This window comes from Clarias gariepinus, chromosome 1 (assembly GCF_024256425.1).
Source record: "Clarias gariepinus isolate MV-2021 ecotype Netherlands chromosome 1, CGAR_prim_01v2, whole genome shotgun sequence".
In the NCBI taxonomy this organism is placed as follows: Eukaryota; Metazoa; Chordata; class Actinopteri; order Siluriformes; family Clariidae; genus Clarias; species Clarias gariepinus.
Window position 1 is genome coordinate 50,266,681 of NC_071100.1, and position 65,128 is coordinate 50,331,808.

Genomic DNA, 65,128 nt, shown 5'->3' on the forward strand with positions numbered 1-65,128 from the left:
GCCGCACACTGGTGGTCCCCGGACGGCCTCAGACTCGCCTACGCCACCATCGACGACACTCAGGTGCCCAAGATGGAGCTGCCCATGTTCACGGGGGGCCTGTACCCCGGCGCCCAGGAGTACCGCTACCCCAAAGTGAGCTCTGTAGCCTACACACACACACACACACACACACACACGAGCAGGAGAAGAGTCTTTTAGGGAGACACAAGGGACTGATCACACTGCAGCCGAGTGTTTTAGAGTGAGACAGCGACGCTCAGAGACACGAGACTCACCGCTCATTTACATAATCAGATCTTTTAATCTGACTCTCCTTCCTCTGTGTGTGTGTGTGTGTGTGTGTGTGAGGAGTTACAGACATGTCCATCCTAAAAATGGAAGCAGAAAGAGAATTGGAGAGATGGAGCTTTAGTGGAGCTGGTGTTCTTAATAAGGAGACATTTCCTTTTAACTGCTGACCTTTTTAAACAAAACCTCCTGCATGGCTTTAAATACCACAAACTTCTTTTAACGACTGCAGCTTCAGAGTTTAGCGTAACGTCAAGCTCGTACCGTGTGTAAGTGCTGACAGGCTGAGAGCAGAATGAGAGAGGAAGGTCAGAGTTAAGCTATAGTGTGATTTAGTTTCTCCTGTGAGACGACCACCATTAGACACGTTTAAGAACAGCCTGACGTGGCGTGAAAGAAACGTACAGAAAAAAAAAAAACAGTTAATAATGTACGGAGACTTTAAAGGGATGAGGAAGGGGAAAAGCGGGAAATAAAACCTGCAGGTCGTTCTTTATTCATTAGACAAAATAAACAATCCTCACATTAACCACAATCTCATTTATAACTCATACAGAAGGGGGTTTAGACTGACGCTGACACACACACACACACACACAGCGGTACATCTACATACGGACGTTCGTCTCACGTGTTTTCACTCTAACAACTTAAACTTTAGCAAGAAATTCCCTCGACATACGCAGCATTTTCCGCCTACGAGCGACCCGACCGACCCAGGCTGGGTCACGTGTCCATCCATTTAAAACTTGTTTGCGTCAGTGGAAAGCCAAGAGAAGCCAGTTTACATTGGGGTTTTCTAGGTTTTGTGGGGTTTTGTGGGTTTTTTCTATTTTGTGTAAGATTTAGTGAAGTCACAGCCGCGGGTTCAAGAATGTTAGCAAGGACGATAGCAAGAAGAAAAGGGAGACGCTTTGAGTTTGGGTTTTGAAGCAGCCGGTGCCGAGAGGAATCATAAATTAGAGATGTAATGTCTATTTCTTTCATATTTTACTTCATTTACATGTATTTTAAAATTGTTTCGACTGTTTTTATATGCAAAGATATGATTATAGTGTTGGAAATTGGTAATATTTTTGGGCGGCTGGAAGGGATTATCTGCATTTACATGAATTGAAAATGTGTTTCACTATATATCGTATACAGTATATGTATATTTATAAAAAAAATGTAATTTCTATTTACAGAAAGTTGCAAAAATGTTCGTGTGTAATGTCAATTTTAGATCTTAGAAGAAAAAAAAGATTTGCACTCGATGCATCTTTAGCTTTAAGTCCGTCTCTTTAAGAGACTCCAACCAATCATCGGCTAGACTGACTGGACAATCATCGGCTAGACTGACTAGACCATTATCGGCTAGACTGACTAGACAATCATCGGCTAGACTGACTAGACAATCATCGGCTAGACTGACTGGACATTCATCGCCTAGACTGACTAGACAATCATCGGCTAGACTGACTAGACAATCATCGGCTAGACTGACTAGACCATTATCGGCTAGACTGACTAGACAATCATCGGCTAGACTGACTAGACAATCATCGGCTAGACTGACTGGACATTCATCGCCTAGACTGACTAGACAATCATCGGCTAGACTGACTAGACAATCATCGGCTAGACTGACTGGACATTCATCGCCTAGACTGACTAGACAATCATCGGCTAGACTGACTAGACAATCATCGGCTAGACTGACTGGACAATCATCGGCTAGACTGACTGGACAATCATCGGCTAGACTGACTGGACAATCATCGGCTAGACTGACTAGACAATCATCGACTAGACTGACTAGACAATCATCGACTAGGCTGACTAGACAATCATCGACTAGACTGACTATACAATCATCGACTAGGCTGACTAGACAATCATCGACTAGGCTGACTAGACAATCATCGACTAGGCTGACTAGACAATCATCGACTAGACTGACTAGACAATCATCGACTAAGAGACTCCAACCAATCATCGACTAGACTGTGATAGCCAGTCACATCGCAGAAAGTGGGATTCACTATCCCTACACAAGTTTTTACAAGGAAAGCAATTTAAAGTACAAAGCTAACGTATCTCCTTGTCCATGTGACCTGATGAGGCTTCTGGGTAAAGACGCTACGGCGGTGCGTGGCGTGACGTTGTCTCTTGTCGGTCCTGAAGGTGTGCTGTGTTTGTCCGTATGCAGGCCGGAGAGGAGAACCCGGAGGTGTCGGTGTCGGTGGTGAGTCTGAACGGGCCACTCCACACCGTGCGCATGAAGAAGCCCGAGGACCCCCGGATCGGGTCAGTCGCTTAGCGTCCGCTGTGACACCGTGGTGTGGGGGCGGGAGGGGCGTGGCTGAGATGTGGGGCGAGCTGGTGACGGAGGCGTGTTTCTCTTACAGGAAGGAGTATTACATCACCATGGTGAAGTGGGCCACCAGCACCAAACTCGCCATCAACTGGCTGAACCGCGCGCAGAACAACTCCATCCTCACCCTGTGTGAAGCCACCACCGGCATCTGCACCAAGGTCTCACCCCTCAACCCTGACCCCTCACCCCTCACCTCTCTCCCTCACCTGTGTGTGTGTGTGTGTGTGTGTGTGTGTTTGTTGGCATTTAGAGAAGTGTGTAAGCGGTTTCTGTGTGCTGGTTGTTTCAGAAACATGAGGACGAGAGTGAGAGCTGGCTGCACAGGCAGGTGAGTCACTGCACCTTCACCACACACACACACACACACACACACACACAATAAAAACAGAAAAGCAGGAGAGACGGATGGAAATAAAGATGGAAGGGAAAGAGGACGAGAGAAAGAAAATTGGATAAATGAAGGAAATAAAGGGAGAAAAAAGAAAGAATGTAAGGAGATGTGTGGTGATGGAGCCGCGGTCTGTCGTTCCTCCGTTCTTTACTCAATTATTTTAACAACAGACGGGAAAAAGAGAGATTTAGGAAAGAGAAGGTTATAAAGGAGGATGTGAGGAAAAGAAAAGATGAAGAACATCGTGTTTAGTGTTACTGTGTCAGATGGTGTGTGTGTGTGTGTTACCTTGTTGGAGTGTATTGTGTGTGTGTGTGCATTACTCTGTCTGAGTGTGTGTGTGTGTGTGTGTGTGTGTTTTCTGTTATTTCACACAGAACGAAGCTCCGCTGTTCTCCAGAGACGGACTCAGGTTCTTCTTCACCCGCGCAGTGCCACAGGGGGGGAGGGGCAAGTTCTACCACATCTCCATGTCCACCTCACAGGTAACACACACACACATTATATATATATACACACACTCATATAAACACACGTACACATACGCACATATATACACACAAACACAGACATATATACACACACGTACAATTCAATTCCATTAAATCAAATCAAATTTGTATAGTGTTTTAACAATTGGCATTGTCCCAAATCACCTTTACACAATCAGAAGAATTATTTAAGTTTGTATGGAATGTGAATGTGTATGAATCAAGATGGTCAGTTTGTCCCTGGTGAACAAGCCGAGGGCGACAGTGGCAAGGGAAAACTCCCTGAGATGGTAATAGGAAGAAACCTTGAGAGGAACCAGACTCAACAGGGAACCCATCCTCATCTGGGTGATAACAGATATAAGGGATTGATCTGCACCCATACTGTGTGTTTGGAGGCTGGTAGTTCAGCTATAATAGCTGATGTTAATTGATGTTAATATGGAGTCCAGGTAGTTATTGAAAACCCAGGTAGACTTGTATGAAGTTCCAGTCCTGAACTATTAACCAGTCAAGTCCTCAGAGAAACAGTTGCCAACACCAGTCGAGGCCAGAACCGTCTTCTAGGTAGAGAGAATCATCCCCAGACACCAGACGCATCCCAGAGAGACACACGGGGCATCCATGTGATGAGATCTCCAACCAGAAGCGGGGCACCAGGATGGGTCAGACAGGTCCGGAGGGCAGAGGGAGTCTGGATCACTGGCAGCTCAGGAACGACATGTGTAGCTCGACAGAGAGAGAGAAAGAGTGAAAGGGGGAGACAGGAGGAGAGAGGAAAAAGGAAGAGGGGGGGAAAGAGAAGAAGAGGAGAGATGGCAGTTAGGTATGGTCACAGTCACACAATGTATAATGTGAATGTATATTAACTGTAGAGTGCAAGCAGAGACTCCGGCAGGACTAACTATGACATCATAACTAAAAGGGAGGAGCCAGAAGGAAACACAAACATGAGGGCTTCCTGACATGTAAAGCAAACAATCACCTCATCGTCAGCAAACCTGAGTGATCAATGAGAGTGAGGAAGACAGCATCCAAACATACCAGTTCACCATAATACTCTACGTCCACGAGTCCCCCAGATCTGCTCCTTTACCTAAGGCTAATCTATTTATAAAAATGCTTGGCTAAATAAATAGGTTTTTAGCCTGGACTTAAACACTGAGACTGTGTCTGAGTCCCGAACACTATTTGGAAGACTATTCCATAACTTTGGGAGCTCCGCCCCCATCTGTAGTTTTCATAATACGCGGTACTGACAAGCAGCCTGCATCCTTTGATCGAAGTAGGCGTGGCGGATCGTAAGACACTAGCAGTTCACTCAGATACTGCAGCGCGAGACCATTTAATGCTTTATACGTCAAAAGTAGTATTTTAAAATCAATGCGAAATTTCACAGGGAGCCAATGGAGTGAAGATAAGATAGGGGTGATGTGCTCATATCTTCTGGTTCTAGTGAGGACTCTCGCTGCTGCATTCTGGACTAGCTGAAGCTTGTTTATATGCCTAGTTGAACAACCAGACAGTAAGGCATTACAATAGTCCAACCTAGAGGTGATAAAAGCATGAACTAGTTTTTCTGCATCGTTTAGCAAAAATTTCTTTTCTTCGCAATATTTCTGAGGTGAAAGAATGCTATCCTGGTAATATTATCTACATGAGCTTCAAATGAAAGGCTGGAATCTATAATCACACCGAGGTCTTTTACTGTTGCATTTGATGGAACAGAAAGGCCAACTAAAGGTACGGTGTGATCTAAAATCTTACTTCTAGCTGTCCTATGACTAGAACGTCTGTCTTATCCAGATTAGGAAGTTAATTAGCATCCAATTTCTTATGTCCTGCACACATTGCTCAACTTTAGTAAGCTGTTTTTTCTCATCAGGTTTTGCTGAGACATATAACTGTGTATCATCAGCATAACAATGAAAACTAATACCATGCTTACGGATTATGTTGCCCAGAGGAAGCATGTAAAGGGAAAAAAGCAGTGGACCTAAAACTGAACCCTGCGGAACGCCAAACTCCACTAGAAAACATGCAGAATAATCACCATTTAAGTCTACATACTGATAACGATGGGTCAGATAGGATTTGAGCCAGGAGAGGGCTGTACCCTTAATTCCCACTACATTTTCTAATCTGTGAAGAAGAATACTATGATCAACGGTGTCAAAAGCTGCACTGAGGTCAAGTAATACAAGCATAGTTACACAACCCTGATCAGAGGATAATAGAATGTCATTTACTACTTTAACGAGTGCTGTCTCTGTACTGTGATGAGGCCTTAATCCTGACTGATACAGTTCATTTATGCCATTTCTATGTATATATGAGCATAGCTGCTCCGCTACTATCTTTTCCAGAATCTTAGAGATAAAGGGGAGGTTTGATATTGGTCTGTAATTGGACAGCTGACAGGGGTCGAGGTCAGGTTTCTTTATAATTGGTTTAATAACTGCTAATTTAAAAGATTTTGGAACATATCCAATGCTGAGTGAAGAATTAATTATTCTCAACAGGGGTTCTGTTATTGCTGGTACTATCTGTTTAAGAAAATGTGTCGGTACAGTATCTAATATACAGGTTGATGAATTTGAAGAAGAGATGAGTGAAATTAGTTCATTCTCTTCAAGGGGAGTAAAGTATTCTAGGTTCTGGTCTGACATGGCTAGATTAACATCTGCATCAATTACATTGTTCGGTTTCAAAACCTCAATTTTATGCCTAATATTTACAATTTTATTATTAAAAAAGTTCATGAAGTCCTCACTATTGCATGATGTTGTTGTGGAGATTTCTGCAGTGGTCTTATTTCTGGTTAATTTGGCTACAGCATTAAATAAGAATCTTGGATTATTTTTGTTATTTTCTATAAGAGAGGAGAGATATGTTGATCTAGCTACACTAAGAGCTTTTCTATAGTTCAGGATGCTCTCCTTCCATGCTATTTGAAATACTAACAATTTAGTTTGACGCCATTTACGTTCTAATTTCTTTTAAGCTCTAAAAACTTTTAACTGGAGCTACATTATCTAAGGTATAGAGAAATGTCGACTCCAAATATTCAGTCGCCTGATCGAGTTCTGTGGGGTCAGACGGTGATCTAATCGAAGTTGGGAACTCTGGGAGATTACTGATAAAACTCTGTTTGGTAGTTGATGTGAATGTACGTTTCATACGGTAGCGCGGCGCTGTGCGTACATTATTACTGTGACACACTTGAATTGAGACAAGATAGTGATCTGAGATAACTTCAGATAGTGGAATTGTGAATAAATTTCTTATACTTAATCCGAATAATATTATTAAATCTAAAGTGTGACCTGCTTTATGAGTGGGTCCTACTACACACTGATTTACTCCTACCGAGTCCAGTATAGACATAAATGCAGTTCTTAGAGGGTCTTCTGGGTTTTCAAAATGAATATTAAAATCTCCAGCAATTAACACTTTGTCTACAGAAACGACTAGGTTTGAGAAGAAATCTGCAAATTCACTAAGAAATTCCGAGTACGGCCCTGGAGGTCTGTAAATGACAATTAGCGGGATCGACTGAGCTGACTTAATATAGTTAAATACACTTATGTTACTATAAAGAATTTCAAATGAATTAAATTTGTGTCCGTGTTTTTGTACGATAGTCAAATTATCATTGTGAATAACTGCGACGCCTCCTCCTCTACCAGTTAACCGAGGCTGGTGTATGTAGCTGTATCCAGTACACATAAACACATACACATACATATACACACACACATATATATATATACAATCACATGCGCACACACACATATACACACACACATATATACACACACACTCATACACACACACACACACACACACACATATGTACATACAGTACATGCTCTTCAGCTTTCAGTTAATCTTACTGAATGTGTGTGTGTGTGTGTGTGTGTGTGTGTGTGTTTCAGCTCAACAGTAGCTCAGACACACTGCAGTCGCTGACGTCAGGTGATTGGGACGTGACAGAGATTTTAGCGTACGATGAGGACACACAGCTGGTGTAAGCAGCCACTAACACACACACACACACACACACATCATTAGCTTGTAGCGTGTGTATTCTGGTTAGCTAGCTGCTAGCTGGATGAGACAGTGTGTGTGTGTGTGTGTGAGGTAGTCTAATCTAACCCAGTCTGACGGTGCGCTGGTGTGATCCGCAGGTACTTCCTGAGCACAGAGGACAACCCGAAGCGACGCCACCTGTACAGGTACGCTCCTCTGGTCCGACTGTCACACCAGCCACGCTCTGGCACAAAAATATTGTGAAATGAAAATGAAAACATGTCCAAAGATGAAAGCAGAACCGCTCTGATAATTAGATAAACACTGTACCTAGCTGTGATGTTTACAGTTTTTAAATAATTCCATCTTAACCTTATTTTAAATATCACGGCGTGTTGTGTTTCAGCGCGTACACCACAGGCTCATTTAACCGCCGCTGTCTGTCCTGCGAGTTCAGCTGCGGCTTCGTCAGCGGCTCCTTCAGCCCCGACGCCAACTACTTCCTCCTCAACTGTAAAGGTCAGAGACGTTCCCATGTTCCCCCCCCAGCACCAGAGCCGGAGATGGGCCGCTCTTCACACGGCGTCCTGGGCTCGAGAGATCACACGGTTATGCCGTGAATCAGTCGTGTCACGTGCTGAATCGGCAGACTGACGTGTTCACTGATCGGTCACAAGTCGCTTAATTACTCACCGAGTCGTTCATACGATTTGTTTTCGTGATGTTTTTACGGAATCATTTACAGTATTTGGTGAATCATTTAAAAATGGCACGCTGAATAGTTTAGTGAATCATTTATACGATATCCAAAGCGAATTATTTAGTGAGTTATTTTAAAGCTGAACACAATTTCTTTAGCGTTTGTCTTCTTTACGGCGCTCTGATGGCGTTAAGGAAAAGCTGCCTCTCATTGTTGGTTTGATTGAATGTAGACCGACGTGGGGCCTCCTCGATGCTCAGAGTTACGTTAATCATCAATTCCTCCATGTTGTGGTTTTGGTCAGCGCGGTACGGCCCCGGTTGCCATGGTCACTGATCTGCTTAGCCGGATCCGCTGCCCCGAGTTCAGCTTATTAACTCCATAATGTGGCACTTAGAGCGAAACCCGGAGACGATCCGGAGCCCTCTGAGACAAAACACAGGGCTGTAATTAATCGACAGTGTGAGACCGTAAAACTGAAAGCGCACACACACACACACACACACGCACAATCAGCTCTCTCGGGCTCACAGGGTGACGCTGGTGGGTTTTCAAGTTCTGTTCTGATTTATTTCCAATTCAGAAGTGAAGTGAGTTGTTTGATGATTCATTCGCAAATTGTACAGTTTCACAGCGGATCGTTTGGAAGCGGCAGAATGAATTGTTTAAAAAATTGCCCTTCAGTCATGCAGTGCGTGGTGTCTGAATGGATCGTAGTGTGAGTCTCGAGCTCAGTCATTTATAAGTCAAATCTTTTATGAAGGGATGCGTCATGGTTTCCGAGTTGCACCCTGAATCATTACTGAATCGTTTTGTAAGATGCTGAATCGTTCTCACTGATTATGACTGATTAAACGCCAACACAGCCGGTGTGTCGACACGAGTCTCTTTCTCCCTCCTCTCCAGGTCCCTCGGTTCCCTACACGGCCGTCTACAGCACCCGAGACGGACTCTACGAGAGTGAGTGTCCTTTCTTTAATCCTGTTTAAAACCAGCAAAACCTTTTTAAAAATAATAACGTTTTTTTCTTATTCTCTCTTTGTCACCTGAACTTAAACATCACGTGATTGCCGCAGTACGGTCGCCATGGAAACAAAGTCACTGCGCTTCTATCCCGGGGGGGTTTGGGGGGAGGGAGGGGGTGATAAGGGCATATCTGATCTGATTCACACAATCAGAGCCGAGCGACTCTGAAACCAGTCACCAACAGAGCACCACCTGGGAACGTCCTGAGAGATTCATTTAAATGATGAACCTAAGAAATACAAAGATTAGAGTTTTTGTATATTAAACAACACCACACACACAAGGCTTTTTAGGAAACGGGTGGGTCTCTGTTTTTATTTACACCAGTCATCATGTAACAGGGAAAAACTAACATTTAAACTGTAAATTTCTTCTTCCTGAAAGTTTCAGTAAACTTAAAGCTACAGCTTATAGAGTGACACTGGAGACTCCTTCCATACACGCTAAACGAGTTACAGAAAACTTCACCTGTCGGAAGTCAACATCAGCCGCGTACGGTCCTGTGGGTGAGCCGTTACTGTGGAGGGAAAGAAAAAACTGGAAAGAGAAGAAATAAAGAAAGATGCAAGAAAAAGAAATGACCAGAAAAGGAAGCAAGTAAGAGATTAAGAAGTAAAGTTAGAAAAAGAAAAAAAAAAGTATGAGAGAGAGAAAGACGAAGAAAGCATGTAAGAAACGAAAGGAGCAAGAACAAGAAGAATATGCAAGAAAAAGAAGAAAGCAAGTAAGAAGGGAAAAAGAACAATGATTTAAACAAGCATGCAAAAAAGAAAGAAGTAACTAAGTAAGAAAAGGGAGGAAAAGTCAAAAGAAAAGTAAAGGGAGGAAGAAGAATGAAAGTATGTGTGGGAAAAGAGACAGCAAAGCAAGCCTGCGAGAAAAACAAAAAAGGACAATAAAGGAAGCAAATAACTGGAAGAATAAAAATGTAAGAAGCGAGCAAGAAAAAAAGCAAGAAGGGTAAGAGAAAAAAAAAAAAAGCAGGCATGAGGGACAAGAAAAAGAAAGTATCATGTGTACCTGAAGGTCAGAAGGAAAAGAGAATTGAATAAAGCAAGAAAGAAAAATCACAAGTCAAAGGTGCAAGAAAGAATCGACTTCTCTGCAAATGCCACTGTGAAGCTGCTGTTGCTATGGAAACCGTAATGTATTGGAATTAGTGCATTCATATAAAGCTGGGCTACAGGCAGTGCTGCTGTTCAAGAGAATTAATCAACACCATGTGACCAATCAGAGCGCAGAGATACAGAGTGAGTGAAGGTCAACACAGAGAAATGGCTAAAGTTCCTCTCAGGTTCCTCTGAGGTTCCGTGTGAAATAAGTTAAGAATGGAACTGATGGAGTGATGATGTTATAGTTCCAGGAGTCTCGACAAGCTGGTTATGTCCAGTCTAATGTCTGAAGTCTGATCTAAAGCGCGATCTGTTTCAGAGCTGCTGGACGTGGAGATGAACGAGGTGCTGAACTCCACCATCAGCAACATGCAGATGCCCCGAGTGGAGTATCAGGAGATCATCATCGATGACTACAGTATGCTCCTCACCATCAGTCTTAATATACACACCGTGTGTGTGTGTGTGTGTGTGTATGAGAGAGAGTGAGATGAGCCATGATAACAGTATGATTTTCTTCACAGCTCTGACCATCCAGATCCTGAAACCTGCAGCGTTCACAGACACGGCACATTACCCCTTACTGCTGCTGGTGTAAGACACACACACACACACACACACACACACACACAGTCATTTTGTCAACGGACATCATCTAAATGCTGCCGGCCAGACATCAACATCACATAAAGGTCTCCACAACATCAGAGACGTTAATGTTTAATGTTGGTGTCAATGGTTTTTTTTTCCGCACCTGATCAGAGAGCAGCGGCACAAAACATTAATCCTGACTCGCTGTGTTTTATTGTTTTGTCGGATTATGAACCAGCACTAAGGAAAAATAAAAAGCTTCTTTTTTTTTTACCTTTTATATTTGCTGTTTTATTTAAAAGGTGACACCTAAACAGAAGAGTGGGGTGGGGGGGAGAGTGGGGGGAGTAAGTGGAAGAGTGGTGGGGGGTTATGGCAAAGGTTTGGGGGGGTTAGGAAGGAAGTACGGGGGTAAGGGGAAGAGTGGGGAGGGGAAAGGGGAAGAGTGATGGAGGGGGTAAGGGGAAGAGTGACGGAGGGGGGAAGGGGAAGAGTGGCGGAGGGGGTGAGAGGAAGAGTGGCGGAGGGGGGAAGGGGAAGAGTGGGGGGGAAGAGTGGCGGAGGGGGTAAGGGGAAGAGTGGCGGAGGGGGTAAGGGGAAGAGTGGCGGAGGGGGTGAGAGGAAGAGTGGCGGAGGGGGTAAGAGGAAGAGTGGGGGGGTAAGTGGAAGAGTGGGGTTAAGGGGAAGAGTGGTGGGAAAGGGAAAGAGTGGGGGGGAAGAGTTGGGGGTAAGGGGAAGAGTGGGGAGGGTAAGGGGAAGAGTGGGGGGGTAAGGGGAAGAGTGGGGTTAAGGGGAAGAGTGGTGGGAAAGGGAAAGAGTGGGGGGGGAAGAGTTGGGGGTAAGGGGAAGAGTGGGGGGGGTAAGGGGAAGAGTGGGGGGGTAAGGGGAAGAGTGGGGTTAAGGGGAAGAGTGGTGGGAAAGGGAAAGAGTGGGGGGGAAGAGTTGGGGGGAAGAGTTGGGGGTAAGGGGAAGAGTGGGGGGGGTAAGGGGAAGAGTGGGGGGTAAGGGGAAGAGTGGCGGAGGGGGTAAGGGGAAGAGTGGCGGGTAAGGGAAGGAGTGGCAGAGGGGGTAAGGGGAAGATTGGCGGAGGGGGTAAGGGAAAGAGTGGCGGAGGGGGTAAGAGGAAGAGTAGGGTTAAGAGGAAGAGTGGTGGGGAAGGGAAAGAGTGGGGGGAAGAGTGGGGGGGTAAGGGGAAGAGTGGGGTTAAGGGGAAGAGTGGTGGGAAAGGGAACGAGTGGGGGGGAAGAGTTGGGGGTAAGGGGAAGAGTGGGGGGGTAAGGGGAAGAGTGGGGTTAAGGGGAAGAGTGGTGGGAAAGGGAAAGAGTGGGGGGGGAAGAGTTGGGGGTAAGGGGAAGAGTGGGGGGGTAAGGGGAAGAGTGGGGGGGTAAGGGGAAGAGTGGCGGGTAAGGGGAAGAGTGGCGGGTAAGGGAAGGAGTGGCAGAGGGGGTAAGGGGAAGAGTGGCGGAGGGGGTAAGAGGAAGAGTGGGGTTAAGAGGAAGAGTGGTGGGGAAGGGAAAGAGTAGGGGGAAGAGTGGGGGGGTAAGGGGAAGAGTGGGGTTAAGGGGAAGAGTGGTGGGAAAGGGAAAGAGTGGGGGGGAAGAGTTGGGGGTAAGGGGAAGAGTGGGGGGGTAAGGGGAAGAGTGGGGGGGTAAGGGGAAGAGTGGGGTTAAGGGGAAGAGTGGTGGGAAAGGGAAAGAGTGGGGGGGAAGAGTTGGGGGTAAGGGGAAGAGTGGGGGGGTAAGGGGAAGAGTGGGGGGGTAAGGGGAAGAGTGGGGGGGTAAGGGGAAGAGTGGTGGGAAAGGGAAGAGTGGGGGGGTAAGGGGAAGAGTGGCGGAGGGGGTAAGGGGAAGAGTGGCGGGTAAGGGAAGGAGTGGCAGAGGGGGTAAGGGGAAGAGTGGCGGAGGGGGTAAGAGGAAGAGTGGGGTTAAGAGGAAGAGTGGTGGGGAAGGGAAAGAGTAGGGGGAAGAGTGGGGGGGTAAGGGGAAGAGTGGGGTTAAGGGGAAGAGTGGTGGGAAAGGGAAAGAGTGGGGGGGAAGAGTTGGGGGTAAGGGGAAGAGTGGGGGGGTAAGGGGAAGAGTGGGGGGGTAAGGGGAAGAGTGGGGTTAAGGGGAAGAGTGGTGGGAAAGGGAAAGAGTGGGGGGGAAGAGTTGGGGGTAAGGGGAAGAGTGGGGGGGTAAGGGGAAGAGTGGGGGGGTAAGGGGAAGAGTGGTGGGAAAGGGAAAGAGTGGGGGGGGAAGAGTTGGGGGTAAGGGGAAGAGTGGGGGGGTAAGGGGAAGAGTGGCGGAGGGGGTAAGGGGAAGAGTGGCGGGTAAGGGAAGGAGTGGCAGAGGGGGTAAGGGGAAGAGTGGCGGAGGGGGTAAGAGGAAGAGTGGGGTTAAGAGGAAGAGTGGTGGGGAAGGGAAAGAGTAGGGGGAAGAGTGGGGGGGTAAGGGGAAGAGTGGGGGAGTAAGGGGAAGAGTGGGGGGGTAAGGGGAAGAGTGGGGGAGTAAGGGGAAGAGTGGGGGGGGGTAAGGGGAAGAGTGGGGGGAGTAAGGGGAAGAGTGGGGGGGGTAAGGGGAAGAGTGGGGGGGTAAGGGGAAGAGTGGGGGAGTAAGGGGAAGAGTGGGGGGGGTAAGGGGAAGAGTGGGGGGGTAAGGGAAGGAGTGGCGGAGGGGGTAAGGGGAAGGGTGGGGGGGGGGGCGAGGGAAAGAGTGGTGGGTCAGGGGGAAGAGTAGTGGGGGGGGGGGTATATGAGGCCAGCGGAGGTATGGTGTGAGGGGAAGCACTGGTGTGATCCTCTTTATCTCTTAATAGTTTGGGTTTGCGCTTCCACAAGCTGCGTAATCGAGCGGTGTGATGGTGATAATGAGGCTGGAGCTTCAGAAAGTGTCTGTGAAGCGTGAAGGATTTCCTCTGAACACTGCAGCAGCTCAACGTCCTGAACCCCACTGAGATGCTGCTGATCTGGAGCAGAGACACGAGACAGTGCCGCAGCGCTTCTGCTGCTCACACACTCGGGCTGTTTTTAGAGCAGGGCAGAACATCACAGGGAGGAAACACACACACATACACCACAGAAAGCAGGACATACAAAAAGTCCACCATCTTCTTCCTCAAAGTGTTAATCGTAATATTAGAACAGTGTGACGGTTTTATTTATTTATTCGTTAATTAGTTTACTTGTTTAACGTCTTCAGGTTTAATCAATTAAACTTATATTTTTATCTCAGTAGGACAGAGGGTTAGTAACAGGTGTGTGTGTGTGTGTGTGTGTGTGTGTGTGTGTGTGTGTGTGTGAGACAGTGACGGCACCCCCGGTGGTCAGATGGTGACGGAGCAGTTCCAGGTGGACTGGGCGACGGTGTTGGTGAGCTCCTACAGCACCATCGTGATGCGATTCGACGGGCGTGGCAGCGGCTTCCAGGGCACCAACCTGCTGCACCGGGTCAAGAGGAAGCTCGGAGAGTTCGAGGAGATCGACCAGCTGGAGGCGCTCAGGTACACACACACACATACGCTTATACACACACACACAGTTGTTTCAATTTGTGGTCTTGCATCTTAAATCATATCAATTGAACAGTATTAGCCCCGCCCCCTCAGTGACACTATTATGGGATGTCTGTGTGAGCGCTGCTCTTTATCTTCACAGCATCATAACTAAAGCGGCGTACATCGACAAGACCAGGATCGGTGTGTACGGACGGGTGAGTGCAGCTGACCTCACACACACACACACACACACACACACACACACACACACACACACACTATTTTCTCTCTCTCTCTCCTTAACCCTTAGGGGTCTGAGGCCTTTTTGAAGACCTGCAGTGATTCAGTGCTCTTCTTAAATCTGTGTCAATTTCAGATTGTTTCCAATAAAGTAACTAATACATTTTCCCATATTTATGTAAAGAACAAACTGGGCTTCATAACGTGGCTGATGTAAATATGTCAGATTCATGTGCAACTTTTAATGTTCTCCTCAGTTACTCCTCCTATAAAACACACACACACACACACACACACACACACACCACCTTATCAGCGAGCTGTTTCATACGTATGTTTCTCAGAAGCAGACGCAGACACACACGTCCTGCAGAGAGCGCGTTCCTCAAGAGCGCTTAAAGTGGTTTGTTTGAAAGCAGAGATAATTGGAGCCAATCTGCAGCTTGTTACCGGAGAACAGAAGAGAACAGAAGAGAAGAGAAGAGAAGGGAAGATCTGCTCGAGTGGAGAGGAAGCAGCATGGTGCTGTGCTGAAGATGAATTATTAAAACTCACTCGTAGATCTTAAACATCCACCGGAGACTAAACCAAACAGAGAGAGGGATTAAAAACCAGGTTTGATTAAAAGCATGCGTTAGCGCTCAGACGTCGGTGGTGTTAGCAGGGAACGTGAACGCCGATGCAGGTTTGGGTCGGGCAATTATATTTTTTATATGCAAGAAATATGATATAGTGTTAAAATTAGTAATATTGGTAATTTTTGGGTGGTTGGAACGGATTACCTGCATTAACATTATTTCCTATGAGACAATGTGTTTCACAATACAACATTTCACCTTAAGAACTCGTCTCCGGGTGGATTAAACTCGTATGCTAAAGTACGAGTGTATGCCAGCTTTAATTTACAGGAGAAACCTAAACTAAGAGCGCGATTAAACAAACAAGCAAACAAAAAGAATCGTTCGTTAATGATAATGTAATAATGAAGTGTGGACGTGTGGTGCAGCAGGACAGGGTTCGTTTTAGATTCGAGTGAATTATTCCCCTCAGTCCCTGGTCAGTGTGTGTGTGTGTGTGTGTGTGTATGTGTGTGTTACTGTAGGTTTCGTCCTGGATCTGATCGTCTTTCTGTTTGTCCCACTGCAGGTGTACGGTGGTTACCTGGCGACCCTCCTGCTGAGCTCCGAGGACTCGCTCTTTAAGCACAACTTTAAGTTTAAATGCGGCGCGGCCGTCTCGCCCATCACCGACTTCAGCCTGTACGGTAAATCACGTCCAGCACTCTGACCACCGCCGGCCTGGAGCTGAGTGTCGACCCACAGCAGCAGGGTTTTATTCCACTTATACCACGGCAGCAGAACTTTCATGTTCACTTCATTTCTTGTTGCTCAGCTCTGCTGTTCTCTAAAGGGGCGTGGCTCAGGAGGAGCTCATTTACACTATAGACACTGAAACGGTGTGTTAGGAGGAGGAGTGAAATAAAGGGAGTGTAAAGGGGAGGAGCTCTGAGGTTTGCTTTAAGTGTAAATAAAGAGAAAGTGTTGCGGCTCTAGCGTGAGAGGAATAAAACACTGTGCTGCTTTATGACAGGAACTAATCACACCATCACACACTCCACATCATCATCACACACTCCACACACACACACTCCACATCATCATCACACACTCCACATCATCATCACACACTCCACATCATCATCACACACTCCACATCATCATCACACACTCCACATCATCACACACTCCACACACACACACTCCACATCATCATCACACACTCCACATCATCATCACACACTCCACATCATCACACTCCACATCATCATCACACACTCCACACACACACACTCCACATCATCATCACACACTCCACATCATCATCACACACTCCACACACACACACACTCCACATCATCATCACACACTCCACATCATCATCACACACTCCACACACACACACTCCACATCATCATCACACACTCCACATCATCATCACACACTCCACATCATCACACACTCCACACACACACACTCCACATCATCATCACACACTCCACATCATCACACTCCACATCATCATCACACACTCCACACACACACACTCCACATCATCATCACACACTCCACATCATTATCACACACTTCACATCACCATCACACACTCCACATCATCACACACTTCACATCATCATCACACACTCCACATCATCATCACACACTCCACATCATCATCACACACTCCACATCATCACACACTTCACATCATCATCACACACTTCACATCACCATCACACACTCCACATCATCACACACTCCACATCATCATCACACACTCCACATCATCATCACACACTCCACATCATCATCACACACTCCACATCATCATCACACACTCCGCATCATCATCACACACTCCACACACACACACACACTTCACATCATCATCACACACTCCACATCATCATCACACACTCCACATCATCATCACACACTCCACATCATCACACACTTCACATCATCATCACACACTTCACATCACCATCACACACTCCACATCATCACACACTTCACATCATCATCACACACTCCACATCATCATCACACACTCCACATCATCATCACACACTCCACATCATCATCACACACTCCACATCATCATCACACACTCCGCATCATCATCACACACTTCACATCATCATCACACACTCCACATCATCATCACACACTTCACATCATCACACACTCCACATCATCATCACACACTCCACATCATCATCACACACTCCACATCATCATCACACACTCCACATCATCATCACACACTCCACATCATCATCACACACTCCACACACACACACACACTTCACATCATCATCACACACTCCACACACACACAATTCACATCATCATCACACACTCCACATCATCATCACACACTCCACATCATCACACACTCCACATCATCATCACACACTCCGCATCATCATCACACACTCCGCATCATCATCACACACTCCACATCATCACACACTCCACATCATCATCACACACTCCGCATCATCATCACACACTCCGCATCATCATCACACACTCCGCATCATCACACACTCCACACACACACACTCCACATCATCACACTCCACATCATCATCACACACTCCACATCATCACACACTCCACATCATCATCACACACTCCGCATCATCATCACACACTCCGCATCATCATCACACACTCCACATCATCATCACACACTCCACATCATCATCACACACTCCACATCATCATCACACACTCCACACACACACTCCACATCATCACACACTCCACATCATCATCACACACTCCACACACACACACACACACTCCACATCATCATCACATACCACATCATCACACACTCCACATCATCATCACACACTCCACACACACACACTTCACATCATCATCACACACTTCACATCATCATCACACACTCCACACACACACTCCACATCATCACACACTTCACATCATCATCACACACTCCACATCATCATCACACTCCACATCATCACACACTTCACATCATCATCACACACTCCACACACACACACCACATCATCACACACTCCACACACACACTTCACATCATCATCACACACTCCACACACACATCATCACACACTCCACATCATCACACACTCCGCATCATCACACTCCACATCATCATCACATACCACATCATCACACACTCCACATCATCATCACATACCACATCATCACACACTCCACATCATCACACACTTCACACACACATCATCATCACACACTCCACATCATCATCACACACTCCACACACACACCCACATCATCACACACTTCACATCATCATCACACACTCCACATCATCATCACACTCCACATCATCACACACTCCACATCATCATCACACACTCCACATCATCACACACTTCACATCATCATCACACACTCCACACACACACACCACATCATCACACACTCCACACACACACACACACTTCACATCATCATCACACACTCCACACACACATCATCACACACTCCACATCATCACACTGTTATTTCAGTAACGTGTCTAATCTCTGTGTTGTTCTCACAGCCTCTGCGTTCTCCGAGCGCTATTTGGGATCTCCTCGATCCAATCCCAGAGTGTATGAGGTAAATCACTTACTGTTACCTCTCTCGCTCTCTCTCTTTTTCACACACACACACACACACACACACACAAACACCTCTCTCTCTCTTCTTCATTCCATGACGGTGTGTTTTCTCTCTCCTTTCCCAGATGTCGAGTTTGGCTCATCGAGCAGGTCAGCTAGAGGACAAGAACTTTTTAATAATTCACCCCACAGCGGATGGTGAGTCTGACGTCTCGTCCTCTTCCTCATCTTCCTCTTCCTCCCCCCTTTATAATTAAAATGACTTAATGAGCGACACTCGTCTTCTTGTGTTCACAGAAAACGTCCACTTCCAGCACACCGCCAAATTCATCAACTATTTAATAAACAAAAAGGCTAATTACACGCTGCAGGTAAGATACAGAGTGTGTGTGTGTGTGTGTGTGGCAGAATAATATAATTAGCTGTTAAATTGGTACTGCATCAGAAATATTTTCACGCATGATGTTAGGAAAAATAGCGGTTAACTGAGCGTTTAACGAGCGGCAAAGCAAGCGAAGGCTTTTTACTCGATTCTCTGGTTTATGCAAATTAAAGTAGTGATGTTTTCAATTACCTTAGCAAAAAAATAATTCCTTAGACTGATTATACTGTGTGTGTATGTGCACACAGTTTGATGTTTTTTCGTATGCAGTAAGTTTTTTAAAAGAAAAAACGTCTCCAGATGTTAAGGAGAAAACTTAAAGCTATGAGAAAGCAGCGGAGATCGCGCGCACAGTTACGCTAGTCTGAGAACGAAGCCCGGACAAAACCTGTGAATGAAAAAGTTCAGAAGCTAGCATAATATACCCGCCAGGCCACGCCCACTGCTGACCTGTGTAACTAATCCCGCCCCCTCTGTCCTGTCCAGATCTACCCTGACGAGGGGCACTTTTTGCACTCGGAGGCATCTCGGCAACACCTGGACCAGTCGCTCGTCGGCTTCTTCGAGACGTGCTTCAGACCGCCGGAGGTCGTCCCTGAGGACGAGCTGGAGCAGGAGGACGAGGACGACAGCTAAAACCACGAGAACACAAACTGCTTCCCTGAAAATAAAAAACCTGCATCGTGTTATTCTTCATCCTCATCATCCTATCATCCTTGTCGTCGTCATCTCGATTGGGGGCGGAGCATCTGCATGGACCGGGCGCGGCTCGCCTTCGTAGCCCGGGTGTCTGACTGAGGGGCGAGTTTCTCCCTCACCTTCCTACCTGAAGACGCTGTACAGCGCCCTCGTGTGGACTGAGCCGGTAGTGATGCAGCGGAGGATCAATAGAGCACAACACATAAACCACGGCTTCCTGCGGGACATCCTTAGTTATGAAGCGCTCCGTACTCTCCAGATGTGTTAATTATTAGCTTGTTAAACGTTTAATCGCAGCACAAATCACTAAACTGTAGCAAACTTACAGAGTTTCTTATGTAACCAGTGTTCATCTTTTACCGCTAAAACATCGTCACGTTCCTGTCTTCACTTTGGCACTGAAGCGACGAGACATACGCGAACATGTCACAGACATCCGTCTCGCCTGAAATCTTCCGCTTCGAGAAAGAAAAAAAAAAGTTTATAAACACTCAGCAGGTTTAATTTTAACCTCAGCTGTTAGATTTCACGTCGCTACAACTTACTTAGTTTTAAGCTTTCTAAGGCGGAGCCTAAAAGAGCGGAGTCCTAAAGAACAGCACTAACGAAACACGAGATGGGACCTGCGGAAGAGCTAACACTGCTAACAAAAGCCGTAAGAGAGTTGCAGCAGCTTGATAAGTCTCGTAGCTTCAGTGCAAAAGTGCCGTGACGCGCCGCGGATCCCGGGACATACGCTAACGCCGAGGCGGTTATTTAAATCGTTTCTTGTTTTTTTTGTCGTCCCTCAGATCGTCCTGTTCCAGTCCAGTAATAATAAATGTCTCGGAGCAGCTTGCAGTCCAGGGTCAGGGCGCGACCTCGTGTTCTGTCACGTTAGCGATCGGCGAGTGAGTGAGAGAGAGCGAGGGATAAAAGCAGCGATGTGACTGTTTTAGTTACTGTGCCTTACTGGAGTAAACCTGTAACACACCCAACACCACGGACTCCAAACAAAAGCGTGCGTGTGTGTGTGTGTGTAAATCCAGGCTGACGCATACGACGACTAACTCAAAAGTCGCAGAACAAGTAGAGCGTCGGAGATGTTTCACATTTACTACAAAGAACGACACGTGACGAACGTCCAGCGCTAGAAAAGAGAACTGCTTGTCGCTCGCTAGCAGTTGTTGCGCGATCATATGGCCTAGCTCCACCGTTAGTAATAATTAACATTTCCCCTGTGGTTCTCACACACACACGCGGCTCTCCCGACGCTCAGCGAGTCTCCGAGAACTTTCCCCCCGCGTACAGAACGTCAGCTTCCTGTTTGTTTGTTTTTAATCCAGCATGCTAGCAAGTGTTTGTTTTTCTTTTCCTTTCCTTCTCCTCTGTATTGTCGTGGTGTGTGACCTCACACAGCCTGAACGTGTCTGTCGTGTTCCACGTCGATGTTCGCGTGCCGAGAGAAACGCCGGCGCTCCAGCTGTAAATTACACTCCAGCTGTTTTGTTTCCTGATGTGCAGAACTTGTACATAAAGCATTTTGAAAGCTTGTGTGTGTTTGTTTTGTGTGTGAGTGTGTGTGCGCGCGCACTTCACCAGAAAGCTTTTCACCATGACTTATTCAGTAGCTCGCTAACATGCTGAGCGGCGCAATAGGTTAAACATGACATTTAAAGCTTCATGTTGCACCAAAACAACTGACTTTACACTGTTTTATTAAGTGATTAAATAATTCATATCAATATCTCAAACTGGATCAGTAACTCAAATGTGGAAAAAAAAAAGACATCGGAGTTTAATAGGAACAGCGCTCTTGTGTCATCTAGTGGTGAAGTGTGAGAATGCAGTTTTAAAATGGTGTTGATTAAACTCTTGGCACTGTTTTTGACCTCACTGTTTTTTACACTTACACACACACACACACACACACACATGCATATCAGTCATTTTGAGAACTGGAACAAAAAAAGGTCCAGCACATAATACAGTGTTTTCCTCTGAAATTCATAAATAATTAATATTTGATTATGATTAATTTTATAAACTCCACTCAGTATCATAAGATCATAGATTATCTTAGTTAAAATTATATTATTTGATGAAGTGTCCTTTGTCATTTTCACCATTTTTAAATAAATTAATGAATTGCAAGCACATTAAATATGCATCTAGGAAATTACGCAAAAACAGACGTTTCAGAATTTATTCAGCAGAACGTGGAATTTTGTCAACACCATCAGGAAATTAATCTGACGGCTTTGACTTATTGTGTGACTGTTGACAAACCCATCCAATTTGGGGTTTATTTTAACACTTGAAATATATATATATATATATATATATTTTTTTTTTTTTTTTTTACAGCAAAACATTAGTTTTTGTTAATTTCTGGTTAAAAAAAATAATTTTTTGTTTTGATGTAAGCATGATTCACTGCTTTTAAAGGACACGCACACAACGAGCAGTTTGCGAACGCCAATTAACTTAATCTGCATGTCTATGTACTGTGGGAGGAAACCCACCAAGCACGGGGAGAGAACACACACCCCACAGGCACACAGACTACGAGGGGGGAAATTGACCCCAGACACCGGAGGTCCGAGGTGACAGTACTAACCACTACACCGCTGTGCCGCTTAAATCACAATTCAGTTTTTTTATATTAAAAATGGATTTGAAATGACTTCGATGCTAAAACTTTACATTAAAAATGTTTTGAACTTTAAACGCTGTGCGCATGTTTACCATAAAATTTTATAGTTTTGTTCCCTTTAAAAAACTTATCTTTAAAAAAACCTCTTCTAACTTATGAGGCTCCGCCTCTACTACTCTACTGTTTTTAGGTAAAAAGCAAGGATGGGTTTATCATAACTTTTAATTATTATTATCCCAATTAAATGCTATTGAAATGTGCTGCATGGCATTTGTCGCCCACAGGTGACTGTAGAGACTGTGTGTGTGTGTGTAAGAGAAAGAGACAGCAAAAGAGAAAGTACACACACACACTCCGGCTGAGACAGAAAGCACTTTTTTTTTTCCAGTGTTTTATTTGTCCACATCTGTAGCAAACAAGGCATGATAGAAAAACATCTCTCTCACATACACACACACACACATTCACTCTCTCTCACACACACACACACACTCTCTCCTCCCCCCTCCCCCCCTTGAGATGATGCACATGGTCTGGTCCTTTACACACAGCACAGAGCAGACGGGAGACGGACGCTGCAGTTACTCCACACAAACCTCCAACAGTGAAATGCAAAAAAATTAATTTTTTTTCTTTCTTGCATTTTCTTTTCTTATTTTTTATTTTTAAATAAAGTGTTAAGACCAAAGTGGAATGCAGGAAGAGAAACAAGGTGTGTATGTGTTCCGTGTCATATTGTTTCAGGAGAGCGTACGATCCTTACAGACGCCCGACAATTCCAGACTTTAAGAGACGCCGAGGCGCTGAGGTTTTGAGGTTCTAAGAGAACTAAAGCCTCGCTGCTGCGCGGAGGGAAACGATCTCCGAGTGATCGAGGAATGCGTCACATTTCCTCACGATGAGAAACAAACCGGAGTTTCAGTTTCAATAATATTGTTATAGAATAAACTTTAACACAAATGTGTTTTGGTAAACTTTTGTTAAAACGCCAGCTGTTTTTTTTTTTATGTCACTTACAGTTGATCACTTGTGGGCGTTACCTGTTTTTTTTTTTATCAGCTGATTTTAAGGTGCACACTCCTAAGATTAGGAAATTGTGCTAACTGTACTTGCTCCGTCCACCCACTAGGGGCACCAGCGTGCTCCGCTACGTCCTCTACACATTTAACAGCAGGTTGTAAATGTTTATACTGTTAAGTTGTTTTCCATTTTTATGTGAAACTGAATCTGAGATTGTGTAGCTTTGTGTGCAAACATACGTATTTGCACAGAATTGTGAAAAATCTAAATTAAAAAGTGGGTAAAATCGGGGCTCTGCGTCGGGTGCAGACGGAGAACAATCAGCTTTCACGCTGTGTGAGGCTGTAGTGGTGTACATCCAGCACATCGATCTGTTTCTCGACGCAGGGAAACGTTTCTGATTTAGTCTGAACCGTGCAGCGGAGACGGAGATTACGCTAAAAAACTAAAAGTAACAATATCGCTTTAAAAGGCAAAACAGCGCCCTCTGTTGGAGCTGAATGGAAATGAGTTACCAGCGCCACCAGGAAACAGAGGTGGGAATTAGCACCGGGAATTTATTGTCATTCCGAATTTATTTTCCTTTGATTTTTTTTTACCTTTTTCGATGATGGTCGCTTGACAGAGAAAATCAGAGGCGTCTTAATTACATACTTTAAAAAAAAGAAAGAAAAAAAAAAACACTACAGAAATTTCAAGTAAGTTAAAACAAAGGCTATGTACAAATAATAAAAAGAGGAACAGCACAAATTAGAGATTAGATACATTCTTCATTTTGGTTGAGACCTTCTTACACTTGCGAGAACAAGTCGTCTTGAAAAGCTTTGCAGAAATCACTTTCATCCCCCATCATTATTCTCACCACCCCATCCCCCTCCCTCCATCATCATCATCAGGACGTCCCCCCCCCCCTGCCCCCCTCTCTCCCAGCTTTACTCCAGTGGAATCATGAGATCGTCATCCCGTCCAGCGACACCAGGGCTTCGTCAGGTCTAACGGTGAGAGACACTCCTCTTCACCCGAGACCTCGAGTCGGATCAGAATTCATCGTATTTAGTTTTTTTTTTTTTTTTAGACGGAGACAGAAATATTTAAAAAGCCGCTACTGTGAGTCAGAGGGAGAAGAACAAACGGCATGTCACTCCTCCTCCTGACTGACAGGAAGCCGCGTCAGTACCGTCATTCTTCACTTTTCATCATGACGTATAAAAAAATAACTCGCTGTATGAAGTACCTTACACACACACACACACACACACAAGTCCATATGAGAATTCCATCCATCCATCCATCCATCCGTTCACAGGTATTGATAGAAGCGCGATCGCACCACCTGCACCCCGGACAGTTTGTGTGGATGAGCGTCGGAGGCCAGACTGAAACCCTTGAGCTGAGCCGCCGCCTCTCCGTTTAACACCCCCAGACTGGACCCTGAGGCCCGGGAGGAGAACAGGTCCGAATTCTCCAGGCTGACCTCCGGGTTGCTCGTGCGATGCCGCTCTCTGACAATCCAGTCCGTGATGGAGAAGTCCTGCGAGCTGCACTTGGGTTTCAGGCGGTCCATGGCGGAGAGCTCTGCCCCGGTGATGACCGAGAGTTCCGCGAAGTCTCTCTGGCCGCCCATGGTGTGCCGGCGCCGTATGTTGGTCTTACGCTTGCTGCGCGTCTCTGGGGACCTCGTGCGCTGTGACCCGACGCCGAACATGTCGTCTGCGGAGGCTCGGAGTCGACACTTGAGGCGATCGGTGATTTTGATCCGCCACATGGGTTCGTTCTCGCTGCCGCCGTTTTTCGCCTTGACTACGTCCAGCATTTTGGAGATCCTCGACTCCTTGTCACCGTCCGTCGACGACTCGCTGTCTGTTTTTTGCCGACTCCCTCTCTTTCGCGCTAGTGTGTCGCCGGCGACGATACGCTGCGAAACCAGGAGGCCGGGGGAGCTCGGGAAGGGTGTGACCCCGCCACCTTCTCGCACGGATAAAACGTCATCGGACGCGCCGTCGTCTCTGGCGAGTACAAACACGGACAAGTTGCTCTCGCTGTCCGAGTCGATGTTTCTGCCCTCGCTGATGAGCTCGCTCCGCTCGTCGTCGGCGTCGTGGGCCGGACTCAGCGCGGTGGACTCGATCCCCGTCAGGAAGGTCATGGAGGACGTGGTGGAGTAGTCCGACGTGATGGAGCACACCTCCGCTCCGACGTTCTCCATCCAGGGGGCCGGAATCCTGCCCTTCCTGACTCTGGGGCCGGACGCCTGCGAGCTCGTGCTGTTCAGCGTTCCCAGGTCCGAGACGCAGCCCTCGTCGTACGACATCGACGGCGGATCCGAGAACGAATTCTGCCGCTGCATTTCCCTCTCTCTCTGCGTGCGGTGTTTTTTCTGGGAATCGCCGGTCGACTCGTCAAACTGCGGCGGTTTCAGGGGCAGAATGTCGGATTTGAACTCGGTCCGGACGTCAACGCTCTTTTCAGATCTCTGATCCACGTCGTCGGACTTCTCCAGAAGCTCACGCACTCGCGCCTCGTTCTCGACCTCCTCGTTGCGCCTGTCGCTCGGCGCGATCACGTCCCGAAGCTCCGCCCTGGAGAAGCTGGCGTCCAGGTCTTCCTCCGAGCTGCTCATCTGAGGTTTGTCTTTGGGTTTTTTGCGCTTGCGACTGGCGAAGATGGACGAGCGCAGGAGCTCTCTGCTGTACTGGTCTTTACCCGAGCCCCAGGAGCCCTGCTGGGGGACCAAGCACATAGACGTCAGGATCAGAGTGAACAAACAAACAAGAAAAACAAGACACAAGGGAAGAGATCAAACCCAATCTGGTGGTTCACTCATCACTCACCTTTGATCTGGCAGAGTCACTGGTGGCTGAATCTGGGGAAGGAATGACAGGAGAGAAAAGAAATCAGAATCTGTGTGTGTTAGAGGGAAAGTGTGTGATGGGGCGATGTGAGAAGCTGCGACGTTTTTAAACACACGAGCGACACAGACTCATGAGATCAGAGTGATGGAGGCAGTGCGGTTAGAGCCAGAGAAAGAGAGAAAAAGAGAGAGAGAGAGGGATGAGCAAAAATGAGAAGAGAAGAGCGCTGCGTTGACACAGGAAGCAGCTCATGCACACACTCACACCACACACTCACACTTGCGCACACACGTCTGAAGCCAGTCTTCCCCAGCTGAGTGACATCACAACACAACACGGCAACGATACACACGGATAACAGACACAGCGTGTTTTTATTTCCGTTTCCCCTGACTAGGTTAGTGTTTCCCCTCTTCATGTTTATTCATGAATTAAAATATAAACATGTAAACAGATCTGTTATACAGGAACCGTGTGTGTGTGTGTCCGACTTTATGCCTGACGTTTTATTTATTTCAGTTTTATGTCCCTAACTCAGCTCTGTCTCCGCGCACGTCGTTACCCCATGTGGACTCAGATCAGCTTAAACACGTCCAGCGTCTAACGTTCGGTTCTCGAGCTTCACACAAGCGATGGGTAACAGAAGCTCATGGATTTAATCCACAAGCTCATGGATTTAATCCACATAAAAATACATAAAAATGTCATCGTCGCATCTCCGTCTTCCCTCCTAAACGCGCTCTATACCGCCGGCAGACTGAGCCAGGGGGCGTGGCCTAAAATGAGGTTCTTCAGAGGTTCGAACTCTAGCTTTTACGCAGAAATGTTAAAGTGTGCGTCTTATCCACACATCTGAAGTGAAAAAAAAAAGGCTGTCTTGTAAATCTCACTATTCTGTCCATCAAGAAAAGACGACGGGAATGTCGTCCAGTTACTCAAGTGCTAAGACTCAAGTAAGAGAAAGACAAGAGTAGGGACAGAGGAAGAAAGAAAGAAAAAACAAAATATAAGCCAAGAAAGAACACACAATGTAAGAACGGGTAAAAGAAAAAAGTTAAAATGTTAGTTATTAAAAGAAAGAGCATAAGGTAAAATAAAGGAGAACAAAAATCCAGAAAGAACAAAAAAGAGGGAAAAATAAGGAAAAAAGGGCAGAACTGGGAAAGCAAACAAATAAAAAAAGAGAGAAAAAAGTGAAAACTGAGTTATACCAGAAGGAAAAAAGTTAAAAAGCAAAAAGAGAGGAATAAACAAGCTCAGAAAGAAAGAAAGAAATAAGAGAAGAAAAAGAAAAGGAAGAGAAGAAACGAGAGAGTTTGTTTTTTTCAGGAGTGTGTGTGTGTGTGTGTGTGTGTGTGTGCGCGCTGTCCTGGCACTCCTGCACTAACAGCTGATGAAGCGGATTCAGGGATCTGCTGTGCGTGAATACCGCGTTGGCATCATGACACACACACACTGTGGAGGCGGTTGCCGTGGGAACGCGCTGGTTTATCAAGCAGTCGCTTGTTGTATGATTAGAAGTTATAAGTTGTGTCGTGTACGACGAGCGAAAGCTCTGTTAACATTAACGTCGTGTTCCACACTTCACATCGCTTCAGACGCGATTCAGCTGATCGCCAGCAGGGGGAAACGAAGACCACGTGTAAAAATTAACGCTCACACTTTTTTTTTTAAATAAACATTAAACATCACAATGATGATGAGTGTGTGGTGTAGCTGTGTGGGGTTTAGCCCCGCCCCCTCCACCTCCCTCCCTCCCCCCCACACAGGATGAACAGAGACGCCACAGGAGAAACGCGGAGAGACCGTACCATGCTAGAAATCCTTGCGGTCAGCTTCGGAGACAACGAGAGACAGCAGAGAGGCTTTTGAGACACATGACAGCAGCACTGCTCTGTATCCTCTCATCATCATCATCATCATCATCTTATAAGATATGAAACGTGCAAAGAAACACCACGATGACAAAAAAGATAGAAACCCAGACTTCTCTCACATTCACTCACTCACAAGGAGCAGGGTGTGGCTCGTTTCTTTCTCTCTATACACTTTCTCTCTCCCTCTCTTTCTTTTTTCTCCTTTCTTTCTCTCTTTCTTTCTCAGATTGGTTCTTTTTTTTCTTTCTTTCTTTCTTTCCAAACGAGAACGTTTACAAGAACCGTGGGTTTCTGCAGACTAGGCAGCTACACTGGGGACAACACTCCTCCTTCTTCCTACAGTCCCAGCTGTCCATCACAGACATTACAGAGTCCATCAGTGACATCACCGAGTGATAGACGCCGCCCACTTGGCCTGTGTCAAGATTGGGGAATGTGTGAGCAGGGCTGGACAAAAAGAGGGGTGGGGGGGAGGGGGACAGAAGGGGTGGAGGGGGAGGGGGGGTGTAGAGGTGGGGGTGGAAGGGAGAAAACACTGGAGACAAGACGGGTGAGCCATAACGTCACATGAATTTGCATTTCATTTTGATCTCTTTCTTACTTTTAGTTTTTCTTTCTTTTTTTTTTTTTTTTGGTGAAAGAAAATGCTGCCGGGTTAGTGCGAGAAAGAGGGAGAAACAGAACCGAACGACAAAGGAGGAGTGGAGTCGTAACGCAGGCTGAACAAAGAGGGAAATGATGCGTAAGGGGGGGATTATAATAATAATAAAATAAATAAAATAAATGCAAACATTTATTTTTATTATTTTTTATCAAAAAATAAAAAGCTTAAAAGAGGTTTAAATAAAATGGTGACGTTACAAAAAATGAATAAATAAATAAAAATATTAACAAAAGCTTAACATACTGCTACAGGAACTATTTTATCCAATTTTTTTCTTTTTAAAATACATTTTTAAAAATTCAGGGTAAAATTGTTAAAATAGTTCAGGTTTAAAGTTTCAGGTCTAAGCTTTGACTCAGAGGAAAAAAAAGGGAAAACATCAGAGCTGGAAACTCCACCCGGGTACAAGTGTGTGTGTGTGTGTGTGTGTGTGATTACAACAGACAAGAACTCCAACACTGCACTGAATTACAAACTTATGTTTTCTGTGTGTAATAAACAACAACGAGCACCGACACTGGAGACTCCTCCCACACTTGTGTCAGGTGACTCTGCTCTCTCTTCATTCACACTGAGATCTCAATGCAGAGAACAAGGACAAGAGAAGGGAGGAAAGAAAAGTCTTATGCTAAAACCATGGAGAAAAAAGATGAGCTATGCATGAAAGAGTTAAAAAAATAAATAAAAGCAAATGATCATTAAAAAAATTTATGGGGGAAAAACGACAAGTATCAAGCAAGAAAAAGGGTGTAAAGAGAAATGAAGAAAAATGTAACAAAAAAAGAAGAAAAACAGAGCAAAAGAAAAAGAACAAAAAAAGAAAATAAGGGCAAAAACAAAAACTATAAAATATATTTTTTTCATCCCAAAAATAAATGAAAAGAAAAGGATAATTTTTTTTTTTTAAGAGAGAAAACAAACAGGTTAGAACCAAAAAAATAAAGGGGGAAAAACACAAAAGATAACCAAAGTGTTAGCAAGAAAAACTTATGGAGAAAAAAGAGAAGGGGGTGCAAAGAAAAAATTAAGTAAAGAAACACAGAGGGAGAAGGAAAAACAGGAACACAAATGTGAGAAAGCAAAAGTGGAAAAGAAAAGACAAAAAAAAAAGAAATAAAAAAAAGTACAAAATAAATAAAATTAAATATTCAGATGAAAAAGAAACTCCAAAAATAAGTGAATGAGAAAAAGAGAAAGGGCCGGGGGAAGCGCTGTTGCTATGGAAACTCTAAGGTTGTCAGCGCAAGTGCTGTCGAAGGGGAATTAATTAATGAATTAATCAACACCCGACAACCCGATTTCAATTCTTTCCTACTTTCAAAAATTTACAAATAACGTTTATTTTTCCCTTCTGTTAATATTTCCTAAAACTCTCTCTCTCGTCCCCCTGAAACTTGGACTTACTTTCTTTTTCATTTCTTTTTTTTTTTTTATGTCTTTCTTATTTCAAATTAAAAATTTTATTTGTCACATATACAGTACGATATGCAGTGAAATGCTTAGTAGAAAACATTTTTCCATCATTTTATTCTCATTCATTCATTTAGAATTGGAATTTTAAAATGAAATTAATTTTATATATATATTTCATTAAATAAATAATATGTAATTAAATATTTTATCTTTATTATTTTTTTTACATGCGTGAAACTCTGGTTTAACGTCAGTTCCTTGTCTGAGGTAATCTCACACACACGCCTCATACACGTTGACAACGTTACACACACGTGTTGGACGTACATTCTGGTGTTTACTTTTACAGAAAGTTTTTAAGTTTTATTAAACATATTAATCTGGACGGTCTTATTTTCAAGCTCTGAAACATGACAAGCAAACATTGTGTGTGTGTGTGTGTGTGTGTGTGTGTGTGTGTATCTGCCTATTGTAGCTCTAAGCTCGAGCTGACTTCCTGTCTATCTAAGGCGTGGGGGGAGGAGGAGGCGCGGGCGTACCTGAGCCGTCACCAGGAGAGGCCGCCGTGCGCCCGATGTTGCTCAGCAGGTGATCGATGTTGGGGACGGGCTGAGACTGGACCGTGCTCTCCTGCTCCGCAGACACCTGACACACACACACACACGGTCTTTATTCTTCTCTCAATTTCCCCACAATGTGTGTGTGTGTGTGTGTGTGGTCTTCACGGCGATACTTACTACAGGCTCCTCCTCTCCGTCCTCTGAGAAGAACCAGTCGTACTGCGAGAGACAGAAAGAGAGAACCCGAGGTCACATGACCCACTACTGACAACACAAAGTGTAAAAAGAGTCGAAGAACTGAAACAGAGGGACGAGAACTGAGGGACTGAAGGTGAAGAGAAAACACAAAGAGAAAGAAAAAAAAAATGAAGGAAGTGAGGGACGGAACACACACACACACACACCTGCTGAATGAGTGTCTCGACGATCTTGTACTGATCCGGCATGTGGGTGACCATGTGAGTCATGTTGTCCTCAGAGGTTCTGACCAGCGTCGGGCCAAACACGATCGCCAGGTTACGCGGCTCCATCTACACACACACACACACACACACACACACACACAACTGAGTAACCCATAGATATATATATTTATGTAAAAAAAAAAAAGATTTATCAGTCTGATTAAAATGTAGACTATTTTCACAACTTTATTTTATAAAGGGAGGAAGAGATGATGAGAGAGAGGGAAAGAAAGAGTCAAGTATGGATTTGTGGAAGGATAAAAGAATCAACGTTAAGGAGAGAAAAAAAAAAGTTCACAACCAAAAGAAAGAGGAAGAACGAAAGAAAAGTCCAAGTTTCAGGTAGGAAGAGAGAGAGAGATGAAAGAAATAAGAAGACAAAAAGAAGAAATCACACGAAAAAAGAAAGAAAATAATGTTAAAAAATAAATAAGATAAAAAAAAAAAAAAACATTAACTAGAAAACATGAAAAAGGCAAAAAGAAATACTAAAAAAATGTTTTTTCTTTTTGTAATCCCAAAAATAAATAAATGAAAATAAAAAATATTTTAAATTATTTTTAAGGGAAGAAAGGAGAGGTAAGGACTAAAAGAAAGGAAGGAAATTGAAGTTTCAGGGAGATGTCCATTATTTTCACAACTTAGTATTTTTTTTTATTCGTGAAAGAAGAAGAATAGAAGGAAAAGATAGATAGATAGATAGATAGATAGATAGATAGATAGATAGAACTTAGCAGGGTTTTTTGGGGAAAAAAACAGAGTTAAGGAGAGAGAAAGAAAAGAAACAAAAAAATAAAAATAAAAAAAGACCAAGTTTTAAGGAGGAAGAGAGAGGGAGTGTATGAATCCTGTAAGAAGGGGGAAATTTTAATTATACTTTTTTAATTTTTGAAAGAAAGAAAGAAAATAAAAAATAAACAACAAAAAGGAAAAAGAGAAACAATCCAAATTTAATTAAGGAACGGGAAAAAAATAATCATCCAAAATTCAAGGAGGAAGAAAGAGCAAGAAACGGAAACAAAAAAGATCTTAACCTTGTTTTCCCAACATTCTAAGAATTATTATTATTCTACATCTAAACATACAAATAAAATAAAATAAAAAAAAACAAGAGGACTCGGTCCGTAGCTATATGTCTGTCTGTCCCTGAGCGGTGACGCAGCAGTACCTTGTTCTTCTCACAGTTCTCAGAGACGGTCTTCAGGTGTGCAGAGAGGAACTTCAGGGTTTCATAATGATGTTCAGGAAGCTCGTGGATCTGAGAGAGAGAGAGAGAGAGAGAGAGAGAGAGAGAGAGACAGAGACGAGGGGGATGAGCGGTTATGTCCTCTTGTACCGCGTCCTGTGCGATAGTTACAGTAACTCATGAGCTCACCAGTCTCTTCAGCACTTTTAGTCGCTCCACGCCGTCCTCCGTCCGATTAGCGTCTATAAAATCCGAGTACTTCTCTGTAACGCAACAGAAACGGCAGCATTAAACTCAGAGCACAATGAACTGCACGGGCCACTAGGGGGAGCTGCTGCTCTGTACTGCTACAGCCAGCTGATTTAATTAATTAATTAGTTAGTTAACCTACAGTCTCAACTCTGTGTGCCTGATTTTTATTTTCCCCCCAAGATGACTATGTAATTGTTTTCTTTTAATAAACACGTCTTTTTGTGCTAGCTCAGTGCCACCTAGAGGTAAACAAAACAATAGAAACAATATAATTCTATCCTGATTATCAGCTCAGGATTATCAAGAGACACTTTATTTTATTTATTTATTTATTTATTTATTCATTTTTATCTCCTGATGCTCCATTTAAATTGCATTCTATGAAGCTTTATTCTATAAAGCTTTAAATCAAAGAACACTCAATATGATAAACAACAATGATAATCTCGTTCATAACAGAGAGTAAACATGAGAAAGTGTGTACCGTTAGTAAACAGAGGGTCTGGGAGCTTCCTGAAGAACGATTTAAGTAAACTGGAGATCACGTTTAGATCCCGCCATTTCTGTAGGAGAGAGACAGAGACACAGACATTAAAGCTCCACTACAAAGTCACATGACTGAGAGCCGCTGTGACGTCAGCTGTGGCACCGGTGTCACTCACGTCGTCATCCAGGTCGAGGTCGGCCACGCCCCTGGTGTCTAGCTCCTCCTGCATGCTGGAGATGGCGGCGTTATTTCCTGGGACCCTGTAGATCCCGGTGTACTCTAACCCGCGCTCCTCCACCAGCTTACAGCACACGTCCACTATTAGGGGCACAAACTGTACACACACACAAACAACATATGACGGAGTGCTAAAATAGCTAAATAAATAAAAAAAAATTCATCTAAAGCATGGAGAGGAAAAGAAAAATAAATCAGTATGTATTAAGCTCCGCCCACTGAGCTCCTAAACTGAAGAATAAATCCAGGAGTGTGTGCATGTGTGTGTTGTGTGAGAGACGCTCACCCGGTTGTTGTGCGCAGGAGGACAGTTGTCCAGTCGCACTCCGAACGTCACGCCCGCCACGGGTTTCTTCTCCTGCGCCGTCTTCTTCTTCAGCCCCGGGATCCCTCTCTTCCAGGTGGCTCTGTCCCGCGGCGGACTCGAGTCGTCTGAGACACAAAGCAAACATAACGTTAATTAAATAAAAAAAAACACCTTGTGTGTGTGTGTGTGTGTGTTAAATTTCAGGATCCTGTCACTAAACCCATCACCTCTGCTGCTCCTGTCCTGCTCGCTCCGGGGAGAGGGTGTGCTCTGACTCCTGCCCCCCGCCACCCCCAGCAGTGTGTGTTTGATGCTCAGAGACTGTCGCAAAACTTTCGGTGAAGGTTCCGTCTTACTCGTAGGGGCGCTGCAAGGAAAAAAATAAAAAACACATGAAATAGTTTATTTATTTTGAAATATGCACCATCTTAGCAAACTTGTACCTCCATGTCTGTATTAGTAAGTACAGGCAGTCCCCGTTTTACAAACATTCGAGTTTAGAATTTCCGCAGTACAAGACTCACTCGGACTTAAGAACAAATGCAACTTATGGACGTGCTCCCAGAACAGAACTGCTTCCTAAGTTGGGGACTACATGTATATAGTGCAGACTGCTGATATATTTGTTAAGTTTCAGGGTGAGGAACATAGGATGAATACTTATGCACAGTTTTTTGTCACCTTGACCGAGAATAACGTGAGACACCTCACCTCATAGAGATGTACTCTTTGATCTTCCTGTTGATCAGGTCGGTGCTCGTTACGCCGGTGTTCTGCACGAGAAACAGATGTGAGGATGAGTTAGATTTTTTTATCGGAGTCGTTTAAGACGTAAGCGCGCGCGCACACACACCTGGTCGTCCAGGTTGCTGTTCTCCTGAATGGCGTGTATCCAGGACAGCATGTCGTCGCGGCTCTCGGCCTGGAACAGGTACTTGTAGTCGGACGTGGTGAGGCGGAAGGCGTTCTTGCGCTTGGTGTCGCTGTACGCGATGTCGATCAGACACGCCTTGATGCTCATCTGCTGCGGCTCGTCGTCCAGCTGCGAGTGCACGTGAGCCTCCTTCCTGTCCTTGTAAAGGAAGACCGAGTTCCCCCGCAACACCGCGTACATCTGCTTCCATGTTCGCATGCCTCCACCCACACGCTGCACAAAGAGGAACGTTAGCGCACCGTTAGCGTAGCGTCATCATCATTTAGGCTATAAATAAAAGCACCCGCGGCTCGACGCGGAGGATCAGGCGTACTTTGTTCTTGTCGGTGTTGAGCTGACGGAAGTGCAGCCAGCCCTCCTTACGGAAGTCCGTGAAGATGTCGGAGCTGGAGTCTCTCCTGGAGCTCGAGTCATCTGACGACTTGTGACCATCGAGAGCCTGCGGCAGGGAAGAGAACAGTCTCAACACCTGTCGCGCATCATCACCACCAACCATGAATGACTCAGTAACCAATCCCATCGCAGCTCCTCCCCTAAATGACTCAGTAACCAATCCCATCGCAGCTCCTCCCTCATGCAGTTTAAATATTACTAAACCTAACTAAAGATTTTTATTTTATTTATAGAAAATTTAAAAAAATAATCAGAATCCACTAAGCTGGACATCACCATGGAAACAATGGAATAAGAAGCTTTGATACAAGTTAACGACGTGTCAGAATAACGATGTGTAACGACGGCCTCACCCTCCTGAAGACCTTCAGACTGGGCTTACTGGAACGCCTGGAGAGACGAGAGCAGAAAGAGCGGTGTGTCAAGTCTTTAAGTACAGAAACATAAACGTGCAAGTACATAGAGAGACACGTGAGAGCTTACCGTCGGCCGTCCTCCCTGTATGTGTCCAAACCCTCATCATACGATTTGGAGCGCTCCGTTTTGCTCCCACTTTGCTCCAGAATAGCACTTCTGAGAGATTCTGTACACACACACACACACACACACACACACAGAGGTTGAGAGAGTGATAAGAGAGACAGGTTTCCACAGCAGGAGAGGAGATGAGAGGTGGGCGTGTCCGTCACTCACCCTGGTCGTGAGACAGCTGTCTGCGCAGATGAGGGCTGGGCGTGTCTGAGTCGGCCGTCACACTCTGAGCCGAGGAGATCACCGCCGACGCAGGGATGTGACCGGCGTCCCGATCCACGCTCGGACTCGCCGGCTCGTCTGGAGGAAGGAGCAAACAAATGAATAAATAAATTATGATAATTTTTTTTTACAGATATTAAAACAGTGAGAGAGAGAGAGAGAAACAAAGATATAAGAGACAGATGCGTAAAAAAACAGACAGGAAGAGAAAACAGGCGCACAGATTCACAAATAAATATATGGAAAGAAAGCTAGAGAGACCAAGAGAAAGGAACAGAAAGAAATATGGATAGAAAGAGAGACTTTGACAAATAATGAGAAAAATAAACAAAGATATTGGGACATATAAATATACGTTATTATTATTATTATTATTGTTATTATTATTCTGATGGTCACTAGAGAAGCGGTGCTCGGTGCTGAGCGAGTCCGAGTGGACAGACGGCTAGAGCTTCGTCGAGACGCCTCCACACCTCTCAGGATTAGTCACTTTGGATCAGAAGATGTGAAACCAGCCAGAACAATAAATAAATAAATAAATAAACAAACAAACGATCTAATGATCTGTCTGTGTTCCTCAGCTCCAGGTCTGAAGCGTCCTGCAGAAGACCTGGACATGGATTTCAGTCAGTCTGGACGTCTCTCTCACCCACACTCGCACATGTCCCACTGTCCGTTATAACAGACTCGAATCTTCCTTTAAAAGGTTTACATCGGACGTCTCTTACACACACACACGGCGTGTTTGTTCAGTTTATTTATTTATCCCTTTTTTTTTTTTTTTTTACACTCATCTTGTTACTTTTCTTCCTTTAAATTCTCAGAATCTAGTTTTGTGAGAAAGTTGGATTCATGAACGTCATAAACGGGAGAGAGAGAGAAACTTCCAGAAAGCTTCGACTCCGTACTCAGTAATCCGATCTCACCTCCGAGAGCGACTGTGTCTCAGGGCGTTAGTTTTCTTCTGCTCTCTCTCTCTCTCTCCTCTTTCTCTGTGTGTGTGTGTGTGTGTGTGTGCGTGTTACAAACACGACTTTTATTTGTTTAAACGCCTGTTCTGCATGCTTTCACAATTGAAACTTTTCTTAAAATGAGGACAGGCTTTTTTTTCTCTGCCACGTCTTTTTCCGTGTCCTGTTTTTCCGGAGATCTGAAAAACTTTCTAAGTCTAAAAAAGCCCAGAGTACAGAGCTGCTCTGCGCCGTGGGGCTTCGGCGGCTAAAATTAAACCGTGTGCCCCAGTTCTAGTCGCGGCCGGAGAGGAGCGAGACGTAGAAAAAAGACGAAATAAACTAGTGCAGTGCTCTGCGACGCCACCTGCTGGCCAGGGATCACGGTGCTGCCGAGAAACGTCTAGAATCGGCCGCAAACTCAGCACGCTATCATCATGGCGTCGTAACACCAAGATCACCGCACTGAGCCCTGAGCGTTATAAAGGAACCAGTTAACAGCCTGAAAAAATAATAAACTGAGTGAAGGAAGCCGAGTCGATGTTCATCTTTCTATTCAGCTTTTTGCCAGGAAATTACTTTTTGCCAAAACTACTTAAATAATTGTATTATTAAGATAAACATTATAATGAATTACTTTTATTTCTTAATTTCTTTAAAAATAATAATAATTGTTTGGAAAGCTACGAATCAAGATAAATATAAATCAATTTAAACAATCCTGGAAGCTGTAAAAATCTCTTTAAAATAATTTTGTTAATGATTTTTTTTGCCATTTTAAATAAACCAGATCAGTACACGATGCATCTGTGCCGATTCGGCTACAACTGCGATTCTCATCACCTGATTTTGTTACAATTATAAACCTTTAAAAAAAACTTAATTAAATGCAGCTCGGTCCTACATCATAAGTTTTCTCACTTAAACTCTTTTATTTAAAGTTAGTTTGTAGTGTTGAAACGCTGCACTTGGGTTTTAACATTTAACTTCAGATTCAACTCAAAGCTACGTTGTTACTGAGCCGCGCGCGTCTCTGTCATCCGCCATCGTTATTATTTTCCAAACAAACTTGGTGGATAATTCACTCCTAACCACACGGGATAGAAATGTGTAAATACAGAAGTTTTTCTGTAGGATTATGAAGAGACGGTAACGTTTTACCGTCTCAAACGCCTCCAAAACTCAAGAATGAGCGGACGGGACAAGCGACTGAGCATGCGGCTTCTAATGCACCACAGTCCGTAAGATATTAACCAGGCACGATCTGATACGATATCATCACAATACCTCGGCGCCGATGTGATCTGTATACGTTATTGCTTGTCTGACAATGTGTGAACAGTTTTTTTTTTTTTTGAGAGCGCCATTTGTAGGATTATAGACTAACTCCAACATTACATCACTGAAACATCATTGATTGTTTCCCCCCGCCTGACTCTATTCGATATTCTCTAACGTTTTTACAAACAGAAAATAAACTAGCGGCCTGCTGAGAAACCAGACATACACATGATTACTAATTTTATCCTCCTGTTGGCTCCAGCGTGACTGTAATGATTGTAAGATTTCTCTGTATTGCGACATCATGGCTTCACCAGGTGGGGAATCGTGCGGCTACCGTCTCGCTCAGGCTGACACTATGGAATATTTATAATATATTGTTTATTTTTAAAATCCTACATATAGATGGAGAATGTCGCTCAATACACTCAGTTTTGTTTGAAATCACGACATTAAACACCTCTAAAATAAAAAATCACTTAAAGGTGATAAGCTGTTTTACTGTTATTATTAATAGTAGTAGTATTACTTGCTCACTAGGACAAACCCCTGTACAATATTTAAAACACGGGAAAAAACAACGATCAATTCAACAATTCAAGCGCTTGCCTGCTTTAACTCTTTAAATACGAAACGCAATACTACTACTGTAATAAACTGTCTAATAAACACTGAAACACTGTGTATTGTGTGGTGTTAATTGTTTATCCGTCACGTCTTATACAAAGAGATCTTTTTTTTTATTTATTCCTAACAATCTTCGGCGCAACACCACTCCAGTCCTTTAGGTTGCGGTACCGCACCAACCGCACATGGATTCATCAAGAAGAAAAGGGAAAGATTATTTATGGCGTGTTGTAAAACATGAGACACGGGTTGTGCCTTCTCTGCAGAGACTGGAATACTTTTAAGGAATTTCTTATATATTTTTTTGTTTAAAAAGCGTGAATCGATTTGAACCCGGGTTCCACGGGTCTCTGCGCGGTTTAATCGCCGGCCAGCGTCTGCGAGCTCGTTCTCCGGACTGGGCCGAGAGAGTAAAAGCCGCGCATGAAGAGAACCCCAGCGAGAGCCATCAGGCAGCCGAGTGCTTATTGATTTAAGAACAGCAGAACGTAATGAAGTCCTCTGAGCTCCAGTTACACAACATTAACACGTATTAATAAATACAGCCGATCAATTACACTCGGTTTTAACACAATGACTGAAAGTGTTTCCCTCGACACACCTGAGCGTCGCAGGACTTTTCGGAATAAAGGGCTTGTCTTAGGACGCTTGTTCACAGACCATGTGACACTTTTCTGAGATTTAATTAACCTAGTCTCCAGTGTGAGACGCTGGTCTGCTGACAATTTTTTTTAAGCTCTTGTATGTATTTCTTACATAATAGAATTTTCAATGGGAATAACATTGCAACAAAGAAATGTATCCAGTTTTGTCTTAACTACTATTTAATCTTATTTGATTGTATATTATTTGATATTAAACAGTATAGATCTAAATAATTTCTTCTGAGTTGTTGCATAAAAAAGGAATTGTCATTTCCGTTTTGTTCTCACTCATTAGAAAAATCACCACACACACACACACACACACAATAACGACGGCTAGCTTTGAAAACTATTTAACACTCAAACAAATTAACTGATTAAAATCGAAAATGGATAAATACATTTTACAGGTCTTTTTGTTTATTTATTTTTTTTATACGTTACAGGTCTACATGTCCCTGACGATACGTCTAGGCAACATTTTAAAATATCTGTAACCAAGTTTAAACTTAAATCAAACGTTATTATAAACACAATTAGAATCATTCCAGTCGTCCGCCCCCGACACTATCGTGTGAGATGAACCTCTCTCCAGTCCTGCCTTTTCCAATCACTGACTCAATCCTGGCGAATATTCCTCCACAAATATCACACACATGCTCCCTGAGCCTGTTGCTATGGCGACGGAGTCGGCGGCACTTACCGATGAAGGGGATGGAGTCGAGCGATTCGTTCAGGTCAGAAGAGCCGAACAGGGAGTCTTGATGCTCCTGCGCCTGGATGTAGGACGGGTGGCGTAGCGGCGTGCCCTTCCCCCCCGAGGGTTTCTCTCGCATCACCACGCCCTCCACCGGGCTGCACCCGTTCACCGGTAATCCCTTGAGATCCCACAGGTGCGCCCTCTGCGCTCCAGGTTGCGCCTGCCTCTGGGGCGTGGGCACAGAGCAGGAGGTGGACCTCTGTCCCACCGACACCTCTTTGACCGTCTCCGGACTCTGCAGGGTCTCGGCGCGAGTCCTGGCTTGCTGCCCGGCCGCCGAAACAGGAACGTAATTACTCAAAAGTCTTTGGTCTTTACCCGCCTGCGAATCCTTTGGCTGATTTTTGGCGCCACGCGTAATTCTGTCTGAAGTGACCGCAGGGGGCGGGATGTCCGTTCTACAGCTCAGCTGATGCGGACTGGCTCTCTCTCGGACGCCGTTTCCGTAGGAACGCGGATACACGACGGGTCTCTGGGGAACGGGCTGCCGATTGGGGCGGGGTCCTTGCTCCGCCCTGACGTAACCTCTCCGATCGACGGGCCAAAGAGGAACGTCACCGTGCTCGAGGTAGTCCACGGAATGAAACCGGGTGTTCCGGAGGATCCCGTCTGAGGAGGCGCTCCGAGGAGGCCAGTCTTGAGCTCGGGACGCTCTTTCCAACCCGGTCATCCGATCCTGGGAGGCACTGCGAGGAGGAAGCATAGGGGGTCCTTGATAGGACCGTTCGTGCGACGTACTCCTGCGCCGAATTTTATTGTTGCCCCAGGCGGCTTTACTCTGCGTAAAGTTCGAAGAGGTCTGAGAAGCGGCAGCGGCGGCACGCAAGCTGTCCAGGCGCTCCTGGATGGTCCGGCTGTACGCGTGGAGGCCTTTGTGGTCGATGTACTCCCTGTAGGTCTGATAAGTCCGCCAGTCGATATTTTGATGGGAAGCCGGAGAGACGCTGGAAGAAGACGGAAGAAAACGAGGCGGTGGGACGGCATACGAATCTCCATGGTAACCTTGCGAATAAAGGTCGGGCTTGCGCGGATGAAGGTACGATCTCGTTCGCATCAGCATAGGATCCGGACCCACGTGAGCGTATTCCCCTGGAACCACGTGACCCACGTGGACGTCCGCCGGCACCACGACCGTCCGGACACTCTCGTTGCACACGCACACCGCCGTCTGAGTCTTCGGGATCCTCGGCGGAGGCGAAGGGGGTACGGGAATTTCCACGCGATATCCCAAATCTGACGCCCCTGAGGCGGTGGATTCCGTGGCCTCGGCCATCCCGAGGGGTTTACAGTCTACTCGGGGGTAACATACGGGAGGAGGCTCAGGGATGTGGCGAGCGTTTCCACTGTAGGCGTCATGACCTTTAAGGTAGGCATCCTGCGAGTACGCCTGCGGGAGAGACAGACTTGTGTCAGATAACGATGTGAACAAACCCTTTAACGAGGATGTGTGGGTGCTGTAACTGTGTGTGTGTGTGTGTGTGTGTGTGTGTGTGTGTGAGAAAGTCTGACAGCTCAGGATTCTCAATCTGTAATAATTAATAATAAGAACATGGACGTGAAGCGATTTAGAAACAGTTAAAGAAACAAAAATAAATAAAGCAAAAGCAGTCGGGCTTCGGCTCGCGTGTTATCTAATCTCATCTCGGTGTACAAACAGGTGGCCACTTCCCTTTAACGGCCATCGCAATTCCACACGCTAAAAGCTCTACGAGAAAAACACAACCACACCAGCATGCCAGAGCTAAACATTAGCCAGATTCAATATCTCTTCAGTGCTGAGTAAAAAAAATTCCAAACCCACCTGTTGGGTCACCAAACGCGTCCGGAGCGAAACAGAGGCCAGGGGTGAACGGTTTCCCCCGCTCGCCACCGCGCTAAACCTCACCTCCGTAATCATAATCTCCCAGACTGTAAAGCGCTACAGGGGACACATCCGATGACTCCTCAAACCCTCCCCCGGTTAGCGCCGATTACGAGACCAGACCAGACTAGAGCAGCGGACTTTCACCTGACATACCCGTGGAGCCGCGGTACGCAGAGCCACGCCGGCCGAGAGCTTCGCCGCCCCTCCCTCGTCAAGTTCCAGAGGTCAAAGTTCTTCATCGAGAGCGAGCCGATGATGAATTAAAAAGGGCGAGGCTTTCGCAAACACGTCGGCTGGCTGGAAATCAAACAGGTGCATGCACACTAATCAGACGCTCGGCTGTTACACACATACACACATACCCACGACGTCTGGGGAAACGGATCGCGCTACCGCGACGTTCGCAAGCTTACCGCACGAGCGATCTCCTGTGAAAGCTGCAGCCATTTGATCGCATCGGGAGTCACGAGCAGGTGGTGAGAAAAGGAGAAGAAAAAAGAGAGAGAGGAAAAATATTAAAGTGGTGTATTGTAGTCATTACGTAACAGCGTACGAGACGCTAAAAATAAAGCGACGCCACCTGCTCGCGCTCGCCGTTTCGTCCTCCGAGCGCCAAACGCTTCTCCTTCCACTCGCTCCATTTTTCAGCCGCCAACACACTCTCTCTCACACACACACACGTTCTCTCCCTCTCTCTCACACACACCCTCAGCTCTGTCTCTTCTCTGCGACCGTTCACATGACAGAGGCTTGATTATACATTCTGTTCAGATGGCAGTGCTCTCCCCCTCCTCCTCTGCTTTCCTCCCTCTCTCTCTCTCTCACTCTCGTTCTCTCCCACACACACCTCAATCTCTCACTCACACACACACAAATCAGCTGTCCAGATACAGCGTGTTCTACAATGTCGTTATATAATATTTTACTGTTCGTTTATTTATTTGTGCATTTAAATCTGTGTGTGTGTGTGTGTGCGCGCGCGCGTGTGTGTGTAAAAGGGTGTCTCCAGCGCCATTCTCTCCATCACCCTCAGGAGAGAGAATAGTTTTAATCCTCCCGCCCCGTCTGGACAAGCCACATCGCTGCCTTACTACACAGTTAAATGCTTCCCTCCATCTCACACACACACACACACACACACATGCAGAGCAAACAGATGTGCAACAGAAAGATGGAGAGAGAGAGAGAGTGAGACAAATAAAAAGGGAGGAGGAGGGACTGTTTACAGCACGGGTTTCTTCTAAGCGATTCACGGTGCTCGTCTTGCGTAAGGTCAGAATGAGTTCAATTATTCTGGAATGTATATACTAATGAGCTCGTTATGGTTTCCATAGTAACAGATCGCAACAAAGCGCAAATCTCGACAAAAATCAAAATCGCAGGTTTTTTTTTTTCTTTTTACCTCTTAATTTATTTATTATTCATTTCATCATCAAATAAACGCTCTGTAGTAACCTGCAGGCCCCGCCCAAAAGGGGCGTATCTTGCAGTGTATGACCTGTCGTTAAAACGTACATCAAATCCAATGTTTAATTTATTATCTCAGGCTACGCGAAAGCGATCATCCAAACTGGCTAGCGGTGCACAGACTAGCGACGCTAACGTTAACAATCGCATCGGTTTGGATTTGTTTAGAGCAAATTCGTATGGGGTTTCAGCTAAAAGGTGGTCGCGATCCTGCTTCCACACGCAGCCTTCTAAGTCTTTTATCGCTAGATAGCTAGGTCACATGCTACGTTTAGATTAGGGTGTGGGAGACTCTCACACAGCCGATTACTTAGAGCAGCGAAGTCTGACTACAGCGTCCTGGATTAAAGTTCTAAAGAGAGCTACTGGTGTGAGAGACAACGTGGCCCGAGTCAGAACCGGGTCAGTACTTTTTAGAACAAGAACCATGAATCAGCGTTTCACACACTCGCACTTCTCAGAAAACGAAGGTAAGATCTGGCAACCGGAGAGATTAATCAGAGCAAAGCAGAGGGAGGGAGAGAGAGAGAGAGAGAGAGGAAAAGAGAGAGAGAGATACTGCGCAGAGACGAACCTGCCACAAAACCAACCCAACTCACGCTCGTTCTAGATCTTTCTCTCTCTCTCATGACAAAAACCTAGCAAATATCTTGATGAATTTCCAACTAGCACTAGCTGATTAGCACGCTGGGCTAGCACAAGCATCAATCTAAATTCATATAAGAAATAATTTTCTACTTTGGTCAATCCAAAGCCGTACAAGCCAAACTTAAAGGTACTGCTACTTCCTGTTCACTATCACTTCTTCCGGTTTCTGACTCGTAACGGTTCATGCTGCGTCTGTGCTGTATTCGGGACAGCAGGGGGGGGACGTGTGTGTGTGTGTGTGGGGGGGGGGGGTGCTGAGGAGCAGCAGTGCCCTGGTTAGGAGGCCCAGAAACAACAAGAGACGAGAGAGAGGGATGAAGAGGAGCAGATGAGAACCTGAAAGAGGGCAACTAAATAAATAAACGAAAAAAAGACACAGAAAATGAGAACACATAAAACAAGCGTGGACACGAGCGCCGAAAAAACATGACGACAGACTGTTTATCACCATGACAACGTCTTATTATTAACAACAGCAGACTCAGTCTGAGAGAAGGAGGCGTGGCATACACGTTAGTCTAAGCAAAAGAGGAGGGATTTTTTATTTTAGTCTGAGTGAAGAAGGTGTGGCCTCTGTGTGCATGTCAGAGAGGGAGGCGTGGCCTCAGTGTGTCAGCATGAGTGAAGGAGGCGTGGCCTCAGTGTGAAGGGGGCGTGGCCCCTTTGTGTCCATATGAGTGAAGGGGCGTGGTCTCAGTGTGAAGGGGGCATGGCCCCTTTGTGTCCATATGAGTGAAGGGGCGTGGCCTCAGTGTAAAGGGAGACGTGGCCCCTTTGTGTCAGGATGAGTGAAGGAGGCGTGGCCTCAGTATGTCAGTATGAGTGAAGGAGGCGTGGCCCGTGTGGCAGTATGAGTGAAGGAGGCGTGGCCTCAGTGTGGCAGTATGAGTGAAGGAGGCGTGGCCTCAGTGTGGCAGTATGAGTGAGAGGGGCGTGGCCTGTGTGCACACTGTGAGAGGAACTTTACCAGCTGTAGTATGTCCTCATCCTTAGGCATCACGCTCAGCTCCAGATAAGTGTCACTAGAAACAAACAAAATTAAATAAGTAAACAAACAAACAAACATAGTAAACAGACAGACAGGCCCCACCCCCCGTACCTGTTCTGGATGACAGCGATGACCTGCGAGTAGGTTTTCCCGATGATGCTCTCTCCGTTCACCTTCACGATGCGGTCTCCTGGAGACAGACAGGACGAGGAGGACACGGTCAACACATCATTATCATAATCATCATCAGCTCGGTTAACAAACGTCAACTCTTCTACTGGAAAACAAAAGTATAGGCACCTGTGCAGAGCCCGGCTCCGTGTGCAGGCCCCCCCTCCTTAACCTGCTTCACAAAGATGGTGTCCATGGGCTCCAGTCTGTTCCTCGCTCGTCCTGATCACACACACACAGAATACAACTGTTAACACACACACACACACACATATATACACACACCTCAACATCCTGACCTGCACATAGTCCAGTTATAGTACTGTACACCACATAATGTCAGTGTGAGTCAGGTCCAGCAGGGGGCGCTGCTGTGTCAGTTATAAATCCAGTGTCTTTAAATTAAAATAAAAACAAAACCCTCAACCCCAGTGACCACCGTAACATCTCTCCGTCTCAATCACTTATACACGCGTGTGCACGGGTTGTGCAAAAACCCGTTGCACAACCCGTGCACACGCGGGGGGGGGTTGGAAAAAGAGAAAGAGAGAGAGAGAGAGAGAGAGAGAGAGAGAGAGAGAGCAGGATACTGGATGGTTTATCATAAATACGTTCACAAGCATGATCCTGATCTGAACCTGGGGAAAAGCGCCGGCACAGCACACAAGAGTCGACAGGAAGTCAGTACGCAAGTGCTTGAGGTGCGAATACTTACAATTTTTTTCCAATAACGTAAAAAACAAAAACTTCCACTCAAAACTCTATTTATATATATATATATATATATATATATATAAATAAATAATTCACACACACATACAACTGCAACACTACAATAAGCTGAACTAAAATATTAAATTAATTTTACGAATAATTTTATTAAAAGGTAAAATAAAAACTATAATTAAAATTAATTTATAAAAAAATATTAATTTCCTTTTAATTATAAAATGGCTTTCTATAAAACTTTGGCTCATTCTGAATTTATAAAAAATAAAAATAAATAAAACTAATTGACCACTTTACATGTAACCACTTCATAGGGAAAAAAATATTATTTTTTTTAAATAAAGCTTTATAAATAGCTTGCAACTAGTTAAATTTATAAAAAAAAAAAAAAAAAAAAAAAAATTGTTACGAAAATTTATTTAAAAAAATTTAAAGCAGACATGCGCAAAAGAAATTATTAAAATAAATAATTATATATAAAATAAAATAATTATTATATAATATATAATGTTATAAAATATTAAACAAATTTTTTAATGTTATAAAATACTAAACTATGTGTGTGTGAGGTCAGTGTAAAAGATTTCAGCTCTTACCTCTGTGATCCGCGTCCTCGTCCTATAAACAAAAGGAACAGGTTAAAGACACGGTGTCCGTCTGACTGACACACCACTTTCTCTCTCACACACACACACACACACACACACACGTTATTATTCTCGTCATTGTTAACATCACTCAGACCCACTTTAATAAACAGAGATAAACTGGAAGGAGGAGGGGGAGTGAGGGGGAGGCGATGAAGATTAGCTCACAAACAATGACTTTATAAACTCTGATTAAACTCAGCGCAGAGTTAGTCATGCTACAAATAGCACACATACACACACACGGGAAATACACACGGTGGAAAGTACAGAGAGAGAAAACTCATGAAGGAGATTAGGACACACTCCTCTCATGATAAGTGTGTATGAGCGCGATCACGTTGCGGACACAAAAAGAAAAAAAAAAAAAAAAAAGGTGAGGGGCGGAGCTACCGGGAACAGGTACGAGCTCATTGATCAAGAAGGGTGTTTTATACAGAAATGTGAAAGTTTATCTTTAACTGTAAATGAAATCACATGGGACATTGGGCCGCATTGCCTTCTGGGTAAATCCGCCGGAGGGAAGGATGTTTAAAAAGAGAGAGAGAGAGAGAAAGAGAGAAGCAGAATATTAAGCATACCTTATTGTAAGTGGAATGTACGGCGGATTCTGGCGGGTAGACGATGAAGTGACGCAGCGTGAAGCCGAAGCCCTGGTTCGTCCGCCGTAACCGCACCGTCTTCGGGCCGGGCCACGAGAACGCCTCGTCTTCCCCCTGCAACATGGACGCCAGAGGATCCGCCTGCTCACACACGTCCTGCGTCCGTGAACACAAAAACAAACAAAATCAGAAAACTATTTAAATACCTCTTCTACTATTATTATACGTTTTTATATTTATTGCACAGCTGGTTATATTTCCTAACGTCACTGCTACATTTCCTAAAAGTTTACATCGTTTTTAATTGTAAACAATCTACGCTGCTTTAATTTAATGAACATAAATCTCTTTAATCTTATTAACTAGTACAACATTTTATAGAAACTGCAACAAAAAAAAGATTTTTGAAAAATATTTTATGTAAAATCGATTATTTGAAGTAAATTATCATTCTAAACCATAACAAGAACAATTAATAAAGCAATTTAGCATAAAGCAAATTAATCTGTTTATTTTTTGAGATGTCCGACACAGCGTATCAAGTTTAAATAAGTTTATAAACGTATTTAAAGAGACAAGTGGTCCTAAAACATCACCTGAACTGAAGACAAACATGCAGCGAGTATTCGTTTGATTAATTTACTCAGACATGATTAATAAAAAAAAAAAAATAAAAAAAAGATTCATCTGGTTTTTTATTTGACAGATTCACTGATTCAATCAATCACAAATGATTCCTCTTAACAGATTGATTTTTAAACACTTTTAAACTCTCTAAAAGATTAATTGCTTAGAGTCAATCAAAGCATTTCTGCTAACTACTCGACTGACTCATTAAAAAGATTCATCCAAACGATTCTTTTACCAGATACATTATGCTAAATTGCAAAAATGATTCGTTAGAAGAATCACTTTCCAAACAGTTGATGCAAATGATTCAATAAATCAACCGACTCGTTTATTCTTAGGACGTACTGACCCGGTTCGCTCAATTGACTCATTAAAATTATTAATTTAATTCAAATGATGGGGACAATCTGATCATGTTGATTCATACACATTTCAATCATTTACTTTTGATTCCGTAAGGCTGCTGTACAATTAAAACTGAGTTAACTTGAATTCAAACGGTTCCACTGGACCAATTCATAAGACTGATTCAGTAACTGATTCATTCAAGTGATTCCCTTCTGAAAGATTCATTAGACAGATACAGTGACAGGCTTAACATATATATATAATCACTTTTTTTTTTTTTATTAAGAGCACTGACAAGTATGGAGTGCATGAGAAGAGAGAATTCAGAAACACTGTGCATGACAGTTTACCTCCAGATAAACATTTAATATTTTTTCAAAACGATTACACAGGCTGTCCTTAAAATACACGAGTGTGTAAACTTTATATAAACAAATAAATGTACAGATGATGTTGTCGTGCTCAAATATACAGCAGGCTCATATTTTAAAACACTCATAAATCAAAGCGGATTTTCCCCATAAGAAATAATGGAAAAATAATGGAAACTCAAATTATTCGTTCCATAGCTCCAAAAAAGAAATGCATAAAAATAATTCACACTAAATATTAAGTAAAAATAAAACAAATTATCCTGCACTTTACCTTTTTAAAACAAAACAAAAAAAAACGACAGATGCGTGTGTGTGTGTGTGTGTATGAGAGAGAGAAGCGAAAGTAAGAGGAAAGGAGAAATCAGACCGTCCCCTCCTTTCATCGTACACAGTAACCCTTCTTCCTCTCTTATTTTAATTTCACACACACACACACACACATTAACGGAAAGACTTAGCAAGGAACTTCACTAATGACACCCGCGTGAGCTACGCACTAACGGAATCAAAAACAAATTAACCTTCACTTTACCTTCGCGACTGAGCAGTGTTTGTGTGTAGGGCAGAGTGTGTGTGTGTGTGTGAGTGAGTGAGTGAAGGGGCATGGTGTCCAGTGACGCGCGCACACATAACGACAGGCTGATACAGAGAGAGAAAATGGATCTTTAATCTCTCTAATGAGACTTGCTTTTGCTTTACACGCAAGCTGTACACACACATACAGACACAAAATGAAATGTGTTGTACACACACGTTACACGTGGTCACAGTGTTATAGTAAACAGTATATGCGTGCATGGATGTTGATTATACCAGTGAGAGACGAGCACTAAGACCCAGCAGGGGAGAAGATTTAACCACAATTCCACAGCACAAGAGAGAAAAAAAAAAACTGTTCAGTTGGCTTAGTTGTGATCACGTGACGCTCGGCGTCAAAACAAGAAGCGCATGTGGAATACATAATACTCGGCACTCATAAACCAAGACTTGTTCGTTTTCCAAGTCAAAATGTATTTAAAATCTTTGCCCGACTTACGGAACACTCGCAGACCGCGTTACTCGCAATACGAGGTTTAACTGTAGTTGAAAGGACAAAAAATAAAACATTGTCATCATTCAGTCCCCCAAATGTTATTATATACACAGAAGATTAAAAGAAAGACTTAAAGTACTGGAACGACAGGAGGCTGAGCAAATGATGACGGCGGTTTTATTTTTGGGTGAACGAGCCTTTTTAAAATCTCTAAACATGACAGCAGATCTCACATCGTCGTCATACGTAGGCTTGATACCAACAGTTCTTTTCTCCCTAAGCAAAAGTAATGGCCCAGATTTCGTACATCCTTTCGGATCGCCTCTTTCGCTATCAGATACGCGGTGTTGAACTTGATTTTTAGATGTTGGAGAGCTTCTGCGTTTTTTAAGCTTATTCACCTGCTAGCAGCCTCCTGGACTGTACGAGGATTATTAGGTTGCGACCCGTTGGTGAACGTGTCCCTGCCGTGCTTTACTAGCAATTCTCGCCTGCAGTGTGAATTTCCACAGACAAACATTGTTGGCTCTGCTAATCCTGCACCCGAGCTTCTTAGCAGTAATTAATTGCACAGCATAACATTTTTATCTTGTTCGTATTGCAGCCATTAAAACTCATCAAACTGTTCCATGGGGGAACCTACACCGTTCACCCGTTGCTGACGTTTCTTACAAAAAACTACAACACCCACTTTGTGTTCACCTTGTCCTTTTTCGAAGCTACTCTGCCTCGTTTGAGACAGAACTTTAAAAAGTAAAATTTGACGCTCTTCATCACAACACAACAAGATAACTTTAATCCAACGCTTTAAACTTTTTGGGTTGACTAGAATCAAAGGCGAACAATCGCCATGTAAAACGTCACTGTTGATACATAACGCACGTATTTTTGAGACGTCCGACACAGCGTTTGTGTGGGGATAAAATTCAAGTTTAAATAAGTTTATAAATGTATTTGAAGAGACAAGTGGTCCTAAAACATCACCTGAACTGAAGACAAACATGCAGCGAGTATTCGTTTAATTGATTTACTCAGACATGATTAATAAAAAATAAAAAAAAGATTCATCTGGCTAAGTTTTTTATTCGACAGATTCACTGATTCAATCAATCACAAATGATTCCTCTTAACAGATTGATTTTTAAACACTTTTAAACTCAGTTGAGTGTTTTTCTCTAAAAGATTAATTGCTTAGAGTCAACCAAAGCATTTCTGCTAACTACTCGACTGACTCATTAAAAAGATTCATCCAAACGATTCTTTTACCAGATACATCATGCTAAATTGCAAAAATGATTCGTTAGAAGAATCACTTTCCAAACAGTTGATGCAAATGATTCAATAAATCAACCGACTCGTTTATTCTTAGGACGTACCGACCCGGTTCGCTCAATTGACTCATTAAAATTATTAATTTAATTCAAATGATGGGGACAATCTGATCATGTTGATTCATACACATTTCAATCATTTACTTTTGATTCCGTAAGGCTGCTGTACAATTAAAACTGAGTTAACTTGAATTCAAACGATTCCACTGGACCAATTCATAATACTGATTCAGTAACTGATTCATTCAAGTGACTCCCTTCTGAAAGATTCATTAGACAGATTCAGTGACAGGCTCAACATTTATATATATAATCATTTTTTTTTTTATTAAACACAACACAACAAGATAACTTTAATTCAACGCTTTAAACTTTTTGGGTTGACTAGAATCAAAGGCAAACAATCGCCATGTAAAACGTCACTGTTGATACATAACGCACGTATACAAGAGTGTGTAGGAGGTCTTGTTTTTAGGCTTCGATCGCACGTGGTTATTTTTTTCCAACTGAAATGGTCGCACTGTAGAGTCCCAAGTGAAGTGATTCATGCCACAGACTCGTCATCGTTCTTACTCATGAAAAAGGGAAGAAAAAAAATAATAAAAACAACGCATATATTAATAATTTCCCTTTAGGATTAATAAAGAACTTTAACTACTTATTAAAGACTGACACAAAGTTCCCGAGCTGCAGCACCAAAGTCAGTCAGAGCAGCAGTTCTCTCTGTGTGTGTGTGTGTGTGTGTGTGTGTGAGTCGATGTCACAGACGAGGGGAAAAGTCAGGATTGCGACTGAGGAGTCGCCGAGCCGAGCCCGGGCTTTATTAACACGCGTGACGAAATCGTGTGTAAAAACTCCCCGTGAACTTCGACTGAGAAATCACGTCGACACAATTACTCACAGGAGCAGGGGGAGTACACACACACACACACACACACAGGTGTAGTCTGACACCTCCTCAGCGTACACACCCGTCCCTTTACAGCCCTCAGATCACGTGTGAAAGCTGTGACGCTCCTCCACACTGGCGCGTGTGTGTGTTTGCTTTGCATGAGCTCCATGATGTCATGTGCTGTGTAAATAGTGTGACGTAAGGCAGCAGCTGTAGTAATCTCTCTCTCCCTCTCTCTCTCACACAGACAGTTCCTCTTCACCAGTCAGTTCGTTACTCTCTCTGCTCCTCTCTTTCTCTCCCTTTCGTTTTCTCTTTCATTAGTTTTGTCGTTCCTTTCGTGCGTCTTCCTCTTCTCATGTCTTGCTTTCTCTTTCAGAGATCTTCCGTTTTTTTTATTTTTATCCTTTCTCCCGTTCTGCTTTACATCTTACTTTAACTCCCTTCTTCTTCTAGTCCCTTTAATTTATTCTCTCTCTTTTCGTCATGAATAAACTAAGCTTGAAAAATAAAACACTGCGTTTTTAAACATCTCTTTTCCAATTCATTATTTTTTTATCTTTTTATTCTTCCTTGATTCTTTTTTTTAAACTCTGTCTTTTATAATTCTAGTTGTTAATTTCTCCGTCCACCAGCACATTTATCTCTTCACTTATTCACAAATTCATCTATTCACTCAGTCGATTCACCTCACATGACAACAGGAAACAAAGTGAGTTGAAAGGATGTAAAAGTTCAGGACCGTTCCTCGGTAGGTCACATGATCCTCCGCCTCCTCCACGCGTGCTGAATAAACCAGCGCGATGCCGCAGGGAGATGTTTACACGTTCATCTTAAAGTACACCGAGTGCGCATTATACATTCAGAAAATATATTACAGAATTCTGTTTGGGAGAAAAAAATAAATAAATAAAGTAAAGATCTGGACACAGATGTATTGTTTTGTCTGTATGTATTCAGACCAAATCCGTAAGATAGAGAGAGGAGAACCCAAGAGGAGAACCCGAGCTGCTGAAAGTCTGAGAGTTCAGCTCACGGTTAAAAGAGATTAAACGGCTTCTGTTAAAATGTTGCGTAACAGCGTGCGTGTTGTTTTAGGTCGGGGAAGAGGTGTATGGAAAACACCGCCAAAAAAAAAAAAAAACACACACACCTAAAACTTGATGAAGCGGCGCTCGAGGAGAAAATGCAAAGTGGTGTTTTTGTGAGTTTAAGAATTAATCTCCGTCCTGAAGAAACGACGTGAAGGAGATCATGCATTGTGTTGTTCTCCGTTATTCATGTAAAGATCATGTGAACTCTGTGTGTGTGTGTGAGAACCCACAATTTGGATGTAAACAGAAACAAAAGTTAAAAAAAAAGGAACATCAAAAAGCCTTAAACATGGACAATAAGTGTCTCTGTACAGGAGAAGGTTCTTCACACACACACCATGAGTGTGTTAGATCGAGTGTGCGTGTGTAAACCTGAACACTCCACATCAGGAGCTCAGTAAAGCTCAGTAGAGTGATAATGACTCACACGCACAACTATTTTCTACACCTTTTTTTATTAACAAGCCCAGCTTATACAGAGCTGTAAAGTGTGTGTGTGTGTGTGTGTGTGTGTGTGTGTGTGTGTGTGTGTGTGTGTGTGTGTAGTTGTATGAGACGCTATCTCTTTAACATTCGGTATCTGTAGATGTTAGCTTGCATGATGCATTTGAATGTAAATGTGTTAAACTGGATCAGGCGGTGGTGTCGGAGACACGCCCGTCCCCGTCTCGTCCCGGTCTCGTCCCAGTCGGCCTGCCCAATCTTTCGCCCCAATACCCACTCCCCAGATGCACCCTCCCCCTAATTATCTCGATGCCGGCTCCCCGATCCACCTCGATGCTTCCTGATTTGCACCGCTACCTGCTGCCTCATTCGCCTCAAATGATGAGTTAATCACATGATGTCAAAAATCAGAGAGAGTAAGAGAGGCTGCGGAATCACTAACACTGTTTTAAAAACTTTAAAAACAAGATGAAAGAGGGGGAGTCACATGACGTAAGGTGTGTCCTCAGAGATTTAGATTAATAATACATTAAAGCAAGGTGGAATTTTTTTTTATAAAAATATGAGCAGCCCGATATAAGATGCACTGATATTTATTCCTTTTATTTTTTAATTGCAGTGAATCGGCTGCATCCGTCCTTAAGATCAGGTGTCCCAGGCGTCCTGGGAGCCGAGCGAACACCAACACATTCACGGGCCGAGCATCACTGCTCTACATGCTGTTTATTACAACCGCATTCATTGAGTGGAAAGAAAAGAAGAAAAAAAAACGCTTACTGGTGAGAACTGCACAAAACCAGCTCACGTGTCTCCACCCAAACACCTGATTCACAGTGTTTACACACACAAGCCGCTCTAACCGCAGCATCTACATTAACACCACCTCCACCATCACAACAATGAGAACAGAAACAACCACAACAATATGAAAATAAAGACCAAAAACATCAATCAACCACCACCACCACTTCATCTCCAGCACTGCTCCAGCAGAACCTGATCAGATACACAGGTTTAGATCAGACAGTACTGGATCAGACTCTCTGACTCTGTGCTAATTATCTGGGAGGCGTCGTGTTTTCATTACTGCGGGAATCCCGGTGTCTTACACTCCGTCTCATGACATGTCAAAATCGAACAAACAGCTGTCGGACAAACATCCTGACCATTCAAGGAACTCGCGCGCGCGCGCTCACACACACACACACACACAGAGTGACTAGCACACGCTCATTCTCATTGCGTTATGATATCATCCACAGCTGCGCGATTAATCATTGTTAGCAAATAATTAAAATTTATGGTTCATGTCAATGTTGAAAGATCGATTTCACAGTTTCACTTGGCACCTCAAGCTTGCGTAGTTCTGCGTATAAAGTTTACACTTTATTAATCCCAAATAAAAAGGTTTTTATGTTGTACTGATTACTGTTTTTTTAAAATAACAAGAAACCTGTTTCATCAAAGTTTGATCTTTTAGTCCAGATAAGCAGTTCATGTTTGGTTATTAGGTTTTACTTAAATAAGAAAACAATTCTCTACCTCCTAGTGTTTCATTCATTTTGAGAAAAATAATCGTTTTAAAAACAAGAATCCATTTTCGCCCAGCTCTATTATCATCTAACCATTCTCATCAGAACCGCAAACTAAAAACACTAAAGCCCCGTCGCAGCGCTCTGAGTGAACATGCGGTACAGATGATAATCCCCACACAGCTCTCAGAGAACAGATCGAACTAAAGACCAGGGGTTCAGTCCTGACAGGGGAGTACGCAGATCGCCCGAGTTGGGGTTTAATAATCTGCGCGAGATGATGAGGACATGCGTTTCAGGAGCTGAGTCAATTCAGAGGCGTCTGACGCTCCAGACTGGAATTCACACACAGCAGGCTTACTGTCTCGACTTTCTCACACACACGCGTCTCAGTAGGGGACATCGCAGTCACAAAAGCACACAAACAGCACAATACAACCAAGTTTTTTTTTTTTTTTTTAGAATAATAAGAATAAATAATGTAAAGAATAATAAGCCGCGTTCAAACCAACCAAAGTTTTAAGACAACAATTAGTCGTCTCTCGGTTAATCACTTGTTTGGTTAATTTATGCATCACTTCTCCAACACAAAACATTAATAAATGTGACAAGCCAAAAGCCAACACGTGAACTATTATTCCAAAAACACGACAGGTGCAGGAGCGCTACATCCTGGGAAAAGTGGAGGGGAAAAAACATCCTGATTTGCGTTGACAGACAGTTCCTGATTCGCCCGATATCCGCCCAGATATCTGCTTCACATATCTTTCAATATCTGCCTTCCGATTCGCACCGATATCTGCTTCCCGATTCGCCTCGGTATCTGTTTCCTGAATCGCCCAGATATCCACTTCCTGATTCGCATCGGTATCCGCTTCCTGATTCGTAGTGATAACTCTTTCCTAATTCGCATCTTCCACCATTTCCGAATTTGTTATCGATATTCCAAAATTCATATTGTTATAAATCTTCTCAATTTTCAAACTAAGAAGTGACCAAAACTATAAAAATAAATAAATGAAATAAATAAACTAAACAGCACATGATCTACGAGAGACCACGTCACCCCCACATGGCGGTCAGGGCCCCTTTTAGGGCTGATATGATGATGTAACATTAATACTGTAATAAAATATCACAAGACAGTGTTTTTACGATACCGCAACCAACCATATATCGCTTAATAACTTATATATATTGTTTTAAATAACTAAGTGTTTTATTCCCTGTTCTGGATTTCTGCAGCGTGAATGATGCCGGTCGATGGCGTTACTGGAACTCCAGTCATAAGCGCGTTTACACCGCCCGATTCCTGCCTCCTTCCTGCCCTCTAACTGCAGCTTTCCGTCTGACGGGAAACGCGTTTCCTCTCCCTCTGACAGAGCATCGCATCGCTGGGACTCTCAGCGCGCTCGCTGTCATAGCAACGAAACAACCGCAACAACAATTAAACACAAATTAAAATAATAGAATTTTACATTTAAAAAAAAACTTTTTTTACGTTTTAAGCTTTTTTTTTCCCCTACAATACAATCTTTCTTTAAATGCTACAAATAATACTATTTTTGCAGACATCAGCAAAAGTGTCAATGTTGGTTAAACAAATATAAATATTTAACCAAAAAAAAAAAAAAAAAGAGAGAGAACCTACAGTACCGTGATAAAGTTTTTCCAGCTGCCCGAGACAGAAAAGCGAAGCGGGTGTACAGACTGTCTGTCTGTCTGACAGACCTAGAGAGAGAGAGAAAGAGTGCAAGACTACGATCTCTCCTGGCAGAAGCGTGTGAACGAACGAGTCTCTCTCTGACTACACGGCACTTTTTGATGACATCATGTTTTCTGATGATTCTCAGCAGTACAGGATCTGACGGGAATCTACACATGATTCACCTGGCCTTCACTCGGACCGACCGCGCCGCCACTGCAGAGGAGTGGCTTCCTTCAGAAGCTTCCGGAAAATTTCCTTTCTCTCCCGATCACGAGTCCGATCCGATTTATTTTTTACACCTTTGCTCACAAAATCAATAATAATAAGAAGAAAAAGAAGAGCTCATAAACCTGACACTCAGTTTTTTGTGAAGCTGTACATATCTTCATGTGCTAAGTTTCATTCCGGAGAACAGGAGGAGCAACACGACGACACGGCAGGTATATAAAACTTCAGTTATACTGTAAGTGCAAAGTGCATTTTATATTAAAAAAAAAAGAAAAACAATCTATAAACTAATTTTTAAAAGTTTTTAAATGAATAAAAAACATTTAATCCCATGACTAATTGCAAAAAAAATATTTAAACTAACCGAAATTTTTTAAATATTTAATGTAGTTATTTTTAGTAAGAAAATATAAAAATAAAAATTTTGAAATTTAAAAATATTTATATAATTATTGTTTTTTTATCAACAATTCTCAATTTTTCATTCATATATATAAACTTATGAACATATTTTTAATGAAGTAACTAACCAAGTAGACAACAAATAATTTTTTTTTACTTTTAAAGTTAAATCTGCTGCTTTTTTTTAGTTATAAAACCACAATGTGGCGATATAAGAGTTTATCACGATCCAGCTGGCACCTCTGAAATGGCCCGTTACAGCGGCGATAACATCTCTCTCTCTCTCAGATGTAAATCAGCTGTCAGCGTCACGCTCAACTGCGTAACACTTTCACACCACTCAAGTCCTCGAGATACGCCAAAGTGTCTCTACACCACACGTGCTGCACGGCCTGGTGTTCACAACAACCTGTGTGTGTTTGTGCGTGTGTGTTCTGTATATCTCTGGATACATTTCTAGAAAACTTGTCTATTCTGCTTAGAAATATTTCAGCAAGTTAAGAAATAGATTCTAAAACCTTTTACAGTTAGAAAAATTGTAGGAAACCTGTTGAATCTCATTTCTTTCGCTTAGTTTTTTTTTTTGTTATGATATAGCTCGGAGAAGCTGCCATGTCAACTTTGTGTTGTATCGCTCTACAGTTTTGACCAGTTACGCGCTCGCCCAAGTACAGTTTCTCAACTTAGAGAGAATAAAAACAGAAACGCACACAAACTAAACGCAGGCCTCTGATTGGCAGCACAAATACAGCACGGACACTCGTCTGTATAACCCTGCACATCACCTCCTTACGGAGCACACACAAATATCACATCAGCGTCATCGAACTCAGCATAAGGGCATGGGACGCCACAGCAGGAAACTCATCACCACAAAGGATGTAGACGTATTACCTCACACAGCAGGGTGGTAACGCCGTACCCCGCCTCATCCTCATCGTTCCTCCAACCTGTCGCCATGGTTTCACCTCCACACAGTCCACATCGAGAGGAGCGTCAGATTAATCCGATCCAATCACGCTGCAGACGTCCATCCTGCCCCAACTCCCCGTGACCTGCGCAGGATTACAATAATAAAATTAACTTTAACAAAAAAAATAATCTTGTTGAAAGAAGGGGATTTATTTCTATCTATATTTGGGATAAATGTACAAATCTACAATTTACAAAGTTACAATCAAAATATAATTCATATAGAAATGTATAAAATGTACGCAAGATGTGCAGAACTGTCTGATTTATTATTCATTCTTATTTCTAAACAAAAAGAACTGCACATTTAATACTAATAAGATGTAAATTTATTAAATAAGTAATATATAGCTCCTAAAGACGCTGAAACACAATACACACAGACACACATGTCACCAGATAAACCTTTAAAACTAAGCATTTATTTAAATATTTATCACCCAATGTGTAATTTGGCAGCAAAAAAGAAATTTATTTGTATGCATCAAATGTATACCTTTTTAGGAATAATAAACACTAATAAAACAACCCAAGAAGTGTAGATTAATTATTTAGCTATTTAAACTATAACTCAGAGACTGAGTTTAACCAAATATATTTAGAAAATTTGTGGTTTTTAATCTCAAACCAATATTATTTATATTATACATGTTGAAAATAAGTCAACAATTATGTAAACACAGTTTCCAAAATTTGGAATACATTTGGAACTGCATTAATGTTTTTTTTTTGTTTTTTTTTTTAATCTGTTTTTTTTTTTATTAAATTATTTTAGTTTGCACAAGCTGTGTTAAAAATGTCCACCCTTTTTTTTGCATTTTTAAATCTGAAAATGAGTTATTTTTAGACATTTGTTTTTAAATATTTCCAAATATCATTGTTTTTGTTTTTTTCCCCTTTTATTCTCTGACTTTTGTCCGCTGACTGAAACACCACATGGCTGTGTGAGACTCTCTGGACTCCCTGCTGATCCTCAGAGCTACAACAAACAACCACCATCACCATAAAACACACCCAAATGGCTTTATTTCTTTTAAACATAAGCCAAAGAAAGAAAAAAAATCAGGAGATAATTAACTTAGTAATAAAGAGCACATAGAGAGTTTTTCACCTGTATTCATCTTTTTAATGTATTTATTTCTGTGCTTATTTATAACCCTACTTAGCTAATAATATAATCTGATGTCAATACATCAGTAACACTGTAGCTTTAATAAGTTAAATTTTTACTTTAAAACACTTCGTTCAACAAAAAAGGACTTAAAAAACAGTAAATAGGGCTCTGAGAAGGGTTGCCAGATTTACTATGAAACTCCTTACAAGTTTAAAACCTTTCCGAAAAAATTACCCAATAAGTTATGCATATTTATCTTTTTAAAAGTGTAATAAGATCATAATAATTACAAGTGTTCTCACTTTGGTTTGGTAAAATTGAACATACTCAACGTTAATTGGCGCAATCTGGCAACATTTCCACAAGAGCCATGGAAAACTTTCTTGGCTTGACGTTGCTCGACTGATCGCGTCTCAAATCCCGTGGATCTTCCCTACACGCGCGCGCTATTTAGGACGCACGGTAAAGACGCACGCGCACCCTACGTAGCGCACTTGACACCTGATTTGAGACACAGTCCAGTTCACAAACATTAATAAAGAAAAAAAAAGACGACAAAGTTCACTCTCTTTAAATGAAAGATTAAAAATCAAACACCGAAATGTCGGCACGATGAATACAGACCTGTCGAGAAAGTTTATAATAAACAAATAAACGAATAAGTGAGCTATTAAACATAACAAAACATGTATTAGGAGAGGGAGGAGTTTGTGCTAAGCTAAGCTAGCATCCAGCCTACCTGTTGGGAATGAAGCTGCGGAAAGAACTTCACGTCACACCAAACTCCCATTGAAAATGGAATAAAACTCCTCCGTGCGACCCGTTAGAGTGAGATTAATCTCATAATCCTGAGTTTGTGGAAAGTTTTTAAAAAATACACGCGAGGTTTTAAAAGTTTCTTGTGGTGCGGGCGCGAGCCAGCCTGCTAACTCGCGCGGAACAATGTTGGAATTGTGCTCGAGGGTTCCAGCACGGGATCCTGGGAAACGCCAGCCAATCACAGACCGCGTTACACGTGCGGTTTGAATTCCAGCCAATCGGAAGCGGCGTTACAGTCGGCCATTTTCTCTCCCTGTGTGTTTCTGTTACATTTATTACCTCAGGTTATTTTTACAAAGTTTTTTTTTTTATCTTTAAATTTATCTTACAAATTTTATTTATTCGTTAAAAATATTATTTATTCTAAAATAAAAGTATTACCTAGTCACGAGTTAACCTTTCACATTATTATTATTATTATTATTATGTTTATAGTTTTAAGTTATTATTTTTATTATTGCATGTTATTTTATATTTGTGTTTCTTTAAATGTGTATTAAAATATACAAATGACAGTAATATTTGATTAGAATATTCAGAAGTACATTAGGTGATGAGGCTCTATCACAGATTTTGGAATTGTTCATAAATAAATACATTATATATATATATATATATATATATATATATATAGATATGACACGTGTTCATTAATGTTAGCTGGTTATGTGAAATGCTGTTCCACACATTCATCCATTCATTCATCTTTCTGTTTATTTGTTGTTGTTTTTATTCATTAAAATGTTCGCCTATTTATTAAACAATTCATCCATTCATTCATTCTTACCTTCATTCATTCATCCTTCTATTAATCCATTCATTCATTCATCTATCAGCTTTTTGTTTATTAATTCATTAATTCATCCACACATTCATTTATTTATTTATTCACTTAATCATTCATTTATTCATTCGTCCATCCATTCATTTATTCATGCATTTATTAATTCATCCAATCATCCATCCATTCACGCTTCTATGTCCTTAAATTCACTGTTTTTGTATTTATTTATCTATCCATTCATCTATCCGTTCAATCATGAATTTCTCTTAATTACATTCTGCTTTATTTTATCCTTTACTGTATCTAAGTATAAAAAGCCCTGACTGAGCTTAGCGAACACACCGTTATCTCTGGTTTGACCAGACTGAGGAGCTCGTTGGTTAAGAGCGTAGCTCCTTTATCTCACGTGTAGAACACCGCTGGTACCTGCTAAAGTGCGGCCATTTTGTCAACCAGGAAGTTTTGTTTCCACTGGAGTTTCCCACTTTGACATTTTCCACATCCTGATTAGCCTGCGCATGCTAACACTCCGCCCCTCTTCATGTCTCAGGCGTAAATACAGCAGCTGTTTGGCGAGATTAGCCGAGTCACATGCCGCTGTCGGTTCAAAGTGGGGTCGGCATGCGGCTGGCAGGAGCTGTGGAATGTGTGTGTGTGTGTGTGTGTGTGTTCCCTCAAAGTTTCGTCTTTCCTCAGCCGGATAGAGCCACTCATCTGTCACTGGGTTACTATATTAGCATGTATTGTGTGCTACGAGACTGAGCCTGCACTAGCATGTAAACCGTATCCATGTTATCGCGGCTAAAAATACACCAAGTCCAGCCTGTCGGTTCCTGGAAACTTTGTGATGGAATTTCTGCATTCTCCCGTTTTTTAAAAAAGGTGCCTCGAAGGTTCCAGGGTCAGGAAAAGATCTTGTGTTCCAAAAACAAACCATAAAAAGTTCATTGGCTGTTAAAAAACTTCCTGCTTTCCTGAAAACAAAAAGTTCCTGAACCCCTGCAAGTGACAGTGGGAACCTAAAGAGGAGTTCTTCGTTTCAGTATTAAGGATATAAAGGGAATAAATAGCTAAAAAACATTTTTCTTCGTGTTCTTGGAAAGATACCTCAAACAATTTGGTTCCTTAAAAGTTCATTAATCTTTAAAATAACAATGGCTAAATGACTGAGAAAGCTCCTGGATTCCTTAAGAAGGTTCTTGGGTTCCTGATTTGAGTTTCTGGACTGCTGAAGAGGTTCTTGGGTTCTTAGAGCTAAAAGAAATCTCCAAGTTCCTAGGGTGCTGAAGAGTTGCTGGGTTTTTGCAACAGTCTGTGGGTTTCTGAAAAACTTCCCGTGTCTCTGGAGTAAACGTTCAGTGGCTTTCAGGAACCCCAGAACCCACTTCTGCAACCCCCTACCTACAGAAGAACTGAGGAACCCTTCAGGTACCTTTTCAAGAACCCATATCTCATTGCCAGGAGGCAGGAATGTTTCAGGAACATTTCTAGAAACAAATCAACTTTTTTTCTTTTTTTTTTTGGAAAGGCTAGAAAAATTTCAGGAACAAATCAGGAAGAGACTCCAGAGACTTTATCAAGGAATAGGGGGTTTTTTTTTCAATCTGAAGGAACTTAAGTTTGAGGAACTTTTCAGAATCCAGATTTCTTTCCATTATCATTTTCTGAGAACTTAAAAAAACAAAAAACTTTTCTTTAGAAATGTAACAGATCCTGTAACTTGAATTAGAAAAGCAGGACTCTCCAGAGATAAACACAGGGACAGACTTAATGTAGGCCAGAACGTCAAAGCACTTTAAAGCAAACTCTGTTTTCAGTTCTCAGTTTTCTGATCGTGAGCCTCACAGCGCAAAACCTGAGAAAGGCGAGTTTCTGCAAGGCGTCTGGATCTGGACAAATGTTCCTTTCATTCAGGAGCGTCCACCTGTTCAAGGGGATTTAGAGCCGGGACTTTTGTCTCACTGCAGCAAGGAGGGAAACCATCTGGAAACATCTACAAACGTTTTCATTGGGGTTTGATGTTAACTTCATCAAATCCACCTTTTTAATTTAAGAGGATGGGGGTGGAGCTTAATATTTATCCCAACACCCATGTTGACTCCTGAACGTTTATCACACATTTTATTACAAGTTTGCAAAAATGAGATATAAAAAATCCCCTTATATCAAAATATTTCTAATATTAAGGGTTTTTTAATTATAACAAAATTATTATCTTGTAGTAACAATGTTTTCTAATTGTTTCCTAAATGTTTCATAATAACAATGACTTTTAACAATTGTTTTCATAAAAATTATATTTTGTAATAATAGAATTTTTTTTATATTTTAAAAATTAAAAAATGTTATAATTACTGTTTTTAATAATAGTATTTAATCCAAATGTTTTGAAATGATAAAATTTTTTTCTCATGATATAGAAAAAGAAATACTCATAACATTTATTCTCCTAATAACAAGGTTTTGAAATACCATAATAGTAATAATGTATATAATAGTATATAATGTTACAGTAAACATTAAAGTCATTAAATGGGTATTTTATAGCAATAAAAATGTAAAAATCATAAAAGTTTATTTTGTATATGCTCATCTTGTACCAGTCATGTTGTCTAATAAAATCCGAACACAGATCTTATCACAGCTTACTGTATGTTCCAGCATCACACTTCCAGAATTCATAGCTGCTGTAACATAAGCGCTAATAGGGACTAGCTCGATCCGGGACGTCCTACAACGCTAAATATAAAAACAAACGACTTTTGCATCATTTTGTCAATAATAATAAACACAAGCCTGCGATGTAAGAGGAATGCAAGACACCAGGACCTTTTATGTCACAGTAAACTGATAAACATGATACACGTCAATGAAATGATCATAGAATTATTCCTCCATACACAGATTTACACACTGAATGAAAGAATTTAAGTTGCCAGTTTGATCTTTTCCACCCATTTCATGAAATCTGTTAGTGACAGTGTTTGTTTTTTTCCCTCTTTCTGTATGATTAATGTGTGTGTGTGTGTGTGTGTGTGTGTAAGCACCCAACCTGGCAATGTTAAAAACGCAGCATGGAGCTCGGTCGTCCTTCTGTTCAAACAGTGGAGTCATGTGTCAGGTGTGTGTGAATGGGCCTCTAACACACACACTCCAGCTCCATTGTGGACGACCACATTACTGGGCGGCGTTTACCCCGGGGGGGAAATCAGGCACTCGACACACAAGAGCGCAGAACCAATTCCCACAATCCAGAAAGAAGTTTTTCAAAACCAACCAAAAAGAAAATCCAACATGGCAAAAAACAAACAAAAAACCCCCCACAGAAATTCCGCGTGTGTGGTTTGGAAATACTCCAACTGAAGCCTGAAATCCCAGAACTTTTCCAGAGGGCGACTCGACACGCTCCACGTCTGTAATCACAAGCCCGTCTGGAATGCTGCAGACGTTTCCCGGGTGGTTCACCTGGCCGAGAATCAAACACGCCTTAAACACCAGTTTACAGGAACACCGTTTTTTTTCCCACTGCTGCTGCTGCTGGAGGTGGTGGTGGTGGTAATGATGACGAGTTTGGGCGGAGGCCGTAATCAAAAATTGCCCTCAGTGCACATACAGCACCTCCAGCACATTCACACTAATAAACTCAATGATTTATAGAGACGGTTCTCTTTAAGAACCTTTCAGAAACCAAGAAATGTTCAGGGACCCTGAACTTTGAAATTTCACAGACTTTTCAAAAAAGTCATAAAAAAAAATCCCAGGAACTTATTTCCCCCAGAAATGCAGAATGTTTTAGGGAAACCAGGAGCCACTTCAGGAACTGATGAGCTGCTTCAGGAACCCATGACATGCCTCAAGAAACCAGGAGCCACTTCAGGAACCCATGATGTGCTTCAGGAACCAAAGAACTGAGTCAGAAACCCAGAAAACACTTTAGGAACCAATGGCCTGTCTCAGGAACCCAGGAACCACCACTGGAACCCAGGAAATGCTTCAAAAACTAATTAACCGCTTCATGAACCTATGCCCTGCTTCGGGAC

General features: G+C 43.1%; 2 protein-coding genes across 8 annotated transcripts in view; one reads left to right on the forward strand and one right to left on the reverse strand.

Annotated features, from left to right (window-relative positions):
- dpp6b (dipeptidyl-peptidase 6b) overlaps positions 1–21,836 on the forward strand; it is a 106,592-nt gene extending 84,756 nt beyond the window's left edge. For all 5 annotated transcript variants that reach the window (XM_053502567.1, XM_053502558.1, XM_053502541.1 and 2 more), the window contains exons 9-26: positions 1–135; positions 2,483–2,580; positions 2,682–2,808; positions 2,940–2,978; positions 3,419–3,526; positions 7,471–7,562; positions 7,723–7,770; positions 7,971–8,083; positions 9,171–9,224; positions 10,722–10,820; positions 10,927–10,996; positions 14,276–14,470; positions 14,625–14,679; positions 15,851–15,968; positions 18,830–18,888; positions 19,016–19,088; positions 19,188–19,261; positions 19,759–21,836. The exon at positions 1–135 is cut by the window's left edge and continues 20 nt beyond it. In XM_053502567.1, coding sequence (XP_053358542.1) covers positions 1–135; positions 2,483–2,580; positions 2,682–2,808; positions 2,940–2,978; positions 3,419–3,526; positions 7,471–7,562; positions 7,723–7,770; positions 7,971–8,083; positions 9,171–9,224; positions 10,722–10,820; positions 10,927–10,996; positions 14,276–14,470; positions 14,625–14,679; positions 15,851–15,968; positions 18,830–18,888; positions 19,016–19,088; positions 19,188–19,261; positions 19,759–19,908 — 1,707 coding nt within the window. In that variant the 3' untranslated portion in view covers positions 19,909–21,836. The remainder of the gene's footprint in view (positions 136–2,482; positions 2,581–2,681; positions 2,809–2,939; positions 2,979–3,418; positions 3,527–7,470; positions 7,563–7,722; positions 7,771–7,970; positions 8,084–9,170; positions 9,225–10,721; positions 10,821–10,926; positions 10,997–14,275; positions 14,471–14,624; positions 14,680–15,850; positions 15,969–18,829; positions 18,889–19,015; positions 19,089–19,187; positions 19,262–19,758) is intronic.
- A 1,548-nt stretch (positions 21,837–23,384) lies between these two features.
- Positions 23,385–60,435, reverse strand: arhgap21b (Rho GTPase activating protein 21b). Of its 3 annotated transcripts, none has more exons than XM_053492688.1 (25): positions 60,225–60,435; positions 58,294–58,454; positions 47,363–47,539; positions 46,731–46,752; positions 45,535–45,627; positions 45,346–45,424; positions 45,214–45,268; positions 40,211–41,654; positions 35,946–36,083; positions 35,736–35,835; positions 35,606–35,642; positions 35,173–35,298; positions 34,779–35,072; positions 34,637–34,698; positions 34,153–34,292; positions 33,905–34,050; positions 33,557–33,715; positions 33,379–33,457; positions 32,832–32,905; positions 32,625–32,714; positions 31,397–31,522; positions 31,170–31,211; positions 30,972–31,077; positions 26,458–26,489; positions 23,385–26,345 (listed from the first exon to the last, which is right to left on the reverse strand). In XM_053492688.1, the coding sequence occupies exons 2-25, from the start codon at positions 58,357–58,359 to the stop codon at positions 24,927–24,929; spliced, it is 5,106 nt and encodes a 1,701-aa protein (XP_053348663.1). In that variant the 5' UTR covers positions 58,360–58,454; positions 60,225–60,435; the 3' UTR covers positions 23,385–24,926. The 3 variants fall into 3 exon arrangements, with proteins under 3 accessions (XP_053348663.1, XP_053348655.1, XP_053348672.1); XM_053492680.1 differs by having other exon boundaries at positions 23,385–26,348; XM_053492697.1 differs by lacking the exons at positions 45,214–45,268; positions 45,346–45,424; positions 45,535–45,627; ... (2 more) ...; positions 58,294–58,454; positions 60,225–60,435 and adding an exon at positions 42,069–42,310 and having other exon boundaries at positions 23,385–26,348.
- Positions 60,436–65,128: the final 4,693 nt, after the last annotated feature.

Excerpts from the sequence above, each read along its gene's own strand:
- arhgap21b (XM_053492680.1), bottom strand. The coding sequence starts at position 58,359 with ATGGCGACAGGTTGGAGGAACGATGAGGATGAGGCGGGGTACGGCGTT. Across the intron at positions 35,299-35,605 it reads GTCTGAAGGTCTTCAGGAGG|GCTCTCGATGGTCACAAGTC; the intron begins GTGAGGCCGTCG and ends TCCCTGCCGCAG. Across the intron at positions 31,078-31,169 it reads ACGGAGAGGAGGAGCCTGTA|GTGTCTGCGGAGCAGGAGAG; the intron begins GTAAGTATCGCC and ends TGTGTGTGTCAG.